We start from the raw sequence: 72,089 nt of genomic DNA on the forward strand, positions 1-72,089 counted from the left end.
TCACTTTGTTCCAGGCTCGTTTGATGAACAAGCTATCGTTAGCGGTTGTACTGAAGTAACTACAATGCTCGAGAAATTCTCCGATCTTTTCGTACCATGCTTTTTGTTGTTGCTTGAGCCAGTACAACACTTTCTTCAATTTACACACATAACCTAGCCGAGAACTTACTTCGTAAGTAGTCGGATGTTCCGTGTAAACTGTATGGTTAAGATCACCATACGAAGACACACTATTCACATCTATTTGTTCAAGACTCCAACCAAAGCTCGTTGCTAGGGATAATATCACTTGAAGTGTAATTAGTTTAGCAACGAGACTAAACGTCTCATCATAATCAAGACTATACTCCTAAGAAGAACCATGTGCAACTAGTCGATCCTTGTAGCGATCATTCAACTTGTCTGTCTTCTTATTGAGCTTGTACACCTACTTGAATGAAACCAGTTTTACACCTTCTGGTTTAGAAACCAATTCCCATGTTTCATTATCTTTAGTTCCTTTATTTCCTAGTTCATTGCATTAACCCATTCTGGATTCTCACTAACTTCGGCATAGGTCTTTGGTTCGGTACTTAGCTCTTTAGTCGAAATAACATAAGCATATTTGGGATTCTATCCTCGTTTGAATGTTGACCAAGGCTTCAGTGTACTATGATTCGAATGGAGTTCGGGTTTCCTGATGCTCGTTTGGTACCTGTTCATCGTCTTCAAACATGTTCAGCTTAACCCTCCAAGTTTCCACCTCGTCTTTCAAACTTTCATAATCTAGTAGTGATTCCTCTTTTACAGACCACCATGATGATTATTCATCTAATACTAGATGTTGAGACACATAGCAATGTCCAATGTTCGGATTACATCACTTCCATCCTTTTTTTCTTGATAGTAACCGTCGAAAATATACCAGACCGTTTTCTTCTCGATTCTGTGCCTTAGGTGACTTGGCACAAAACATAGTACAAGCACCAAAAACTCTAAAGTAGCTTACGTTTGGTTTCACCTTCGACAAGAACTCGTAAGGTGTAACCAGGTCAAGTCCCTGTTGAAATTAAGTTATTGATAAAAGAAGCAGCGCTCTTCGTCAATTCAAGCCAAAATATCCCCGATACATTCTTGTCATGGGTCATACTTCCCAATTTTTCAGCTAGGAACCAATTTTTACGTTCCAGTACACCGCTTTGTTGTGGTGTGTCGGACACGTCAGTTGTCTCCCAATATTCCATGACTTTCAGAATTTATTAAACTGTTATGAGGTATACTCCCCCACCGTTGTCAGATTGTAGGGTTTTATTTTAGGTATGTGACTCGTTAAGCTTCTTGTATAAAATCCTTAAATTTTATCTTCAGGTCGGTAGCGTAAATAGTTATATACGAACATTATCATGTACTACACTTATCGACTTATGTTGCATCGGGCCAAACAGGTCAGTGTGAGTGAGCTCAAGTGGTTGACTCGTTTCTGTTTGGAATTCTTCAAAGGCAATTGGTGTGCCTTTCCAAATTGACTTCCTACACACAACTATTCATTAGTAACTTCAATCACAGGTATATAGTTACAATTTCTTTCTTGGATATTAGGTTTAGCTTCCCGTAAGCAACATGACAAATCCTTGCATGCCACACATCAGTGTTGTTGTGATGACGTGTCTTCTCCAATATGTAGACTCAGCCAATGAGACATATGACGTCTCTTTCTTCTTCCCCTTGAGTATTGATACCTACTTGGTTTCAAATTCCTTGAACACCTTAAAGCCATGTGGTCTGAATAGAACATACTTCCTTGTCTCAGTTAATTGAGGAACCAAGTTTCTTCTTTATCCTAGGAACATGGTAAGCATTATCAAGGGTAAGACCGCTAATGCCTTTTATGTTTGGAAACTCCACATTCTTGATCCTCCAAATTGTGTGCCTCGAGCTATCAAAAGTAACCACTACCAGGTTGTCTTCATACTTCTTTGGGTTTGACATCTTGTTTTTATCACCGGTTAAGTGATTAGAACAATCAAAATCGACAATCCACTCACCAAGGTTATCGACTTGGATCTCGACAGTCATGGTAAGGGTCGTGAGTCCTTCCTCCCTGCATAAACAAGGCTTCGACAACCTAGCCCTGTTTAGTCTCGATCTCAGCTACACTTGTAACAACTGAACCTAAATCTTTAGCTACCCTCAGTCTTCTTGTCTTTCAAATTGTCGTCCTTTTTCTTGCCCCCCCCCCCCCCTACTGGCTCTTTACTTTATAATTACCATGACTTCAATTTTTATTGAATCGTGACTTCTCCTTTTTCTCGGCATGTAGGCCTTCTAAATCGGATTCAATCATTATCCTGGTTAATTACTTGGCTATGGCCTCGGGTCCGGTAAGAAGGTTCTTAAACTCGGATATGACTTATGTTTGAATGAGTAATTGATTGAGTGATTACAAGAGGGAGTTACAACAACTATATATATACACACACAAGGACTAAATAACAAATATAAATTACAAAGAAGTATAAAACTTATTTAATATCCCCCGGCAAGCTGAACGGTGGTGGACGAATATTGAGTTGATCACGAAGTTGATAAAACGATGATTTAGGTAAACTTTTGGTGAATATATCAGCCACCTGAAGCTTGGTTGGAATGTATTTAGTGGCTAACTGACCAGAGAGAACAAGTTCCCGAAGAAAATGATAGTCAAGATCAATATGCTTTGAGCGTTTGTGAGATATCGGATTTTGAGTCATGAACAGGGCAATTTGGTTGTCACATAACAAGGTAGGTCTTGAAGGTGGTAATGCCCGAAGTTCTTGTAATAGATGAGTAAGCCAAATAATTTCGGCTGCCGCATGAGCCATAGCCCGGTACTCCGACTCGCAGCTTGAACGAGCAACTGTTGCTTGTTTCTTAGCACACCATGAGATGAGATTTCCACCCAGAAAAATGGAGTAGCCGAAGGTGGATCGTCTTGTTTCAAGGCACCGCGCCCAGTCAGCGTCAGAGTATCCAATGATCGATGGAGACTGAACCCGATTATAATGAAGACCATAAGAAACCGTTCCTTTAAGATAGCGTAGAATACGCTTGACTTCCTGAAAGTGGTCAATGGTAGGAGCTTGCAAGAACTGACTGACTTGATTCACCGCATAGGAAAGATCTGGTCTTGTAATGGTCAAATACTGAAGAGCACCAACAATAGAACGATAGTGAGTTGGATCTGAAAAAGGTGTACCTGCAGAGACAAAAGAAACATTTGTGCTTAAAGGTGTTGGAGCCGGTTTGGCATCCAACATCTTTGCACGAGTTAAAATATCAATAGCATACTTGGTCTGATTTATAAAAATCCCAGAATCCGTATGAGTTACTTCTAAACCTAGAAAGTAATTGAGATTCCCCAAGTCCTTGATCCCAAATTCAGAGTTAAGGCTTTGAATGATTGATTTCCGGTGAGAATAAGATCATCAACATACACGAGTAAATACATTACACATGTTCCTTGATGAAAAAAGAATAGAGATGGGTCAGCACGACTACATGTGAACCCATGATGATGAAGAAACGAGCTTAGGCGAGAGAACCAAGCCCTCGAAGCCTTTTCATCGGCCGTCTTTATTTTAAATCGGTTACCCACAACTATCTTAAATGGCAAATCACCTTTTGAGATGCTTTATAATCATGCTCCAAACTATTCGTCTTTTCGGTCTTTTGGATGTCGGGTTTACCCATGCTTGCGGGATTATACAATATCAAATATTGAATCTCTTCCATATGCTTCATCTTGATGTATTGGAGAGGTTTCCATGTATGCAAGATCAACAATATATTTCGGTTTGAATATGCCGGCCTTCGATCTAGTGAGCATGGGATGAGACGACATGGCTGGTGGCGGAGGGGGCTGGGCTGATGAAGTTGCGGGCTGCGGTTGAGAAGGTGGCGGTTGGGAGGTGAATGGTTGTTGGGGAGTGGGTAAGGGCTGATGTAGAGTAGTTGGCGAGTGTGGAGGGGATGAGGTCGATGATGATGAATGGGAATCAGAAGAGGATTTAGGTGATGAGGGTGGGGTAGTATGAGGGGTTGAGGTAGTAGAGGTTATAGGGGTGGGAATATAGGAATTAATGTTATTTGGAAAAATAGGGACAGTGTAAGTTGGTGGGGGGACTGTTGGTTTGGTAACTGGAATGGGCACAATATTTTCTTGAGAAGATACATCCAAAAAGGATGAGATGGGAAGAGATTCAATATTTGATATTGTTGTGGTTGAAGCATATGGAAATAAAGATTCATCAAACCGGGCATGTCGGGTAATGTAGGTACGAGATGAAGTGGGTTCAAGGCACATGTAACCTTTGTATTTTGTATTGTAACCAATGAATACACACGGGAGGCTCCTCGGGTCAAGTTTGTGAGTGGTATAATCCCGCAAGCATGGGTAAACCCGACATCCAAAAGACCGAAAAGACGAATAGTTTGGAGCATGATTATAAAGCATCTCAAAAGGTGATTTGCCATTTAAGATAGTTGTGGGTAACCGATTTAAAATAAAGACGGCCGATGAAAAGGCTTCGAGGGCTTGGTTCTCTCGCCTAAGCTCGTTTCTTCATCATCATGGGTTCACATGTAGTCGTGCTGACCCATCTCTATTCTTTTTTCATCAAGGAACATGTGTAATGTACTTACTCGTGTATGTTGATGATCTTATTCTCACCGGAAATCAATCTACCTTACTTACCTCTTTCGTTCAAAGCCTTAACTCTGAATTTGGGATCAAGGACTTGGGGAATCTCAATTACTTTCTAGGTTTAGAAGTAACTCATACGGATTCTGGGATTGTTATAAATCAGACCAAGTATGCTATTGATATTTTAACTCGTGCAAAGATGTTGGATGCCAAACCGGCTCCAACACCTTTAAGCACAAATGTTTCTTTTGTCTCTGCAGGTACACCTTTTTCAGATCCAACTCACTATCATTCTATTTGTTGGTGCTCTTCAGTATTTGACCATTACAAGACCAGACCTTTCCTATGCGGTGAATCAAGTCAGTTCTTGCAAGCTCCTACCATTGACCACTTTCAGGAAGTCAAGCGTATTCTACGCTATCTTAAAGGAACGGTTTCTTATGGTCTTCATTATAATCGGGTTCAGTCTCCATCGATCATTGGATACTCTGACGCTGACTAGGCGCGGTGCCTTGAAAAAAGACGATCCACCTTCGGCTACTCCATTTTTCTGGGTGGAAATCTCATCTCATGGTGTGCTAAGAAACAAGCAACAGTTGCTTGTTTCTTAGCACACCATGAGATGAGATTATGTTTGGTTGTGTCGCCCAACCTTGGATAGTGATAACAAAACGACTAATACTCCAGCCTTAAACCATGAATAAGTATTTATTTTATACGGGCATCGCTAACCCTGGACTATAGGTCGAGTTCCCTAATCTCACAAAACACGTTCTTGATCTTTCAAAATATTGTGAGATCGGGAGATCTCCTTGGGAAGTAGTCATTAATTCTAATTGCAATTGAGCATTGTTCTTCTTCGTAAACAAGGTTTAAAGAGTATTCCATGCTTGCGTGAGATACTCAAGTTCTTGGATGTGATCAGGAACGTCTTCTTCCATAGCAATCTTGATGATAAACATTGCAGAACCCTCTTTCACATGCCACATCCCCATAGCACCATTGATAGCCTTCGTAGGTTGTTGGGTTTCCTGTGTTGTTAGTCTCCTGCCATAGATATTGCCTTTGAAGGTAAGATTTGATGCATGTTGTCACTATTTGTAATTGTTCTGGTTCAATTTTTTTCTTCCTCTAACAACTTGAAGTATTGCCATCGTTCCGGGTACTTCACGTTTTCTAACAGTCTTTGTCTTCTTGGCCTAAGGTATGAAACCCTAAGACGTTTCCAACACCTTTTCAAATACATCCTTGATTGGTCTTCTTGCTTCTACCATTGGTCTCCCTTCTTCGGTCACCATGGATCTTCAAATACCAGAAAATATTTCCTCGAAATCTACACCCTTAATCTGCGTAACAGGCGGGAATATTGTAACACACAAGCCTAAGATTGTTTAGGTTCTTATACCAATTATTAAACTGAGAGAATGACAAACACAAGTTTGATCACAAACGATCCACTCTTTTTATTAATTGAAACGAGACATTCAGTTTTTTTGGACCCATTTGACCCACTCAAATCAACTGGATAAAGCGGGACCGCAAACCTTGATAACAGATTTCGGGCCGATGATACCGAGAATACGCCATCCTTTGCCGTGGTCCAAAGCCAATTATCAGCTTGAGAATACAACACGAAACCTTGCAGCAGGTCCATAATTTGCTACAGTTGTTCTAGTTCTGTATTTGAAACAAGCGGCTGCCTCCACTCCCATTCCACCAGTCTTGAAGCGACCGTTACTCGTTTGTGTTTTTCCAACCTGAATAAATCCGGAAACCCGTCATTTAACGGCCCGTCCCCAATCCACCAGTCCAGCCAGAACCGTGCCTCATCCCCAGTCCCCATATCGGCCTTCACCAAACACCCAAAATTCATATTAACGTTCTCGAGTTCTTTCCCCATTTTAAAAATTCCATTCCATGTACCCGATATACCCTCCTTTACCGGGAGGTATGAATAAGAATGCGCCTGAGAATGGATTGCAACGATAGTTCTTCGCCATAGACTTTCTTTTTCGTGTTTGAAACGCCACCACCACTTTAGCAACAAACTTATGTTCATACCTCGAAGAGACCCCAAACCTAGACCCCTTTTTTCAAGTGGACCAATTACTTTTTCCCAACACACCCAATAAACTAATTAGTATTAGTTGTTAGTCCTTGGACTTTAGATTTCCTCTGAACCACACCTTGAGATCATCGATACCAACCTTAATGTCTTTCAAGTTTACCTCTCTACGAATTCGTTTTATTGCAAGCATTACGCTACACCTCCTGCCGCTACTGATTTGTTTCTTGTTACGTTGTTTATGGAAACTGATACAGTCTAAGTTTGATCTTTATAATTTCTTGTTTTTAGGAATACAATCATTGCAATTAGGGTTGTAAACGAATCAAACGAACACGAACAAGGACATATTTGTGTTCGTTCGTTAAGGAAATTAGCATGTTCGCGAACTGTTCACGAACGCATACCGAACATAAGTTTATGTTCGTGTTCGTTCGTTAAGAAAATTTAGTTGTTCATGGACAGTTCGTGAACACTGGTCTCGAACACAAACGAACACAAGCAAATAAAAATGAAAGCAAACAGACATTTAACTTGAAAATAAAAAGCAAAATCATTGGTACCCTTAAACATTGGATATAAGTAGTTAAATACAACCATCAAATGATAAATTAAAACACAAGAAGTCTACTACACTACCAAAAGATGAATCAAATTTAACTAACTTAGACATAATTATCCCCAAAAATGCCTTAGAATGTCCAAATTTTAGCTAACTTAGAAAAAATAGGGTTTCAATTTTTCAATATGTTTAAATAAAAGGTTTATTATTTATTAACTTTTAATATAATCAAACCAACACAAATGGACGTAAACGAACGAACATGAACGAACTTAACCGAACATATTGCTGAACATTCACGAATGCAGTCGAACAAACGAGACCCGTGTTCGTGTTCGTTCGCTAAGCTAACCGAACGGAATTTTTTGTTCGTGTTGGTTCGTTAAGCTAATCGAACGAACATAAACGAACTTCCCGCCGAACGGATCACGAACTGTTCGCTGAACGTTCGGTTCGTTACAGCCCTAATTGCAATCTTGTTTCTCCCATTATAATTTTCTTTTAAAGATAATTGTTAGTTAAAGGAATAAATCATCGTAAGAGTGTAAGTGAGTCAAGGCGTTTGTGAGCTACTCGAGATCAACATACCTATGACTGACCTAAGCCTAAACGGGATTGAGTTCAAGCTCAAGACTTGAGCTTGAGCTTCTTATATCGAGCTTAAAAAGGCGGAAGGGCCTAAAGAAGTATATTATTTATATAATATATATTATATATAAAATTCTAATAAAAATAAGTAAATAATATAAATATATACACACACATACAAGGAAAAGGTAAAATAAGAAGCACCTTTAGTTATGAGAACCATGAGAATTAGGCATTTCAAAAAAAAAATTCAAAAAAATATTTCTCAAAAATTTTTAAAAAATCACTTGTTCCAGAAAAAAATAAAAAAATGTCACATTCAAAAATTACATCAAATATAAAAAAATTACATTGCCTTAAACGAAATTTACATCAGGCGTAACTATCGACTTGACAAATTTTTTTGTTCTTTTTTTTTCAAAAGTGTTTATAACATTTTCATTTACGTTCGTGCAAAAAATTGTGGCCCAACTCACGCGGAAAGTATGAATTCCCATAGTTCTCACAACTGGTGGTGATTCTTAATTGAACCGAATCCTATACATATTACGTTATATGTAATTTATTTAATCTAACTTATAATAAAAGACTCCAAATAATGTCACATGACATTCTCTCCTTCATTCTCATAAACTTTATTTATATTTGTTTAATAAATTTCTTTTAATATTAATATTAATTAATAACCAATATATAGATATCACTTATTTTTATCCTTATCTTTATCTAAAATTAATAAATAACTTCAATTTTGCAATTAAGACCCTTTGTTTTTTTACTTTTAAACCCAAAGCTTTTCATCTTTTGCAATTTAATCTCAACTCTTTTTTATTTTCAATTTTGGTCCACCATACTTTTCATCTTTCCCAAGTTTTTCGTTTCGTTCTAAATTTTGTGAGTTAACGCACCGCAACATGCGTGTGGGCTTCAACATTTTTTCGTATATTTTTTTCCGTTTGACTGGCCTGTCGCGTCACATCTATTTTTCTGCGTGTGACAAGTTCGTCCAACACGAGGGTCCTGGATGGACTTAGTTATTTTTTTCTATGTTTTACGTTTCGGTTTAATTTCTCAGCAACGAGCATGTGTGATTCAAAGATTTTACGTCTGCTTTTCGCTCGGCGTTATTTTTTCCCATTTTTATTTATTTTGTTTTTACGAGCTTTTCCGGTGTTGGTGGTCGCTGACAATGGTATGGTATTGCTACTACTTAACACAGTTTTATGACAATCGCTGCAATGCAGGGGCTTAATACTAGTTAAATTATATATGAAAAATAAATTATAAATTAATTAAATAATAACTGAGCTGAGCCCAAGCCGAATTTAAACATGAAAAAAACTAATCACAAGCCAAGTTGTAGCTTGGAAATAGAGCTCAAAACGAATCGAGTCCGAGCTCATAAGTTAAACGAACTTGGACAGTTGGACTCGACCCAATTCAACTCTCTTACATCTCTAATCATCGTAAAGAATAAAACCACTGTTGACAGCTTCACATGGATTCTTGTTTATAGCTGATCAGTTTTTAGTTACTCGAAGAAGTTCATAGAAACACAACTTAGTCCAGAAACTAAATTATGAGTTTACTTTAATGAGATTTCAAATCCAGATCATGTCTTCAAATATTGTAATTCTAAAACATATCATTATCATTTTAAATAAATCAAATATAAACATATGTTCTATCGATTTTACGATATAGAAAATACATAATTGTGTGAAAACAATCAGTTAAAATAAAACGTAAATTATTATTAAAATAAAAAAGTTGCAAAGTTGCAAGAGAAAAGAGAGTTCGAGGGAGTGCTACAAATAAAGATATTTTTTTTACCGATAAGAAAACACATTTTCATAATCCTGCCATTGGTACTAGAACTAATAAAGGTATCAAACAGAAGTTATCACAAACAAACGTATAACCACTAAACTTGCATACATTGTGTGCTTAGATTAGAAACCATGAATCTTGATATGATCCTTCTTCGCTATGCCAGCCTGCACAAAAGCAAACAAAAATGATTCAATTACAATTGGATATTGATCTTGAGAAAAAAGTGCTTCGAGTCAACCCAACACCATCCATTTCGCTATGTAAACAAAAGCACTCAGTTTTGACCCAAATCCGTTACGACCAGTTACCCAAGGCATTAATTAAAAACTAGACAATTAATTTGTGCATGTGGACGGAATACAAATATGCTAAAACAAAGGATTAAAAAGGTAACCTGGGTAAGAAAGGTAGAGACGTTCTTTCTCTGATCACCTTGAAGCTGGATGACCTTTAAAACAACATTATAAACGTGTTACTTACGTATCAGAAGTAACAATCACGCAATTCATGTAAAGATTCACGATAAAAACCTGGCCTAGTTCAGTTTCCTGAACAACAGTGCCATTGCAGCAGAACTCCTTCTTGAGGTCCTTCAAAATCTTATTATAACTAAATTCTTTCTATAAACCCTGCACAGCTATCAAGCTTTTCCTACCATTTCGTTGCTGAATGCGAATATGAACGTAGTCTTTTGACCCGGCACCAGAATCCTCAGCATTCAGCAAATGGGACTACAAAAACAAAAAACAGAATATAACTACTAATAATAACAATAAAATTGTAATAAATAAAGTATAACAGTCACAGCAGAAGGTGCTTACCATAAGCAGAAGGAATCTGGAGGTCAAGTTCAGACATGTAAATAAGTCGGTAAAGTGAAACGGTGACCAGATATTTTCTTGAAAAATATGTTGCTCAGATCGGATTAAAGGAAAACGATGATATTTTAAGACAGTAAAAATAAACCCACACACACCCAAATATCTTCTATTTGTCATCAGCAAGTTCATAAAAGTTTGGTATAACTGTGCTTTTGTAGCATCAGGTGATGTTGATACAACCATTTTTGTACTATTCTACAAAAATTTATGTTACTACATCACTAAATCTCTACCATGACCCGATAAACAAATACATTAAAAAGAAAAATAAAATTCTCTAAGTAACAGATGAAAATATAGCATGCTCCACAGAACCAATTCGCTTTGAAAATATACGCGTGTAACATGGTGAAAAAAAGCCAAAATGACTACTATAGGAACGTTACTTAAAATCTCCATAAACTTTGTACTAAAAAGGGGTGACGCCAGTTTTCTATGAAGTGTCACATAGGTTTTGCTTGCAATAAAGAAAGGTAACATACAGTAAAAAAAAAAAAACAGAAAACATGCTGTGCATAACAAAAAATAAAACATTTTTTTCTTACACACAATGACAAAAAAGTGGAAACAAGTTACATTCTGGTGTAAACATACAAACCAAACACATATAACTCAAGAACAACAGAAATCAATAAACGAAATAACACATGGGGACACCATTATGAAAGGCAAAACATACAAACCATAAACATCTGATGAGGATTATTAGATCCGTTCAAAACAGAAGCATGCTGGATCGTATACATGAAGAATATAAAGATACATCATTTTCTAAACCAATTTTTGCGAGAATGGCATAAAGCACTCTTGCGTAGTACAGCGATCATTTAAAGTGCCCCCTGTTCCACACCTAAATAAAATGGGACAAATGAAGAGTTGAATATTATCATCTTGAGTCAGCTACTGTACAACAAATCAACAATGAAACCAAGAATCCCTAACTATATTGTTCTACTTAGAAGCCTTTTGCTATTACAAATTTAACAATTGCCATGAATCAATATCATACTCATCACAAAAGGCCAAAACACGACAATAAATCAAAAATCAAAAAAAAAAAAAAAAAACAAATTTAGGGTTTCAAACGAAGATCATACGCCAGCAAAAAGAAAATCAATAACAAGAAGTTGAATTATATTTCTGATAATACCTGGCCGACGATTAGGGTTTTGAACGGTCAAATCCAAGCAGACGATTGTTCGATCACTGGTGAAGAACGAAAATAAAAGAAAGTTAGTATTTATGGAATAATAAGTTACAATAAAAGCCCTATCTTATAATGTTCCATTTTGAGCACCTGAGTTTTAGATTGGAAAAACATCAAAATAGACAAATTGACCTAGCAAATCATTAAAATAGACATGGACTAGCCGGCGTTTTTTCCCGCTTTAGCCCCCAAATTTGCCAGTTTAGTCAACGCTTGGAAGTTAATGACTATCTTGGTGATTTACTTGGTCAATTGACTATTTTGATGATTTTCTTGTTTAGATTATTCATATTTGGCATTAGAAAATAGAAACTGAAGAAACACGGAAATGGAACCGCTTTCTCTTAGAGGATGGAGAATCACACCTTGCTCCTTCTCTTCGAATCCAGATCTGCAAAGAAAAAGAGAGAAAAGTGGGGATGTAGAGACGGCCGGTAGGGAAAGAATTCCCTTTTTCCAGCTACAAAAAATGTGTTTGCTCCATATCTCTTGCCCTAATAATGAGGTGAAGACCTCCTTATATAGGAGATATGGGCAGCCCTAACCTCAATGGGCCAGGCCCAGTTAGGGGTTGTCTCTACAAGCCCACAACCTAGTGTAGTGTAAACTACAACGCGCCAGGCTTCGCGGGTTAGTACACAATAATGATAAATATTATAATAAAAGGCGATAAGTAACGGATATGTCCGATCGTTCGGGTCGGGTCAAATAGCATACCCCATCAAGTCCCCCAGTCTGGTGTTGCTCCCGCGTGCAAGCGTGGGATGAGCAAAAGACTTGTTAGGAGTGTTCGATAGTGAAGATTGTGAGTTTTAGGCTTACCTGTCGCCCGGGTGCGGGAAAATTGTCAATCACGCTTGTTGTGTCTGTCTTTAGCTGTGAGTAGAGATGTAGAGATAATGGAGCAGTGAATAGTACACGATTGCTCATCGTGGGAATTGGTTGTGCAAAACTTGGTGCACATTGATTGGTTGCAGGCAGTTGCCATTTGTACTAACGTATTGCCATGGATTGTCAGGGTTGCGCGTATGTAAAGGAGCAGGTGTGTGCTCGTTCGTACATAGAGGAGCATGTGCCGGTCGGCGCATGTGTGCTCGCTCGAAAGGAGAAACTTGCTCGTAAGTAGAGGATCATGCGCCAGCTGGCGGATCTGTGATCGCTCGTAAGTGGAGGCTTGCTCGTAATTAGAGGAGCATGCGCGAGCCGGCGCATGTGTGCTCGCTCGTAAGTGGAGGCTCGCTCGTAAGTATGTAGAGGAGCACGCGCCAGCCGGCGCATGTGTGCTCGCTGGTAACCAGAGGAGTATGCGCCAGCAGGCTCATAAGGGGGAGAATGTGCGTATCGCGACTTACGTGCTCGTATGTAGAGCAGCAGACTCGCATTGAGACTGAGATGCTCGTATGTAAAAGAGCATGCGCTCGTGGCGACTTACGTACTCGAATGTAAAGCAGTAGGCTCGCACGGAGACGGAGAAGCTCGTATGTAAAGGAGCATGCGCATATGGCGACTTAAGTGAACGCAAGGGAGCATGCGCGTACGGCAACTCACGTGCTCGTATGTAGAGCAGCAGGCTCGCAAGGAGACTGGTGTGCTCATATGTAGAGCAGCAGGCTGGCATGGAGGCTGACGTGCTCGTATGTAAAGAAGCATGCGCGTATAGCGACTTACGTGCTCGTATGTAGAGTAGCATACTCGCATTGAGACTGAGATGCTCGTATGTAAAGGAGCATGCGCGCATGGCGTCTTACGTGCTCGTATGTAGGACAGCAGACTCGCACGGCGTCTGAGATGCTCGTATGTAAAAGAGCATGCGCGTATGGCGACTTACGTGAACGTAAGTAAGGGAGCATGCGAGTATGGCAACTTACGTGCTCGTATGTAGAGCAGCAGGCTCGTAAGGAGACTGGTGTGCTCGTATGTAGAGCAGCAGACTCGTATGGCGACTGAGATGCTCGTATGTGAAGGAGCAGGTGTGCTCGCTAGTATGTAGAGCATGTGTCGGCCGGCGCATGTGTGCTCGGTTGTAAGTAAAGGCTTGCTCATAACTAGAGGAGCAAGTGCCTGCTAGCGCATGTGTGATCGCTCGTAAGTGGAGGCTCGCTCGTAATTAGAGGAACATGCGCCAGCCGGCGCATGTGTGCTCGCTTGTAAGCAGAGGAGCATGCGCCAGCCGGCACATGTGTTCTCGCTCGTAAGTGGAGGCTCGCTCGTAAGGGGAGGAGCATGTGTCTGCCGGCGCATGTGTGCTCGCTTGTAAGTATGTAGAGGAGCATGCGCCAGCCGGCTCATGTGTGCTCGTTCGTAAGTGGAGGCTCGCTCGTAAGTATGTAGAGGAACATGCGCCAGCCGGCGCATGTGTGCCCACTAGTAAGCAGAGGGGCATGCGCCAGCCGGCGCATGTATGCTCGCTCATAAGGGAGAATGCGCGTATGGCGACTTACGTGCTCGTACGTAGAGCAGTAGACTAGCATTGAGACTGATATGCTCGTATGTAAAGTATGTAAAGAAGCATGCGCGCGTGGCGACTTACGTGCTCGTATGTAGAGCGGCAGGCTCGCACGGGGACTGAGATGCTCGTATGAAAAGGAGCATGCGCGTATGGCGACTTACTTGCTCGTATGTAGAGTAGCAAGCTCGCAAGAAAACTGGTATGCTCGTATGTAGAGCAGCAGACTCGCATGGAGACTGAGATGCTCGTATGTAAAGGAGCAGGTGTGCTCCTTCGTATGTATAGGAGCATGTGTGCTCGCTCGTAAGGAGAGACTTGCTCGTAAGTAGAGGAGCACGCGCCAGCCGGCGCATTTGTGATCGCTCGTAAGTGGAGGCTCGCTCGTAATTAGAGGAGCATGCGCCAGCTGGCACATGTGTTCTAGCTCGTAAGAAGATGAGCATGCGCCAACCGGCGCATGTGTGCTCGCTCGTTAGCGGAGGCTCGCTCATATGTAGAAGAGCATGAGCCAGCCGGCGCATGTGTGCACGCTGGTAAGCAGAGGGGTATGCGCCAGCCCGCGCATGTGTGCTCGCTCATAAGGGAGAATGCGCGTATCGCAACTTACGTGCTCGTATGTAGAGCAGCAGACTTGCTTTGAGACTGAGATGCACGTATGTAAAGGAGCATGCGCTCGTGGCAACTTACGTACTCGTATGTAGACCACCAGGCTCGCAAGGAGACTGGTGTGCTCGTATGTAGAGCAGCAGGCTGGCATGGAGGCTGGGGTGCTCGTATGTAAAGGAGCATGCGCGTACGGCGACTTACGTGCTCGTATGTAAGGCAGTAGACTCACATTGAGACTGAGATGCTCGTATGAAAAGGAGCATGCGCGCATGGCGTCTTACATGCTCGTATGTAGAGCAGCAGGCTCGCACGGTGACTGAGACGCCCGTATGTAAAGAAGCATGCGCTTATGGCGACTTACGTGAACGTAAGTAAGGGAGCATGTGAGTATGGCGACTTACGTGCTCGTATGTAGAGCAGCAGGCTCGTAAGGAGACTGGTATGCTCGTATGTGGAGCAATAGACTCGCATGGAGACTAAGATGCTCGTATGTGAAGGAGCAGGTGTGCTCGCTCATATGTAAAAGAGCATGTGTCGGCCGGCGCATGTGTGCTCGCTCGTAAGTAGAGGCTTGCTCGTAAGTAGAGGAGCACGCGCCTACCGGCGCATCTGTGATCGCTCGTAATTGGAGGCTCGCTCGTAAGTAGAGGAGCATGCGCCAGCCGGCATGTGTGTGCTCGCTCGTAATCAGAGGAGCATGCGCTAGCCGGCGCATGTGTCCTCGCTCGTAACGAAAGGAGCATGCGCCAGCCGGCGCATGTGTGCTCGCTCGTAAGTGGAGGCTCGATCGTAAGTAGAGGAGCATGCGCTAGCGCATGTGTGCTCGCCCGTATGTGGAGGCTCGCTCGTAAGTATGTATAGGAGCATGCGCCAGCGGGCGCATGTGCGCTCGCTCGTAAGTGGAGGCTCGCTCGTAAGTATGTTGAGGAGCATGGGCCAGCCGGGGCATGTGTGCTCGCTCGTAAGTGGAAGCTCGCTCGTAAGCAGAGGAGCATGCGCCAGCCGACGCATGTGTGCTCGCTCGTAAGGAGAGTAGCATGCGCCAGCCGGCACATGTGTGCTCGCTCGTAAGCAGAGGAGCATGCGCCAGCCGGCGCATGTGTGCTCGCTCGTAAGCAGAGGGTCATTCGTAAGTATGTAGAGGAGCATGCGCCAGCCGGCGCATGTGTGCTCGCTCGTAAGCAGAGGAGCATGCGCCAGCCGGCGCATGTGTGCTCGCTCGTAAGTAGAGGGTCACTCGTAAGTATGTAGAGGAGCATGCGCCAGCCGGCGCATGTGTGCTCCCTCGTAAGTGGAGGCTCGCTCGTAAGTATGTAGAGGTGCATGCGCCAGCCGGCTCATGTGTGCTAGCTGGTAAGCAGAGGGGTATGCGCCAGCTGGCGCATGTGTGCTGGCTCATAAGGGAGAATGCGCGTATGGTGACTTACGTGCTCGAATGTAGAGCAGCAGACTCGCAATGAGACTGAGATGCTCGTATGCGCGCGTGGCGACTTACGTGCTCGTATGTAGAGCAGCAGGCTCGCACGGAGACTGAGATGCTCGTAGGTAAAGGAGCATGCGCATATGGCGACTTACGTGCTCGTATGTAGAGCAGCAGGCTCGCAAGGAGACTGGTGTGCTCGTATGTCAAGCTTTTCCTACCATTTCGTTGCTGGATGCGAATATGAACGTAGTCTTTTGACCCGGCAGCAGAATCCTCAGCATTACTTTCAGCAAATGGGACTACAAAAACAAAAACAGAATATAACTAACAATAACAATAAAATTGTAATAAATAAAGTATAGCAGTCACAGCAGAAGGTGCTTACCATAAGTAGAAGGAATCTGGAGGTCAAGTTCAGACATGTAAATAAGCTGGTAAAGTGAAACGGTGACCAGAGATTTTCTTGAAAAATATGTTGCTCCGATCTGATTAAAAGAAAACGATGATATTTCAAGACAGTAAAAATAAACCCATACACACCCAAATATCTTCTATTTGTCATCAGCAAGTTCATAAAAATTTGGTATAACTGTGCTTTGTAGCATCAGGTGATGTTGATACAACCATTTTTGTACTATTCTACAATAATTTATGTTACTACATCATTAAGTCTCTACCATGACCCGATAAACTAATACATTAAAAAGAAAAAAAAATCTCTAAGTAACAGATGAAAATATAGCATGCTCCACAGAACCAATTTGCTTTAAAAATTAGTATCTGCTACTATATACGCGTGTAACATGGTGAAAAAAAGCCAAAATGATTTCTATGGGAACGTTACTTCAAAATCTCCATAAACTTTGTACTAAAAAGGGGTGACCCAGTTTTCTATGAAGTGTCACGTATATTTTGCTTGCTATAAAGAAAGGTTACTAACATACAGTAAAAAAAAACAGAAACCATGCGTCCATGCTGTGCATAATGAAAAATTAAACATTTTTTTCTTACACACAATGACAAAAAAGTGGAAGCAAGTTACATTCTGGTGTAAAGATACAAACCAGACACATATAACTCAAGAACAACAGAAAACAATTAACTAAATAACACATGGGGACACCATTATGAAAGGCAAGACATACAAACCATAAACATCTGATGAGGATTATTAGATCCGTTCAAAACAGAAGCATGCTGGATCGTATACACGAAGAATACAAAGATACATCATTTTCAAAACCAATTTTTTCGAGAATGGCATGGATACCGATTCCGTTAGTGCCCTCTGTTCCACACCTAAATAAAATGGGACAAGTACATTCTGCGATTTTCACAGTTCTCAATGTAATCTTGGTTCTGAAATGAACCCCCGTACATAAGGATAAGTGTCATTTCTCTTCTGTAATCCTTATTCCATAATACCTTTAGGATATTATGTATGTGTTCTAATTGCAAATATTAACCAAAATTTGATAAAATGAAGAGTTGAAAGCTTGGTTGGATAAAATTATCATCTCGCGTCAGCTACTGTACAACAAATCAATAATGAAACCAAGAATCCCTAATTATATTATTGTTCTACTTAGAAGTCTTTTGCTATTACAAATTTAACAATTGCCATTAATCAATATCATACTCATCAAAAACACGACAATAAATCACAAATCAAAAAAACCAAATTTAGGGTTTCAAACGAAGAGCATACGCCAGCAAAATGAAAATCAATAACAAGAAGTTGAATTATATTTCTGATGATACCTGGCCGACAATTAGGGTTTTGAACGAAGAGCGCAAGAGCAAGATGGAAGAAACCCTAAAACAACGGTCAAATCCAAGCAGACGATTGTTCGATCAATGGTGAAGAACCAAAATAAAAGAGAGTTGGTATTTACACTGTGTTCTTGTCTTCCCGAGTTAAATTAAAAAGAGAGAAAATAAAATGATTGTTTCATTTTCTTTTCTTTTCTCTTTGATTCTTTCTAAATTGGAAAGATTAATTTTAGACAAAAAATCTTTTATTTTCTCTTCTTTTCTCCCCTTTAATAAAACTCTGAAACACAACTAAAAATTATTTCTTTCCAAATCTTTTCTTTTCTCTCATTTAATGAAACTGGAGAACATAGTGTATGGAACAATAAGTTGCAATAAAAGCCCTATCTATCTTATAATGTTCCATTTTGAGCACCTGAGTTTTAGATTGGCGCATATGTGCTCGCACGTAAGCAGAGGAGCTAAGACTAAACGGTATGGGGGTTGTCTTCATGCCCGTTTCCATCTCGCTGCCCCGTCTCCCCCACCCCCTTGCTCCGGCGTCAGGCCAGGCCTGTCATCTCCGGCTGCTGGAAGCCGGTCTCAACGCCCCTCACTCCAACACACACACCTATACATACATACATATATATAAAGGGGTTCATCCCCCACCCCCTTGGTCCATCCCCTTTAGACCCTCCACTTACATGGCGGTGACGTGGCGGCCCCTCCCCTTGGGGATGAGGCTCACCATATCGGTTAGTTTAAGTGTGTTCAAAATATCCGAATCTGATTTATCCGAATCCGGATTAACCGAAAATTCGGATATCCGAATATCCGAATTTTCGGATAATCCGGATTTTCGGATTCGGATAGTGATTTCAGAAAGTTTTGGATATTTCGGATATACGATATCCGATTTTTTTAAATGTACATATATATAAATACCACTATAGAAGAAAACCTAACCTTAATCTTTTTCTAATGGTCGTATTATTGGCACACCTTGAGGGATTAAATCGACACGCTCAATACGTATCGTATAGGCCTATACGATGCGTATTGAGGTGGGTTCAAACTTCTATGTCTGCCAGAGGCTGCTAATGTCCCCTACCAAAAAGTAATACGCATCGTATAGGCCTATACGATGCGTATTGAGAGTGTCGATTTAATTTTTTAATTTTTGCAAGGTAGCTTCCTGTCACGCGGTAGCTTTCCATCACACGAACGAAGAAGCAGCACTTTGGACATTTGTTGGTCTTCAAACATCTAGGAAACATTATTTGAGAATACCCCTGAATTTATCGAAGTTGAAGAATGAGATCCTCCACTGTTGGGTTATCATCTTTCAACCTTATTTTCCCTAAATCTATCGATTCTGTTTTTCAACAGGGATGTAATGCAATGATTCCTCTCAATTGAATAGACCGACACTTGCTTCATAGGACTCACTTGAATCGTCTCGGATGTAATAACAGTACGTTTAGCATCCATGCCTGCTTGAATTGTAGAAAGCAAAGGATAATGAAGATGAACATTGTATTTATCACGAAAGTACTGAACAACCGAGATAACAACTCTGGTTTCATCAGCGGCATTTGGAACAGGAGAGTTGAAAAAACTGCAATTGGAATTGATCTTGGAACAACATACTCTTGTTACCATATGACACATGATAAAAGTGCTTTTCTAGACAAACTGGGATTATGTTTCGCAAATTGGGTAGCACATATTTGCTTCAAGATTTACTTCTGATGTCCATGTTTGATCACATTTGACTTCATCGAAGCTGTAGAATGAGATCCTCCACTGTTGGGTTATCATCTTTCAACCCCATTTTCCCTAAATTTATCGATTCTATTTTTCAACAGGGATGTAATGCAATGATTCTTATCGATTGAATAGACCGACACTTGCTTCATAGGACTCACTTGAATGGTTTCGGATGTAATAACAGTACGTTTAGCATCCATGCTTGCTTGAATTGCAGAAAGGAAAGGATAACGAAAATGAACATTGTATTTATCACGAAAGTACTGAACAACCGAGATAACAGCTCCGGTTTCATCAGCGGCATTTGGAACAGGAGAGTTGAAAAAACTGCAATTGGAATTGATCTTGGAACAACGTACTCTTGTTACCATATTCTTGGTTCAATACCAACTCATCTTTAGTAGTGTTTGTTTGAGAACCTGATTCAGATACACAACGGTTCTCCAATTCCAGATCAACAAGCAAATACACAACGGTTCTCCATTTCCAGATCAGCAAGCAAATACATAACAGTTTGTATTTCGCATAGCCACCGTTCCCATAGTAAAAAACGGTTGCGATTTGCACATTCAAAAACTGTAATTGGAATTGATCTTGGAACAACATACTCTTGTTACCATATTGTTCGTCCACTAGAACTATTTGTGTATGCATTCTTTGGTAGTTAACAACGCTATAACAGGATGGATGTGACATACACAGATAGATAATATCTGATTATTTTATTTTTTTACGACTGTTTCAGTTATGTTTCAATAAATAATATCTGATTGAGAAACACTAAAATAACAACGGTTCTCCAATTCCAGATCAATAATGTAAGGAGAAGCGTTGAGATAACGGACATCCATCAAGCTCAAAAAGAAAACTTATGTTTCCCATAGTCACAAACGATTGCGGTTTGTATTTCGCATAGCCACCGTTTTCGTAGTAAAAAATGGTTGTGGTTTGCACATTCAATCTTCAATACTTCATTAAAATACCACTAGTAGAAGAACCTGACGCGTCTTCATGTTACGGAGAATGTTCTCGAAATTGAAGGAAAGGGAGTAAAAAAGTTGAATTAAGGCGTGCATTGTTTAAATCTGAATCAGTTGTTAGGGTTTTGTTTCTTCATGCTCTAACTAAATCCTTGAATCCCAATGCTTCTCTAAAAATATTCATTGCTGTCACACCCCAACCGATGGCAGAATCATCGGGGCATGGCACTGAGCGAAACAGATTGTCCAGAAGTTTCCATAACAACTATCATTACTATTCAATTTATATAATACGTCCCATACCGTACCTCAAATAGCAAACAAATTATTACAGATAACATCTAGTCAAATATTCTGTTCCGACAACTCAGATTTAAATATAAATACAGCAATTGTTTATCTGCTTCTAGAGACCCATAATTTGACCACTACAGACAACTATTTGTTGGGCTCTAGAGCTTTATTCCAGCCTCGCTTTCCTAGCAGATAAGCATCTTAAACACCTGTCACATACGTTAAAATAAAGTCAATACATAGAATGTAAAGGTGAGCATACAAATTTCATAATAGCATAATAGAGTTCGAAATAGTTTACACATAACCAGCACGTACACAGAGGAAAACGAAGCATGTTAATTATCGACATGAATCTATCGATACCAATGACTGCGGGTTGGCTGCCCGAGGCAGTTCACAATACATGATTACCACCGTAATCCATGCAAGTAACTGTTCTTAACAACCCCCGTGTGAACGGGTGCTGAGTCCAAACTATAGTACTATCATCGTTAAGGCAGGTAGACAACATTCCACGTGTAAACATAACAACAAGCATTCATTTAGTCACGTAATACATGCGGTAACGGTTAGCATTTAAAGTAATTGAGTAGTGTGTTCGATTGTGATTTAGAATAGGTAACGTATGTAACACCCAAAAGTGCTAAAGCGAAAAGGGTTCGAGTATACTCACAGTGATTGATGGATTGAAGGGAGCACTTGAGAGTAGGGTTAGCCTGAAGAGTTCGATAGCATAACGATAAGCAACGCGTAAAACGGAAAACAAGTGTTGGAGGGTCGGACAGCTGGTCGATCGGACGGTTGTCCGATCGGACGGCTGGCCGTTCGGCTTGACAGTCCGTTCCGACAGCTGTCCGGTCGGTCGGTAGGCCGATCGGATGGCTGTTCGAGTGGATTGTTTCTTCCTTTGAGAAGGATGTGTTTGTGTATGATGGTTTGACTTTTGAAGTTTTCGTTGTAGCATTTGAAAACATTGAAGTGTCTTTACCTTTCAGGTCGGTCAATCGGACGGTTTGTTCGATCGGCCGGCTAACCGAGCGGTTAGGTACTTCAGCAGACAAGTTCTTAGCAGGGTGTCACCTGATCGGACGGCTGTTCGATCGGGTGGCACTCCTAGTGCATTGAACACGTTGAAAATCGACCAAGTGTTGAAGTATAGTATCTCATGATCCGAAGAGTAATCCAATCGGACGGTAGTCCGATCTAACAGCAGTTCGTTCAATACTAGACTTCAATGAATTGTTCAAGTGTGGGACCATATGCTAGCCGATCGGCTGGCCTGGTCGATCGGCTGACTGTCCGATCGGCTGGCTGTCCGTTCGGACAGCAGTCCGATCGGTCAGTATCCTGACCTGATCAGCTTGTTCGTCTAACACTTGGCTGTTCTGATTGTTTGTCGTTATATCGAGGTGTTTTGACCACAAGTTGAACCATAGAACCCTCGTTCTTACTTGTTCCTCCTGATCGGACAGGAATCACCCAAATCCGGCCGGTGAACCGTTCGGAACGGAGTTTAACGTTTAACCCGAAATCGGTGAACCTCATGGATAGAATCCGGACCTTGAGTCATGCAACCACCGGAATGATTAGCAAGTCGGCACAAGCTCCGTTTCTATCGGTTTGAAGGCATTGAGTGTAAAAGAGTTGAAAGAAAGTTGGAAAACCATCTTTCAATCCTTTTCACCGTGTAAATGTTTAGATCTATGAAAGATCCTTGTTTATTTATGTGGAAATCGGCTAGATCCAAGTTATTCTTGATGGATTGAAGCCAAACATGAAGTTCTTTAAGAACACCATGATGAGATCATCCTAGAACACTTGAATCTTGATGATTTCACGGTTAGAAATCAAGATTTGAAAGATAGAAAGGTGTAGGAGTGCGTGTAGATCAAGAAAGTACAAGATATAGGATGAAATCTTACCGGAATCGAAAGGAATCTGAGAAAAAGAGGGGAGCACGAGCTGGTCGGTCAGAGGTTTCCAATGGTAGAAAGTTTGAGAGTGACAAGGGGTATTTATAGGATGCCATAAGAGGAAAGTGCTGGCCGATCGGTCAGGCAGCACGATCGGACAGCCTGTCCGATCGGACAGCAGTCCGATCGGCTAGCTGTTCGATCAGCTGGTAGCCTGATCGTTCAGCAGCACGATTAGAATGTTCGGTGCGACGATTTTTGATATTTCGATCTCGATTGCGATTGATGAGAACACGATAGAGTTTCCTATTCAAATTACTTTTAATCCCAACCACTATATCTAACATACAATCATCTATACCTCGCACTATCTCTTCTCCACCAATTATCATGATTCGATTTCGATTGAGTTTCGATTTCGAGTCGAGTTTCGATTGATTACCACACACAACATAAAGTAGACACGCACAAGTAACACATAAGGCACACACACACGTATATTAACACCAAAATTCGAGTAATTCGAGTCTCGAGTTCGATGATGATTAGATTTGTTCGATTACTGATTAATTGACTTTATCGCATTGTTACTTCCTATCATTCATAGTCGTAAAGTGGTTCGCATCGATAAATAAACTTCGATTAATTCGATTGTAATTAATTACTCCACATAATACAACTAACGTAAACATAGACACAAAATAGACTAACTACGGTCAAAGGAGTCAATCTTGACTTTGACTTTGACTTTCGAAAACACGGGGTGTTACAATTGCACATTCAATATTCATAGTTGCATTTGGAACAAGAAGTCCAACAATCCGTTTATTATTTGTTGTTATCTAAATAATATGAAAGCACGCAACGAATTTGACAACTGTTGTGGTTTGCAGACTCAATCTTCATTGCTTCATTAAAATTAATAAGGCGGTCTCTTTGTTGCGTACTGATTATTGAAAAGATTTGTTGAAATCGAATAAAAGAGTAAAAAAGATGAATTGAGGCGTACATTTGGAACAATCCGTTCATTATCTATTGTTGTCTAAAACAATATGAATGCACGCAACGAATTTAACAACTGTGAATAACAAACTGTGGAGAACTTGTTTGCGTTATCCTTCAACATAACAATTTTGAATGTATATAAGAGCGTGATCAACTACTTTGGGTACATTCGAAACCAACTAAAATACGTTAAAATACGCTAAAATACCGTAAAATACGCTAAATTACGTTAAATTACGTTACAATACGTTAAAATACGCTAAAATACGTAAAAATACCCTAAAATAGGTTAAAATAAGCTAAGATACGTTAGAATACGTTCAAATACGTCAAAAATACTATTAAATACGCAACAATATGTTAGAATACGTCAAAATATGCAAAAATACGTCAAAGTACGCTACTAACGATATTTACACACACGTATACATATAACACGACACTATGGAGTCCAAGTAGATTTCAAACAAAACTGTACGTAATCATGGGATACGATATTCGCACGTAACCGAACGGCACCGAAATGACTTATGTTGAAGGTATACGTAATAAAAAGTGTAGCACCAACAAGTTCACAGAGTACACGAGCAGCGTCTTCTCCTCATTCATCTTCCAAAACCAGTTTATCATTTAATCTGCCACAAAAGCTTAGCTTACTGGGAAAGGTAACTTCAAGTTTCTTAAACTTTTTTTTTTATAAATTTTATAATTTTTCTATAGCTTTAATTAAATTTGATACATTATAGGAAGCTGTTCAACAACAAGAAAGAGCACATAAAATTGACCTTCAAGCGCTTAGAAATGCCTCAGCCTCCGAAACTCTTCATTGGTCTCTCAAGTATGACTATTTGATCCTACTCATTATCATAGAGGTGGCAATTTTCGACCCGTTCGCTTATGATGGGGTCAATTTGGGTTATAGTTTATCTCAAATGGGTTCAATCATTAAATGTGACTTAAACTGGTTAAACGGTTCGAAAATTGCCAAATATGTATTTTTAATTAACAAACCTTCTAAATCATTATATTTTGAGTAGACTACCATTTTCATCCCTGAGGTTTGTTATTTTCTGTTTTATTGTAGAGTCCTTGGGTTAGCTTTTAAATGCGTCAAAATGGATTGGTTTGAATAACGTGTCGAACCTTCTCTCTGGTCTTTTGATAGTTGCCGAAGCCGCTTCCCTGGTTGGTAATGGGTCAACACGGATTATGGTTGGAACGTGCCAAATTGACCCTTAAAACGCCTTTTTCACCCTTAAAAATCAACCCTTATTATTACGATTTTATATATGAAATATGCTTAAAGTCACTGGGCGTCGTAACTACTCTGGCTATGGGCAATCAACCGGAAAGGTTTGTTATGTAACTCCATATGCGCGTTATATACCTTTTAAAACATATTCTACGATTGCTATTTAACAAAAACTATGGTTCCTAATTTAGTAACATGACAATTGTCCTAATTTTTGTTCATAACAGCCATCCGAGTGCAATACATATTAGTTAGATTCGGAGAAACATGTAAGGAGTTGTGCAAGATATTTTATTAATGTATTATGTATACAACTAGAGTTATGCGCCGTCCGTGTTGCGGGGCGCTAAACCGAATATTTCTTAGTTTAATAATATGTACGTCTTTATTTCGTTTAGTTATACATGCTACTTATAATACGATCTCAAAAAAGATACATCGAGTCAACCAATTAAACAAAAACACTACCATAGTTAAGATAAAAAAATAACAAAAAAGATGGCAAACGTGTAATTTAGAGTTGGGGGCAAAACAATAATTTGTCAGGACCAATTAGCGAGTGCAAAACAGCTGTTTGGCACGAAAAAAAAAAAACTAAATTGAGTAGACCAAGTAAAATAAAACACTACCATAGTTTTGCCCAAAAAAAATTGATGGCAAAATTGCAATTTTTAGCTGGGATAAATCGTAATTTAAAAATGGAGGTGAAATAATATTTTGAAATGAGGGGAAACCCATTTTTTTTATTTTCAATTAGGGGCAAAATCGTAATTTTTAACTGAGGGCAAGATCGTAATTTTTAGCTGGGGGCAAAACCAAAATTTTATTTTGAACTGGGGTGAAATCGTAATTTTATATTGGGAACCAAATAGTAATTTGGTAGGACTCTAGCTGGGGGCTAAACTATAAGTTTATTTTAAACTGAGGGCAAAATCATATTTTTTAACTGAGGGCAAAATCGTAATTATAAACTAAGGATAAAATTGTAATTTGGCAGGACCTATAAATAACTATTATATGTTAAAAAACAAGGTGGCCGCCACTTTTGGCCAACCACCTAACTGAACTATTCCCGGGGCAAAGTCGTAATGTTTTAGCTGAGGGCAAAATCGTAATTTTTAGCTGCGGACAAAACCAAAACTTTATTTTGAACAGGGGGCGAACTCGTAATTTTAAACTGGGAACGAAATCGTAATTTGGCAGGACTCTAGCTGGGGCAAGAAGCATAATTTTATTTTGAACTGGGGGCAAAATCGAATTTTTTTACCTGAGGGCAAAATCGTAAATTTAGATAGGAGCAAAAGACAAATTTAATTTTTAACCGGGGGCATAATCGTAATTTTAAACGTGGGTTAAAATTGTAATTTGGTAAGACCTAGAGATTACTTTACATTAAAAAAAAAGAAAAGAAAAGAAAAGAAAAGAAAAGGGTGACCGCCATTTTGGCCAACCACCAAATACAACTATTTCCGCCTCCGCCCCAACTTCTAAATGTATATGTAAATTATATTTATAAAACCAACAATGGCAACCAATTATGATTGCATCAACAATGTTGTCATTAAGGGTTTTACGAGACCAGTTTGACTGTGTGTAGGTCAACAACTAATAAGAATCATCTCATGTAAGAACAAAATGCTACATTGTTAAAAATTTCCTTCATATAGAAGTTGCATCCATATGAGCCCATCATGGCTGTCCCTAACTTTTCTGTGTCCGTCTCTTATGCTTCTAGGGGTACCTTCCCATATGAGTTTTCTGTCATTCCCACCAACCTCCAAACTGTAACGGTAATTCCTGGCGTCATTTTCGTCACCCATGAACCGAAGAAACGCCATGTAGACTGGAGCCATGCTGAGCTGGAACGCCTCAAGTGGAGACAAAAATATTGCCCATAACAGTTGAAAATAGGTATGATTTTTGAGGTAAAAGGGGGAGTTTTAAACCTCCAAGTAAACATGGCCAAGTAAAAAATAACAATAATTTTTTTTTAGAAAAAAAGTTGTGATTTTATTACCAAATTTATAAAAATGAGGTGATGCTTGACCTTGTGAAGTCAAAGGAAGAAATTTTCAAGTTTAAAGTAAACAATGGTACACATGTGGTGAAGCCAAATGAGCATGGAATAAAATGTTAGAAACTCGAGATGGGTTGTAGTTCGTAATAGACATCATAATTATATCTAATATCAGTCGGCACACCCGCTGCAACGAGCGGACATTTCCACTAATTTATTTAAAAAGGGTCAAACGAGCGGGCATTTCCACTTGTTTATTAAAAAAGGATCAAACTTTTCATAATATGTGATTGAGGATGCAAAATAAAAAAAAATGGTAGCTTGAGATATAAACATTTGTGATTAATGGATCAAACTTTGAGATATAAACATTTGTGATTAATAAATTTAAATATTTAACCCGGGTGATAACCGTGATAACCTAGTATATATCTGAGTTTAGATTTTCATGGGCATTAATGGATCAGTTTTTTTCCTAGTATATATCATCCTAGTATATATCTGAGTTTAGATTTTCATGGGCATTAATGGATCAGTTTTTTTTTTTTAACCACGAGTGTCAGCCCAGTGATCACCGGCACCCATCTAAAATCGGGAGTTCAATGTGGGTTCGGGAGTTCAATGTGGCGCGGGTTCGAACCATCTAAAATCGGGAGTTCAATGTGGGTTCGGGAGTTCAATGTGGCGCGGGTTCGAATCCTGCTTCGCTCCCCTCGAACTCGGCTGGGTATTCACCAGCCGGTGACGTGCAATCAACTTTTTTTTTTTTAATGGATCACTTTTCAGATTTCTTGTGTTATTAAGATATAAAAGGATACTCAACAAGTACATATCGAAAGATAAGATGAAAACCATCCAAAAACATTTAGTCATTTTATTATTACTCTCAAAGGAAACTATATATATATGCTTCCATCACAAAGCCACAATCCCTAGTTTCGACTAGAGATGCGCTTTCCTTTATTACTCATTCAAAAGCCTCCACTTCAGTAGGGGATGTTGCATTGCTGGACTTCCAAGTCGCACTGATTCGGCAGATTCTGAATCACCCTCCTTGCGATGTCCATCTCCTGTCCACCGAACTGCCCACGTCGACGTTGCTGCTGCTGGTGCTGCTGTGGCTGCCTCATCACTCTCCTAGCCACTTCTTGAACCGCCTCGCATTGACACTCCCTGTTCACGTTTTGGAGCTGGTTGCAGCATTGTTGGAGTTCTGGCTCCTGCTGCTGCTGTCCTGGGCGCCTTATGTATGGCATGGGGGACTGCATTTGCTGCTCCACATACCTGTTGGAAATCATAATAGGGAGATATCATTTAAGTATTTTTTTTTTTTTGCAGTTATCTTATTATGATGTCATTATTGTAACAATATATAGTTAATTAATAAGGGTGAAGGGGGTGCTCACCTAATAGGTGAGTCCCCTCTCTTACGCCAAACCAATCCCCGTGTGCCACGTCAAGTCCCCTCTTAAACTCCCCTAACACCCCAATTTGATGGCGCCACTCCCCTCTTAACTCCCCTTATTTTTTTATTCAAAAAAAAAAAAAAAAAAAAACAAAAGCTTTGATTGGTTGATGCTCAGCTGGCCCACCAAACTTCCCCCCTCCTCCATCGGTGAATCCATGCCCAAGTTCAACCCCGAATCGGGACCCCGCAGTGATGGCGGCGGTGTTCCCGATCGGGGAAACCCCTCACCGAAGCCACTCCCCGACTACGCCCCGGACACCCTAATACGTTGTTCATTTTCCTAAGGTGTAGGTATATATGACCCGTCCATGTATCGTATTATACCTTTGGCATTGACTGACGGGTCGTTGGATTTCAGTTTCACTGCATTGTTGTGATCTGCCAAAGGGCCTGTCACGGAAGGGGATATCGATATTGCTCTCGGTGACGACGGTGGTGGTGATGGTTCCGATTTCGCATCGTCTTGATTGAAGGTTGCATACGTTAGGGAGAATCTGAGCCTTCTGCTTCAACTGTTGGGTCTGCTGCGAACTGCGGAAGGGTACAGACTGCCGTCCCTGTTGCTGTTGAACCTGCTGCTGGGCTTCTCGGAACACCTGCTTCACTGCCTCACATTGGCACTGCTGGTCTATGTTTTGGAGCTCTTGACAACACTGCTGGAGGAGCTGCTGCTCCTGTTGCTGTTGGTGTTGCTGCCCCCTCTGACCTTGCTGGAGGAACATGCGACACTGGTTCAACCTTTGTCCCTGTACCTGTTGGCTACATTGCCTTTGTTCGGAGAGCGGGTTCTCGTCTTCGATGGTGGTGGTGATGATGGTTGTGTGGGCGGTAGCAAAGGCTACAAGGGCTGCTAAGGCGAGGAAGAGAAGTGTTTTCGTTGCCATTGTGGGAGATGGTGTTGGTTGTTGTGTGTATTTGAGTCTGGTGGTGGTGGGTATATATGGTGCATGAAGGTTTACACGTGGAGAGGTGGATTTGATCGGTGGCGTAATGTAATAGTTGTCAAGCAACACGTACGAGTTTTTCATGAAAAATGTAGTTAGTGGAAGTGTGATTTGGAGTATGTATGAGGTGTCAAGTCTTTTGTTTGGAATATATGATGAAATGGCTCCATGTGGAGTTGAGATCTCATATGAGTTAGAAATAGCCAAGTAGCAAGGGCGTTATTGAAATTGAAAATCAATATTGAATTTTGATTCAATGAACATAGATCAAAATAATTATGAACTGCTTCCAATGTTTTTTATCAAAGAAAATCATTGTTGTTTTGGTGTATTTCGTTTAGATACCTGTGGCATGCAATTAATCAATTATTAATCCCCCAACATAGAACAGTTTTTTTTTTTTCTTAAAACCAAAATGTCTACAAATTAATGTTTAAAAGTTCACGGTTTAAAAAAAAATTATTGAACAAACTTTGTGTTTCTTATGTTACTTTCCTACTAAAACATTTGACCATATGTGCAAAGATAAAGTAGTTATCCACTAAAGGGTGTAGGGTTATGGTTGGAATATGGTTCGCCACGTAGGAACATAAATAAAAGGCTATACCACATTACCACCCCCTTCTCTAATCCACCATAGTTTGCATGAATTAAAATATGGCAACTATGGTCCTCCTTTTTATTTTTCAAGTAATCATTTACTTTTTCTTTAGACAAATATAAAATAAATAAATAAGGGAATAGTAGTGTGGGTCATAACCACACCCTTAGGGGAGTGGTTTTGGATTGTAGATTAGAGGTGGGTGACATGATACTGATGTGGAGGGTCATGATGGTTATGAGAATCATAACGACACCCTATAGCCTAAGGGGTGTGGTGCTCCACTTTACATCACTCACCACACTCAATCATGTTCCGCCACGTCATCAAACTTAGTTTCATCACTAGTGATAATTTTTTTTATTTTTTTATTTTTTAAATAATAAATTAACAATAATAATTTCATTTAAATAAAAACCAATAATGTTACAAAGGCATGCCCATAACTTATGATACAAATTATGAATAACACATTTTTGGGTCTAATAATATCGGCCCATAAGTTACGATACAAAACCCTAAAATGAGGCCCATCCAAAACTACTCATATTTCACTTTACCCATTTTTCCCTAAAAAGGCGAACGCTATTTTTAACCTAAATTAGCCCGCCACTTGCAGCAAAGACCATCAAACTCTTCACTACCCTAGCAGGTTTGTGTGTTTTTCCTACTTCTACACTTGGAAAACTGAAACTAATTGCTAAATGTTGAATGTTCAGACTGGAAATTACTTGATAAATGTAACATTCAAACGGTAAACATCGTCATCACCACGCGTTATCACCACTACTCGTGGTCATCATGAGTGACGGCGGTGTTCCACGCGTGGTCACCCAACCACCACGTTCCATCACGTAGCGCCCCGCATGCCTAATAGGGATGTGATATGTGCTACTTTTAATCTTAAGACTAACTCCAACGCATCCGAAATCATGCCGTCCAAGCCACGTCGGAGCCGTCCGAAATTAGGAGTTGCATTGGAGCCAGACGCCCGATGATGTTCGAAGGGGAGGCCTCCAAAGTTAAGGGCCTGATTTGTCTCGGTTATTGAGCCATTTTCTTTCTTTTTTTTTTTCAATGGTGATTTCCAATTTGTTTAATAAGACACCTTTGCAAATATTATAAGGCACCAGTGATTACATGGAAAGCTTCAATTGAGCTTTAATGGAGAAAATGAGTTTTTAGTGGTTGAACCGCCATTGAGTTATCTTACATATAGACCTGGTTAGAGACAAGAGAGGAGAGATTGTAGAAGATGAATAGAAAAAAAATGAAATTGGAGTGAAAAGGAAGAAAGTAAATAGGAAAATATTGATAAGAAATGAAGGGTGAGAAATGAATAGGGTTTCAGAGAGAAGATGAAAAAGTAAAGAAGCAGAGAAGGTTTCTATTTATCAATAAGTATTACATAAGCTTTAGGATTAATTTAAATTTTGAACAATCCAATTAATAAAAAAATCGTTGCATAAGCGGTTTTTATGTATTCATATTTTTTTTAAATCTAGTTGACTTATGAATTAGATAGTACTTATCTACTTATTATTTAGATACATTTTAATAATTGGAGTAATTAAATTTAAAGAAAAATGAGTGATGATGTGGAAAATGTAAGGATATGTTTGGATATTTGTATGGTCGGAGTAGAAATTGAGGTTTTTAAGGATTTGTAAGGATTTTTATGGATTTTTAAGGATACGATGTGGCAGCTGACTAGGCAGGTAAGGACGCCTAAGAATGCCTTTAGCATTGGAGATAGTCTAATTAGATAACTCTTTCTAGTGTGGGTCTTTTTTACGTAAACATTTAATTACGGCTTTATTTTTTAGCTTTCTTTTTTCAGTTGAACTGGATATCGATCAAATTTCTGTCACAATGCGTGAAGAATTTTACTAGTTATTAGTTGTACCTCAAAATTTTCATATTTTACAAATTCTTTTTCTAAACAAAATTTCAAATTTCAATTTATGTAATTCTTAGAATTTTAATTGATCTTAGTATTCATATTTAATTTTTAGTTGGTAATTAATAATTGTTTATACTTTAATAATTATTATTTGTTTATAAGGAAAAAGAAAAGGGAAGGTTAGTGATATGAAATATGTGCATTTCCATTGGAATTGTTACAAGTATATTAGGCTATCTCCAACTTAAGAGAAAAATCCAGATCTGTTCATGCCCTTGATGATGTGGTTGGATGACCTGGATGAGAGAGAGATGAGAGAGAGGGGGAAAATATTAAGCTAAGGGTGTGGGAGAGAGGTGCCTGATGCAGAGGAAGAGGGTGTTGTGAGAAGAGAGACGGGACCCACTATTCTTGCGTCCGTTGCATAGAAGAGGGAGAATGGTTGGGCAGCTTAGGTGGCATCAGGCAGGAGATAAGGGCGGAGGGGAATGATCCGATGCGTTGCGTTGCGTTGAGGATAGTCTTATTATGGTGTATCCACGTACGGACCCATAAGCTAGGTTGATATAGAGGGCAGCTCCCCCCCCCCTACTTAAAAAAGAAATTAGTGCCATGCCTGTTAAATTCTGATTTTCCTCTATTAGTGGTGGACGTAGGAATTATTTGTTGGGGGTGCGGATGAGGTGTTCAACTATATTTTCAAGGGGTGCGGTCGGGTTTTTTGCCCAAAATATACACTAAATTTCTTTTTTCAAAGGGTGCGGCCCCCCACCTTGGCCAAAGGGTGGGTCCGCCCCTGCCTCTATAAGTTTCGCAATCTCCGTCAATTAACTCTCTAAAGAAAGGAAGTTGCCCTCCTAAAAAAGAAATCAGTGTGTTATACCTCTTAAAATCCTGATTGTCCCTTATAAAGTTTTTGCAATCTCTGTCAATTAACTTCCTAAATTGATCTTCATTATTCTGAAGCCCACTCCTAAGAAAAGGAAGATTAGAAATCTTTATACATAAGATTTGTTTAAAGCCTACTCCTAAGAAAAGGGAGATTAGAAATCTTTATACATAAGATTTGTTGTGTAAGTAGTTAAAGTCTTAAAGCCCAATTTAAACCCTCTTAAATGAGTTAAGGCTTAAGCCAATGCCGCCATGACCCATGTTAATTTTTATTGAACCTTACAAAAAAAGAAGCGACAACTGCGATTGTTAATTTTTAAACTTTATTAAAAAACAATGAAGTGGCGAACTGTGATCGCTATCATCTGTTCTGTTGAGGTTGACAAAGTGCAATTGTTATCATCTATCGAAGTTGACCCCTCAACTATGGCACTATTCCGATCATAATTCGGATCGTTAGGCTGGTGGGTGTGGAGGATGGTAGTCTTTTGGGGATGATTCGTCATGTAAGCGGCCACGTCATCGGATGTAGGGATGAGTCAAGGGATGGGCCAAGGGTGTAGTGATGAGGCCCTTTATATATACATATATATGTATGTATCTGTTGGATAAGGAAGAGAAGGACCATCGTTGGTGTCTTGGAGATGATGATGGGGACAGGACGAAGTACTGGGAGGTGGTGTGGACGTGCCTCCACGGGGCGCGACGACCCTCCACCGTACACACCGCATTGCCTTACTTCGACGCCCTTGACCAAAGACTCGTTTAGTTGTTTAAGTTGGGGTTTACAAAAAGTTTATGATTTGATATTGAATACTTAAATGATTGTTGTAGTTCAGAGTTATCATATAAAATTTAGTTTGCTTATTTTTTATTATGACTCGAACCTGTTGAAATATATATTTATTATATATATATAACATTCCTTTTATTCAATTCTATATGTTTCTAATTCTTGTCTTTATTTTTGTGTCATGTGTTGATTGAGCTTATTGGTCTCATTTGTGTTGTTTGGGCTTGCTGAGTGTTGGGTTGTTTGCTTGGGCTTTATTGCGCGTGGGGCTGAAGTATCAATGAGTTGATCCGATTTTATATAAGGAGGGTTGGTGCATTGGGATCATTCATTATCTCAACTCCTTATCTTCTGATCTCTGCTTATTCTCTCTCTATAGAAACTTCAGAGCTAGGGTTTCTTCAGTTTGTGTTTGAGAGTTTGGGATCTTGTTTTGATCATCTTTAGTAGCAAATCATCCTGTTGATGATCTGCATAGGCTGAGAGTTTACTAAATCTTGTATTGTGGGATTCTCGTTGGTAATCTATGTCGGCTACCTTTGTATTTTTGATTGAAGTCAATTTGTGCCGACTTGTGGCTTAATAAAGTGATTACTATTATTGATATCGTGTTCTTGGCATGGTATCAGAGCACTAGGTACTCTTGGGGTTATCTTCTTCTTCTTTGATTTGAGGGTTTGATCTTCTAGATCTAGTTAGATCTGTGTTGACTGTTGATGGTTTTAGAAGTCTTGGTGGTGCTTGTGCTTCTGCCGATTCCAGATAGTGTTCTTCTGGTTTTCTTGGAGTTTGTGCTTGACAAGAGGGCTGAAACCATAATTTCTAGGGTTTTCTTGTGTCTTTGAAGGGGTTCTCGTTGGTCTTTTTTATAGGTCAAACCAACAGAACTTGTGTGTTTGTCTTCTAATTAGGTGCTTGTAACCCTAAGTGAATGTTACAAGTTTGATTGCTAGAGTTATACGCACCCGCTGTGAGATTGTTTTATCTCTTTCTTGTTTTTTATTGTTTTGAATCACTGAGTCTGTGTGTCTAGGCATTTTGATACCGGGTTTAGTAAGACCGGCTTGATCTTTGGGACACAAAAAGGGTACACTTTGTTGCATTATTTAGTTGTTTGTGTTTTTTCCTTTCCTGTGTTTCTTGATTTTGGTCTTTTGGTGTGTGGTTCCCTTGACATAGATTGCGGAGGCACCTTTAAGTGACGAACCTCTGATCTGACTAACTGTCTTGGCTTCGCCTTGTGTGAACTTGTGATTGTTTTTTTTCTTTACTGATTTGTTGGTTTTACCATGACTGATAAGGGTAGTGATTCGCTTGTTACTTCTACTAGTGGCACACTTGTTAGTAAGATTGATACTAGTGATCCATTATCTTCATCCTAGTGATTCTGCTAACTTGACTATTGTGAATATAAAATTGAAAGGAACTGATAATTACACTGTTTGGGTTAATGCTATGAATCTTGCTTTACAAGTAAAAAATAAACTTGGATTCATTGATGGTTCTTGTGTTAAGTCTACTACTGATGAAGTATTAGGAAGACAGTGGGATAGATGTAATTCAATTGTTCTTACATGGATTTTGAATTCAGTGTCTGAGGAATTATATTTGGGTCATATGTATTCTAAGTTAGCTTTTGTTGTGTGGAAAGAGTTAAAGGAAACATATGATAAAGTAGATGGATTTGTGGTCTTTAATTTGTATCAAAAGATTAATTCTTTTTCTTAAAATGACATGCCTGTTTTTGAGTATTATCATAAGTTGAATTGCATGTGGAAACAATTAGATCAAATCTTGTCACTCCCTACTCGTACTTGTGATGCATCCAAACGGTCTAATGATTTCAATCATCTGATTAAATTGATACAGTTCTTAATGGGTCTTGACAGTACTTACTAGTCTGTGAGAACTTCTTTGTTTACTAGGGAAGGTCTTCCTTCTGTGAAGGATGCTTTTTCTGTCATTTCTAGAGAAGAGTTTCACAGAAATGAAAACAATTTTTCTGAAAAAAGTTACTAATAATCCAGTTGGTTTTGCTGTTAAAACCAGTCAGTCTTTTGATTCTAAAAAGAAAAATGTTAGAACTCCTAACCCAAACCTAAATGTTATCACTGTAACAAGACTGAACATACTGTTGAGAAATGTTTTGAACTTGTTGGTTATCCTTCTTGGATGAAGTCTAAAACCAATGGTAATAGGGGGGGGGGCAGTTAGTAATAATGTGGTTATTGATACTTCTGAAACTGCCACCTATTTGATTAACAGGACTCCGTCTTCTATCTTAAATGGTAGGCTCCTTATGATCTTGTGTTTGGTTTTGCTCTTGTTTTGAGTCAGTGTAGAATTGTTGGGCGTCTTTGTTTTAGCACTGTGTTAAACAATTCTGATAAGTTTAATAGTCATGCTGAAAAATGTGTTTTGGTTGGATATTCTAATGAGAAAAAGGGGTATAAACTATGGAGTCTAGATCAAAAGGTAATGTTTTATTCTAAGGATGTCAAATTTTATGAATCTGTCTTTCCTTTTAAAGAAAAGAAAACTTTGCTTGATCCAGATTCTGAAGTTAATACCTTGAATTTTTTTGATTTATTTGATCAAAATGACACCCAAAACTCTAAACCTGACTCTACTCCCAATGATGATAACACAAGCATGAATCCTTTAACCTTCAGTCATGATTTTTAGCAACCTGTTAATAACTCTGACAATACTTTAGGTAGGGCTGATACTTAGCAACCAAGCAGTGTTGAGTTAGAAACTGGTAGGGTTGAACATGGTTTAGAAGTTGAGGAAAACATAAGCAATTCTGATAGAGATAATTCAGGTCAACCTAGCAGTGTTTCAAGTAAATCTTCTAGAAATGGAAAATTTCCTTCTAAACTTGATGATTTTATTGTTGATTGTAACACCTCGCAAAATCATGTCCAATATAGTATCGACACGTGTCATGGACTTTAAACGTGTAACGGATTGATTACGAGGGACTAAAGTTGACAAACGAAGATAGTATGTGTATAGAAGGATTCAAAGTGTCAACATTTGATAATTTTGCCTTTCAACAACCCTACAAGATGTTTATACCCTTAAACGAATTAATCATGAATCGTATGAAACCGTTTGTGGAAAAAAGTGAAAGTTTACAAGACGCGAGGGTTAAATGTGTCAACATGTTTAATTAATACCTCTGAATGACCTTTTAACGAACCCAGAGCCTTGTAACGATTAATTATGCTCCCAAGAATAAGTGATAAAAATTTCACAAGGTTTCGATATCGTATGAGGAAAATATGTTAACTTTCGTAATTAAGGGGTTAAAAGCGTCAACAAGACAAAACATGTGTTTTCGATTATCATTTAACGAAACCGGACCTAACGGTGTTTGGTTATATCTCATGGATCACAAAAATATAAGTTATATGGGTTAAATACGCTTTAAATGAAAGATTTTACGCTTTAGAAGGTCCAGGGGGTGAAAATGTCAACATTGAAAACTTGCTGATCAGGTGACCCACATGGTGGCGTCACGCCACCACCAACATCCTCTGCCGTCGTGCGACGCGACGACCTGAACTGGGCAGATTCTCTGCACAGCTGCAGGTCAGCCTGTTGCACCGCATTTGCATGCCTTGTTTTCGATTTCAGGGGCTGAGCCAACAAGTTTTCATGCATAGGGACACCTGGGATGATCAGGAATCACTTGTAGACTTGGGTGGAATGATCTAGTGAAGTTTAAATCCCTATATAAGAGCTTCTTGTTTGCTAGTTCACTTGCTCACTCACAAAATCTTTCACAACTCATTCTCTGGAACTTCCTGGAGCTCAAGCAAATTTTCTTAAGTTCCAAATTCGTGCTAAGGACCATTGTAAGTGTTCTTATCCTCCTAAGTTCAAGTTTTATTAGCTTAATGACTAGAAGTCAAAGCTTTCATAATTAAGCTTTGACTTAGTGATTAATCACTAATGGTCCAACCATTATTCGAATTGAAAGTGGCTATGAGTTGGTAATTATGTGGGTAATAAGTCCTTTAAAGGGCACCCCCTGATTATCACTCTAACTTGGTCAATTGTCGGGTCAAACTTAATATTAAAAAGTCAACAGAAAGCTTTTTTTTGCAAATAAACACATAACTAATAATGTAGAGGTTATGGAACATGTTTTAACACTAAAATAACTTGGTAAATAATGTAAGAACATGTCTAAGCATGTTCAACCCGACAATTCCGAGTTTAGGCTCGGTTCGGAACCGAAAATCGCAAAAGAAGACTTTTGCTTTGACTTTCAGTTCTGATCCGATTTAGCTTTTTTTAGATATGCTTTAAGGTTTCTTTAGGACCATGTTATAAGTTAGTAAAACCCTCTGAGGTTATACTACATGGTTCCTTAATTATCCGATTCATTTGCATGTTTCCGTTAACTGCTTAAATATTGACCATTATGCCCTTTTGACATTAAAACGAGATTTTTGAAAATGTGAGAGGACAAAAACCTTTATTACTGATTTATAAGCTTGTCCCAAAAATTTGACACCAGTTTGACGTCTAAATTAGGAGTTATGCTCAATATCGTAATTTAAAAGCTTTTTATTAATTAATCGGCATATTTTGCATAAAGCCTATTTAAACCTGAATTTTTATACAAAACCTTTTACCCACTGATGTAATATAATATTTTGGGATTTTTGAAGATTTTGTTTAATTTTAAACTGATCATAACATGGGGTTCTTGCTTTGATTCGGTAATTCACGATTATACCCTTTTTGCTAATAAAATGAATTTTACATAACATTTTGATACCAAACCCTTTGCTACTGATTTTATATGTTAAATAAAATATTTTAAGCCTTCTGGACTGATAAAAATCTCAGCTTTCCTTATATAACCTTAAAATCGCCCAAAACCGACTTTTTACGCGTTATAAACGCATAGTATGGATTAAAACTATTTTTGACATATAAGAGTTAATACCTACTGATGTTTTAAGTAACTTTTTATACTTTAACAGTAAGAAAGGGTTTTGAACTCAGATTTCCAAATTTGACCTTTAAAGCTTATGTGAAATGACCAAAATACCCCTACGGTGCATAGTTTGGTTATAAATGATGAATTTCCCATATATGCAATACCCTACTGATATGACTTACAAAAATAAATATTTTTACTGATCATTTTAGACCAGAACCTTAGATTAATATTTAACCTCTTTTATAATCTTAAAAATGACCAAAATACCCCTTCAGGGCATAAATTGATTTTAAATTCGTTTTGGGCATAATGGAAGGTATCCTACTGATATCACAACATATTTAAGGCATATTAACTTGTGAAACCTGTACATGACTCATTTGGTTATTCGTTATGCATTTTTCGCGTTCGGCACGGTTTATGTAACTAGTTTGCATAAATTGACCGAAACGGGTCAAACCTTATCATTTTTACCTCAAAATCCAGAATATGTTTAGTTTACCCATATTATACAAGTCTTCATACTTTTCGGGTCTAAACCACATTCTAATCCGGTCTTCGCTTAATCTTGCGTTTTAAACCGTATATCTTTCTTTAAAACTAACTGGTCTAAGTTTAAACTTAAGTAAGACCCGTTAGGAATCTAATAGGTTATTAAAACCTTCGTTCCAGATATAGGAGCCCAGTAAAAGATATTTGCACTTGCTGATTGTATACGGCTGGGATAAATTTGTATAATTTGCTCAGGTAAATACTTTTAACTTATTTTCCGTTATACGGGCTTGGGATACGGTATTATAATAATACCGCTTGGTTGGGTGTGTAATTGTTTAAATCGGATTGTGATTAATATATTTGTATAACCCGTTTTAATCTGTTTTCTTTGGTATATGGCCTTTGGGGGGTTAATGACCATGTCCTGGATATCCTTGGCTCATTCATTGAAATGGCCACGACTTAAGCATGGGGTATAGGCATACACCTGACAGTTGCGTGTATATAAATGGTAATCCACAATAAGGAGTTCTCCTTGTGGGCATTATACCTGTGGTGTGTCAGTTAATCTTGTCCGGCTCTTCTAACCGGCCCTGACGGACGGCAAACATATAAATCTGTATACAAGATTATTTTTTAAAATAATTGTCCCAAGTTATAAAGGATTATTTGTGCCTTGTGCATTTAAATCAACTTTCTTAAATGTTTTTAAAAGAGTCGGTTAATTGTATTTACCAGTGTAAACTGACGTATTTTCCAAAAGGCTAAAGTGAAGGTATTAGGCGGAATAGGCTGGCTACTCCTGAGTGAATAAATAAGAGTCTTGCAAGCTTTGTCACTTAAAATCTGTTGAACAATTATCTTCTTTTGTTTTGATCTGCCGGTGGATCCTTTTTACTTTCCGTTTGTAATACTCATGATACTTTCATTCGGTTTGTAATATTATTACTTTTAGACTTCTGCTGTGCATTAAACTGTGATTATTGACTATGATGATATCAACTACGTCACGATACTCCCCACCGGGCGCACCGGTAATGTGGAAATATCGGGGTGTGACAGGTTGGTATTAGAGCCAACATTGAGTGAATTAAACACTAGCCTTTTGTGTTTAATTTCAATGACACAGTTGCACATTCCTTGACTTCCGAGTCTAGGCAAAGAACTTAGGACTAATCCTAATCTTTTATTTTGTCCTTTATTGTTTTCTTTGTTGTTTCCTTTGTTGTTTTGATAGGAACAGAAGATGCCACCACGTATTAGAGGTAGAGGAAGAGGCGATAAGGCCCCAATCTTCACCAGCCATGACCATGAAGCCGGGCCATCTCACCGGCGAACTCCTTCAGTGACGATGAGCACGAGTCTCCAAGAAGATTGGAGGACATACTTAGAGCCTGCGAGGCGTTCTGTCTCGCTCAGCTCCTCACCTTTGTACCATGATTCTTTCGGGCTCCATCAAGGTAACGAGTCCGATCATTCTCGCCACTCCTTTTTGCCGTTGCAGCGGTCGGGTTCACACCGCGCCTTCAAGGACCCGACCCCGTACTTTCAGAGCCGATTCAATCCGGCAAATCAGGTGCAAGAACCAGTGGGTTTTAACCCATTGGGACCAAAATATCATTTCTCCGGTGACCACGCTATGGATATGGATGATGACCCCGATCCGGAGATGCCACAGAGTGGGACGCCGACGCATCCCATCGAAATTTCAGATGGATCGTCCTTTCACGGTTCACCATACCGAGGCCCAGAAAGCTATGAAGCAAGGTTTGCCTCGTACCCTTGGGAGTTCACTCCCCCTTTTAATCCAGCACCTCAGCAACAGCAGGATCCCTCTGAGGATTCTCGTTTTCAGGCGGTCACTCCACCACCGCCACTGCCGCCAGAGCAGCAGCCGCCTCCGGAGCCACCGAGGCGGAGAAGATCAAATGCACGGATGTCCGTGCGAGGGGGATTCCGCTTCCGCACCCCCCAACCCTCCAGTGGCAGCCATTACCCGCCACTATATGAAGACCCGCAGATGGGAGGGCCTTCAAACCCTGTTTTCGAGGTGGACTCCGCGCCAGTCGCACCACCATCACCACCACATATGGGTTTTCATAACCCAATTCCTTCATACGCCGGTGCAGCGGCGTATAACCCTTTTGAGCAGCCAGGCCACTCTGGCTACAATTACTACAACGCCCTTGATGTTGACCCGTATCTCGTAGCGGCAAACTACAATGCTCTTCATCCTGAAGGGCCCTACGGAGCCCCATATCAATCTGGGTACCCGGTCTATGGGTACCAATACCCACCACCTCCTCAACCTCCACAATAGCTGCAGCCGCAGCCGCCGCAGATCCAACCACTACAGCAGCAGGAGATTCTTCACAGGTTGAGCCAGGTGGAGCGTGAGGTTCAATAAGAACGTAGAAGCCACCGGGGATTTCTTAAGGGTTTGGCAAATTTAATTAAGGGGAAGAACAGAAGGGACCATTGAGATTCCTTATTTGTTTGTTTTGTACTTCTTTAATTTTCAATTAAGTCCCTGCGTGGACATCTATTTATGTACCTAGTCTCTGCGAGGACTTGTAGTTTCAGTTTAGCCCCTGCGTGGGCAAGTTATTTCTATTAAAGTCCCATTTAGGGCAATTATGTACTCTTTTAATTTTAGTGGAATGTTTGAATTTAAAATTTCATTTTTTTCATTATATGCATAAATATAAAATGTGAAATAAATTAAAAATATCATTCCTTTTGTAAGATCTGCCATTTATATATTAAACAAAATCTTAAAGGCAAAACCTGGCCCATGTGTCATTTTAAGATAGGGCCATAATGGTAGTTCCTTATTAAGATTCAGATCCTTGTTAACATCTGAAAACATGTTAACACTCCTGATAAATGTGATTCTATAAAATCATATAAGTCATCCTATTATTGGATTCTTCCAATTCCTTTTCTCAACTTCATTTAATCATCCATTAGTGATGAAGTGCCTGTGGGCCATAATTATTGTCCTTTGAGACTAAAAGACAGTTGTAGTCTACGACTCTCTGTCAAGAAAAGGTGATGAACTATGATTCAAGCCTTAATGCTTCGATCCTATAAGATCATGGCTTATAAATTAAATTAGTCCTTGTGACTTGACCTTTTGTGCCATTATTATATTTTAATAAATTATAACTAAGGATAATTAAAATGAAAAATCCTGAATGAATATGCCTAACAAATTAACTAATATGGTTTATCAATACCTTGGTTAATAAATTATCAAGATGACAATTCTGTTATAGACCTCTAAATAAATCATTGTCATCATTTTATATAGCAATCAAGATACATGGCAGATCTGAAGAAGTCAACAGCCACCCTCTAGAGAATCATGATACTACCAGGATCAACATAACTGGTGGGGAACTTCGAGCATTAATTGATAATGCTGTTTCAAAAGCCGTGGACAGGCAGTTTAGAGAGTCAAGTGGTACACATAGCAAGACCTTATCTGTACCCCATTCCAAATCACACCAAAAGACTCACTCTGAGGCTCACAGTAAGCCACCATCTAAAACTCATGAGTCGAAGAAGGATGATGCCCAACACTCCTCAAATCAGCATCGTGTTCCATCTAAGAAGATTGTATTCAATAAAGAGCTACGCGCAAAGACCTATTCATATAAGTATTTCGTCTCCTGCAAGCCCAGGGATTTCACTAGGGAAAAAGGAGCCATTGATTGCATGACGTGGCTAGACGAGATGGATACAGTGGTTGATATTAGCGGATGTGCGGAGCAAGATATTGTGAAGTATATTTCACAATCGTTCAAGGGAGAAGCTCTAGCTTGGTGGAGGTCCTTAATCTAAGCTACTGGAAAGATTCCGTTATACAACTTATCATGGGCTCAGTTTGTTGCTTTGATCAAAGAGAATTACTGTCCTCAACATGAAGTTGAGAAAATCGAGACTGATTTCTTGACATTGGTTATGAAAAACTTAGACTGTCAGGCATACCTTACCAGTTTCAATACCATGTCTCGATTGGTTCCATACTTGGTTACACCGGAACCAAAACGTATAGCCCGTTTTATTGGGGGTTTAGCCCCGGAGATCAAAGCAAGTGTGAAGGCGTCTCGACCTACTACTTTTAGGTCAGCGGCTGATTTGTCATTATCCCTTACTCTGGATGCGGTCAGGCTAAGATCGCTTAAGAATTCTGAAGAAGGAAAAAGGAAACGTCAGGATGATAACTCACGACATTCTGATAAGAAGCGTAAGGGGAACACAAACCACAAGAAGAATTCTGGGTCTAACAAGGGTAACCAGCAAACGGATGAGAAGCCTAAATGCAAAACCTGCCAGAAGCGTCATTTTGGAAAATGCAGGTTTGAATCAAAGTCACAGTCAAAGCCAATTGGATGTGGGATATGCAAATCCAAAGAACATAAGACTTTGGATTGCAAAAAGATAAAGGATGCAACTTGTTACAACTGTAACGAGAAGGGGTATATTAAGAAAAACTGCCCAAAATATGCAAAGAAACCTGAGGAAGGTAAGAAGACCAATGCTAGGGTCTTCCAGATGAATGCACAAGAAGCGATTCAGAATGACAACGTGATAATAGGTACCTTTCTTATCAATGATGTTTATGCAAGGGTATTATTTGATTCGGGTGCAGATAAGTCGTTTGTTGATGATAAGTTTTGTAAGTTATTAAATCGGCCTGTTAAAACCCTAAGCATAAAATATGAAGTAGAATTGGCCGATGGTACCATAGAAACTGCTTCAACTGTGTTAAATGGATGTTTTATATCCATTAGGAACCACTCTTTTCCGTTATCTGTTAGTGCATGCATCTGTCGACTTTGTCTTGTATCAAGTCTTAGATTAGATTGTATAGATCAGGGCACGTATAACGAGAAAATGTCAAGTTGTATGTTATGAAAATGCTGACTTCGCTCGGAATGCTAATTCCGCTTGAAATGTCATTTGGACACCTTCGAGCGGAATCACATGATTCTAATTCCGCTCCAACTGGTCCTAATGTCTTTCGAGCGGAATCACACTTACTATATATAGTCGTTTAGAGCGAAATCAGAATATAGTTCATGATTTCCATACCAAGGTGCTGCCAGTGTGAGGACTGATTGTATTTGCTGTCAAATCAATATAATCAGTGTTTAAAGTGAATTGCATGCTGTATCTAAGTCTATTTCTTATTTTCCGCATCTGAAATAGATCAGAACCTCTCTGAACGACTCGTTCGGGTCAATCGCACGATCCTACAATTGGTATCAGAGCTCAGGAGGAGGAGTTCGGCAGACTACAGCTGTTTTTGATTGCATTTTCTATCTTCTACACCTTCTTTCATCAGTTAAGAAAGTTCTAACGGTCAACACCAGTTCAAATTTTCACAAATTGTATAAAATTGAACATTATCAAACCCTTGAAAGTTTCATGGTAAAATACGACTTAAAAATGAACAAAATGGACCCCCGAACTGATTCCACTCGAACTGGACAGTTTCTGATTTTGCTCGAGTTTTATGACTGATTCCGCTCCAGGCTGCCAAATTGGTGATTTCGCTGCAAAACATTTCTGATTTCGCTCCAATGTTCCTAGTGATTCCGCTCCAGTACACCAAATCACAGATTCCGCTCGAGAATTCCTGATAATTCCGCTCCAGAGTGCAAGTTTGAGATTCCGCTCCAGAGTACAAGTTTGGGATTCTGCTTGAAACCAACTTTTGCTATTTCGCTTGAAAATAAACTTCAGATTCCGCTGGAAACTGTATCTGGGTGATTTCACTCGAAAGTTACTATTTTTGAAAAACGTGCAATTGAAACATGGATAACGAATTCTACAACCCGTTTGCTACTCCTACTGCTCCGGCTGTCATTGCTCAAGCTATGAATCTGGAAAACGAGACAAGAACTACTCAAAAACCCCCGAAATTAATGAGCATTGAGGAGTATTATGGGTGGAAAGATAGGTTCGAAAACTGGGTTCAGGCAAACCATTTGAGATCATGGGAGTGTATTTTAAAGAAGTATGTTTTGCCACGGACTGATCTACAAGTTGAGAAAGCTATATCTAAGTTTACTGTTCAGGAACAGGATATATACAAAGCTGAGAAAATGATGATCAGTTTATTACAGCAAGCCATCAAAGAAGACATCTTCATATTGCTTCAGCACGATAAAACTTCAAAGTCAATTTGGGATGCTCTTAGAATCAAGTTTGAGGGAAGTGAACACATGATTAAAAGCAAAAAGGCACTACTCAAGAAAGAGTTTGATCTATTCAGCAGTCTACCGGGTGAAGACACAAAGAAGCTGATTGAAAGATATTGCCACTTGGTGCGATCCATGTCGATGCTTAGTATTACAAAAGATCGTGAAGAGTGGGTAGACAAGTTAGCGGATGCTTTACCGCAAAAGGAATGGGGTACCTACTTAATGATTCTAAAGAATACTGGGGTGTATGATGGATTAACAATTTCTCAGTTTATCGAGAAGATTGAGGGTCAGGATTTGGAACAGCAAAAGATCGCGAGGATGAACAGTCCAAGTGGTCAACAGGATGTAAAAATGTACTACAAAGGTAGTGTTCCAGAAGCTGAAAGAAGCCCAAAGATTCAAACTGCGTTTAGTGCTGAGGATTCAACGGAAAAAGTTGACCAGAATTCAACCAAAAGCAGTGGTTTTTCTTCATTTCCAAGTGTTAATCCGAAAGATTCAACTACAAGCTTTCATTCTCAGAACACGAAAACTGGAAATGGTTATGTGATCCAGTGCAACATTGCTTTGAATCTTCCAGACGGTCAAAGTTTTTCTGAAGAAACTGCAAAAGATCACATGGCATTGATTGGTTCTGTGTTACTCTCTTATGAAGGTTTGGTCGCAGGGCGAATCGGGAATCCTATGCTCACAAAGGAGGATTACGATCAGATAGACGCCGAAGAGATGGAACTAATGGATATCAAATGGTGTCTATCTAGTGTTCTTAGACGAGCCGAAAAGTACGTTCAAACTGATTACTGGGAGAAATGACTTTCTTGATGCACATGTTTCTACTTTAGGTTTTGATAAATCTAAAGTTACTTGTTTTAAATGCAGGGAGAAAGGCCATTTCAAACGAGAATGCAAGAACAGGGAAGCTAGTGGAGCTCAGAATCCGTGCGGAAAAGATGATTACTACCGAAAAGCTATATACCAACAAGTGGGTCAGCAACAACAGCAAGAACCACAGGTGGCTCATGGTAGAAAAGTGATCAAGGATTCAAAGAGAGCGTGTTTGGTGGATTTTAACTGGAACAAATACATATCACCAGAAAGCAAAGTCTGTTTAGTCAATCAGGATGATGAAAGATTACCTGAAGGCTTCAGCTGGGATATGTTTGTTGATGAAAAAGGAGATTTTAAAGCGTTCATTGCTAAGATTGTTAGAGAACCAGATATGTTTGCCACATGGATGAAGTCTATTGGTGAGACTGTGAAGAATGTGGAGGAAGAGTCTGTTGTATCTGATGAAAGCTCACAGAGTGCAGATGAAAGTTTACAAAGTGATGTCAGTTCAGAAAAAGAAGTTGTTTTTGATAAAACACCATCTGATACTGATTCTTCAGATAATAATTCTGACAAATCTGTAGCATTTGATCAGTCACCAACTGATGACAGCAGTGACGATGAAGAAGAGAAACATATTAGTATTGCAAAATCTCATCTGTCTCCAGAAAGTTTTCATTTTTATTTTGCAGATCGTATGGAAAAGCTAAAGGAAAAACGAGCTGCAAAAGAACAGCAAGAAATGAAGGCTGAAAGTGTTGCTCAAAGTGATGATGCTAAAAGTATTGTTGAGGAGATTGTTGAGACTGAGCAGGTTAATGAAGCTGAAAAGGTTGTTGAAGTTGAGAAGATTATAGAAGTCGAAAAGATAGTGGAAGTCATCAAGCCTTGCAAAAAGTGTTTGGAAACTTGCAAAGAATGTGCAGCCAAAGACGAAAAACTGGCTGAGTATGAGAAGAAGAAGGAACAGTTACTGTTCAATCTCAACTATGTGAAATAATCTTATGATGTCTTGAACAAAACAGTAACTGGTCTTCAAAAGACAAATTCTGAGAGAGAACAAGCACTAACGATGATGAATGCTGTTATGATGACAAAACAGAAAGCTATAAATTTCTACATCAAAGAAAGTGCTAAATGGAAACAAGAGTTGGAAACTGAGAAGATCGAGAATGAGAGAATCAGACGTTTATTGCAGAGTTACTCTAGTTCTGATTATCTTATTGATAGAATTTATCCAACTGTTGCCGGTATGGAAGCTTTCCAAGATGACAAGCAAAAGAAGAAGGATACTGGTAAGAAACTGACTGTTAGCTATAACAAGTGTCCGCCTCCAATCTGGGAAGGTTATTCTCCCAGGAAACCAAACGAGGAGCAACTTGAAAAAGCAGTCAATATAAAGTTAAAAACGGACACAACTGATGAATTACCAGAAAATATTGACGTTACTTTCACATCGTCTGACACTGATCATGAGTCTGTGTTAATAAAAAAGGTGGTCGATCAGGTGTTGGATACTGATGAGGAGTCTGAGTCAAAGTCTGAGTCTGGAGGTTCAAGTTCGTCAGTCAACAGTCAAAAGTCGTCGGTTAAACAGTCTTATAGTAAAGAATTTTTGTTATCAAAAGCAAATTTGGATGATGAAACATTTGAAGTTGTATACACTTTAAATGATTCTGACAAATTATACTCTGACAAAGAGTCTCCAATAAGAAGTGTTAGGTTTGACATGATCAAAAAGGTTTTCAAAATGACAGAAATTAATATTTCTGAAATAAAAGATTTAAATCTTACTGGAAAACCTAGAAAATACACTTCAAGAGTTCAACAACGTTTAAACAAGAAAAAGGGTTACAATTCTGGTTCTGATTTTCAAAAGAAACCAAACCATAATGGTAGCTACAAAAAGAAAGGTTTAGGTTTTATTCCACCATAAAATTATAAAAATGAGAAAAATTCTAAAACAAAAACAGAAATTGTTTCAGGTGGAAGTGCTGAGGAAGAACAGAAGAAACCGTTCTGGAGACAATCAAATCAGGAGTTTCTTGCTGAGAAAAGGAATGGAACTGGAGTATTTCATCCAAGAGAGACTCGAACCTGTTTCAAATGCAATGAAGCTGGTCACATTGCATGGAACTGTCCGAAAAATGCCAAGACAAAACAGGGAGTTTCTGAGAAACTAAAAGAGAAAGTTGTTGATGTTGAACCACTAATCGAAAAATTCAAAATTTTTGAAAATTCAACTTATGAGGTTGGTGAATGTTCTAAAAAGAATTTTTACAAAAGAAAAGCAAATAACAACCAAGTGTGGGTTGTCAAGAAGGTTGATGAGAAAGTCGGCGATGAAACTGGTTCCACAAAGCCAGAAGCGCCACAGGTTGAGAAAAAGAAAGGAAAATCTGTGTATTCAGTGAATGATGATGAATTTCCATCACTGAAGTTTGAACAAGTTAAACAGAAAGTTGGTAAAGTTGAGATCTCAGATCAGTTTTATTCTGAGAAAACCGAGTTTGATGTCAAGAAAACATTCAATGGGAATGTTAAGAAAATTTTTGGGAAAATGCTTGATGGGAAAGTTAAAGGGGTTAAAGATTTTTACGCAACAAAGCAAGCAACTTTTAACCCAACTGAACAAGAGCTTAAAGAGCTAAAAACACCCAAGGTTGGTCAGACTTGGGTGGAAATTCTTTTCCCTTGAACATCTGACTACGCCGGAGATCCCAAGTTTGTAATCGTGGATCAGGAATCGGCATCATTCTAGTTTTTGAATAGATTGTTTGAAAGATTTTGAATAAGTTTAAATTTTACAGGTTGAAGGACTATGTCGGAGCTTCCAGGATGGTAAGTGCGAAGCAGGAATCGACATCTTGTTTGGTAAATGATCTAGTGTAGATGTTTTATTCCTACACTGGACAATGGTGATTGTAACACCTCGAATTTTTGTGTCCAATGATGTGTTAACACGTGTCATTTGTTTACACGTGGCATTGATATTAAATAAAGGACTAATTTTGACAAACCTTGAAAGTATATAAATTCGAGGGTTATAAATGTCAACAAGGGTACATATACTGTATAGTAACCCTAAATAACGCTTGAACCTTCAAACGAATAAATCATAGATCGTACGGAAGCGAAACGCGGATGAAAGTGAGAGATTACGAGCTACAGGGGTTAACCGTGTCAACATGTTTAATATTACCTCTGAGTGACCCTTTAACGTTCCCAAGACTTCGTAATAGTGTTATACGCTCACTAGAATATACTATATAAACTCCGCGAATTTCCGTCTTAAAACGAAAGAGTTATACTCAAATTCGTGTGAGAAGGGTTAAAAGCGTCAACAAAGAAAGTTAAGACTTTCAGAATAATTAAATTAACTAACCGGGGACTTAATAGCGCGGGTAAATAACACGAGGTCCTTAGTTGTAATTAACCGAGGGCCAAACCGCAAAGTTACCCCTTCAAACCCGAAAGGTCAGGTAAATCATTACGAAAGATTTCGTTATTAATTACCAGGATTTCGTAATCATTTCAAAAGATTTTAAAAATCTGAAAAACAGGCCCCACGCGACCCGCATTGCATGTTTGGTTAAGTTGAGGCGGGCCGCGAGCCTCCTCTTTTACTCGCCTGGTATTAAAATCCCAGGCGGCCCGCATTAGAAACGCATGGAACTCCCATGCGGGCCGCATTAGACGCCCAGATGCAGAAAGTTGTAACTACTTGCCTTTTGGAGCATTTGAACGACCAAACATCAATCAATGAGGCATGGGTGCCCCCTACTCGACCCATACACCTTAGGGACACCTGCCCATGATCCATGATCAAATGTAGGCTGAGTTGTGATGATCTTGAGGTCCTTTGAGCACTATAAATAGCAATGTTGAGGTTACAACATTCACACAACTCAAACACTTCCATCTGATCATTCCAAGAGCTCCCTAGCATTCTCTTCTGTTCCATAAGCAAGAACACACTTCTGTAAGTCGTTCACAACCATTTTGGTCATACATTTCCATAGTTTTAGCCTATAAACACAACCGTCGTAACTAACGGTTGTCATTACAATAACTTGCAAATGGTTCAGTCTTATGACGAATCAAAAGTGGTTATGAGTTGGTATTTATGTGGGTAATAAACCTCTAAAAAGGTTCCCCCTGATCACCACTCTAACTATGTCAAATATCGAGTCAAACGTGCGGTTAAAAAGTCAACAGAAAGCTATTTTAGCGATTTATGCATAATCTGTAATGTATATGTTATGAAACCTGTTTTGACAATCACAAAACATGATAATAAGTATATAAACTTGTTTGCGCTCGTTTGAATCAACCATTTGCTATATTGACCCGGTTCGGAGCCGAATGTCGCAAAAGTTTGACTTTTGCATTGACTTCAGTTCTGACCCGTTTTAGTGAGGTATAAATATACCTTAGGACTCTCTTAGGACCAGGTCACATGTCGGTATAAACCTCTGTGATCGGCTCATGAGTTATCCGAGTCTTTTGCGCATTTCCGTCATTCGCCTAAAAGTTGACCGTAACGGCCTTTTGAAATTAAAACGAGTATTTCGGACGCGTGAACGGACCAGAACCTTGCTTACTAAATTATAAGCATGTCCTTAAAGTTTCACGTCAATCCGAGGTCTAGAATGAGAGTTATGCTAAATGGCGCATTTAAAATAAACTTTATTAATTAACGGCGCAATTAGCATAACACCTATCTAAACCAAGATTTCGTCACCAAAACTTTTACCCACTGTATTGAAATAATATTTTGGGAATTTTAAAAATTTTTAATAATTTTTACCTCGCTCATAACCTGCGGTTATGGCTACGGTTCGGTAAATACCGAATATGCCCTTTTCGGCCAAAACATGAGTTCTACAAGGTCTTTTGACCCGATTCCAGTTGCTACTGGTTTTAAATAATAAATGAAGTATTTTAAGCTTTATAAGCTATTCGGGAAACTCAGATTTCCTGTAGAACTCAAAAAGCCCTTTTAAAAGTCTTTAAAATGACCGAAAAGCCCCTACGGGGCATAATATTAACTTAAACTCGTTACGGGCGTCACGGAAGGTATCCTACTGATACCACGACCCATTTAAGGCATATTGACTTAGGAAATAAGCGTACGACTCTTATGGTTAACCGTCTCGCCTATTGCGCGCACGGTCCGGCTTATGAAACTAGTTTTCATAAATTAGCCGATACGGGTCAAATAATATTATTTGAACCCCAAAATCCAGAGTGTGAACCATAAACCCATTTAAAACAAGTCTCTGAACTTGTTAGGGTCAGAATCACACTCCATTCTCGGTTTTCGCCTTTTCGCGCGATTAAACCATATCTATACATATCGGAACCAACCGGTCTAGGCTACGGCCATTATAACGACTCGTTAGGATTCTAAGAGGTTAATTAAAACCTCCGTTCCAGATTAGGAGCCCCAGTAAAAGCTATCGGTGATTTAATCCAAATTAAGGAAATATACTTGCAAAGGTAAATACTTTAACTTATTTCCCCTATATGGGCTTGGGTTACGGTATATTAATACCGCTTGATTGAGCATTATATTCTTCCATCGCTTAGGTGGTTAATTAAATAATATGATCGGCTCATTTAAACAGTTTTGTTGCTTATAAGCCTTTGGGGGGTTTAATGACCGTTGTCCCGGATATCCTTGGCATCATTTTACGAAATGGCACGACCATCGACATCCCGGTGTAGGCGTACACCCGGTATAAAGTGTCGACATTAAATTAAAAGACGTAGCCGTTGGTTTTTATACTACGGTTTTACGCAAACGTGGTGTGTCTATAAATCTTTAACCCGGCACGACCCGGGCTACTGAACGCATAAAAGAACATGTAAAACGTTCACAAGATTTTATTATAATTTTCCCAAGTTATAAAAGAGTTTGTGCCTTGTGCATTCAAATCAATTTTAATAAACATTTTCAAATGTGTCAGTTGAATGTATTTACCAGTGTAAACTGACGTATTTTCCCCAAAAAGATTAAGTGCAGGTACTGTACGAAATTGGCTGGTATTAGCTGCCTAAGCATCATGAATAGTCTCGCAAACTCGATGCCGTATCTGAATGAACAACATTTATTTATTTTGATCCGCTGTGGATATATTCAACTTCTGTAATACATTTGATATTACAACCAGAGGTTGAGTTTATATATTTATCTTATGCTTCCGCTGTGCATTATATAATTGTGTGGTTTGACTATATTGTTGCCAACATCGTCACGGTAATCCCCCACCGGGCCCACCGGTGAGACACGTGGAAATCGGGGTGTGACAGGTTGGTATCAGAGCCAACATTGAGTGAATTAAACACTATCCTATTGTGTTTAATCTCAATGACACAATTGCACATACTTGAGTCTAGACAAGAACTTAGGACAAATTCGAATTGTTATTCCAATTTTGTCTTTTCTTTTATTATTGGTATTTAAAGTTTTATTAAGCAGGAAAATGCCACCTGTTATATTCCGAGGAAGAGGAAGGGGACGAAGAGGCAGAGGAGAAATCGTGACACATCACGATAACGAAGCTGGACCATCTGGTACAAGACATCCTTCGATGACAAGGAGCGAAGAGCCACAACGACGAAGAGATCTTTACGAACCCGTGAGGCATTCCACCTCGCACAGCTCGACGCCATCCTACCGGCACTCCTTTGGCCCAAATTCAGAAAATGATCCCAACAACCCACAACCTTCCTTCATACCTCTACAACGTTCGGTATCGACCCGGAATTATGACGACCCTACTCCATACTACATAGGTCAGTTTAATCCGGCCGACTACATACAGGAACCCTCAGGTTTTGTTCCACTAGGGCCACAAGACCACTTTTCTGAAGATCCCATGGAGGAAGATGAGGATCCAACTGAACCTGCGCGTGGTACGCCCACGCACCCGATAGAAGTTTCTGATGGGTCATCCTTCCATGGAACGCCCTATCAAGGACCTGACAGTTTCCAAGCGATGTTTGACCGACATGAGTGGTACTACACGCCACCTCAACAGACATCTCAACAACCGCGACATCCACAGGATCCCTCTGAGGATTCACGCTTTGAGGCAGTTACGCCACCGCCTCCGCCACCGGCGCAACCAGTAATACCTGATCCGCCGAGGCGTAGGAGGACAAATGCTCGTATGTCTACACGAGGAGGAGGGGGTATCCATTTCAGTACTCCTCGACATTCTAGTAGTAGCCACTATCCGCCACTACAAGAAGAAGGACCTTCAAGTCCTATACAGGAGGCGAACTCCGCACCAGCTGCACGAAATTCGCCACCATTTGGGTATGACCAACCCATACCTGCTTACACAGGTCCAACGGCTTACAACCCGTTCGAACCGTCACAAGCACAATACAACTACGGCTATGAGCGCGACCCATATGTGGTGTCGGCAAGATATAATGCGCGCTACCCTGACGGAGCACATGGAAACATGGGACCACCGGACTACTCAGCTCATGGGTATCCAATACCTCCCAGACCTCCAGTTCCGCATCAAGCGCCACAACCACGTTTCTCTCCTCCTGAACAGGAAGAAATACTCCATCGACTAGATCGTGTGGAGAGAGAGTTCGAAGAAGAGAAAAAGAGCCACCGAGGATTTCTCAAAGGCTTGGCGAACCTACTAAAGGGCAAAAAGAAGAAACGTGACCATTAGCCCTTAATAATTGTACGAATGTAATTTCTACTTTGAAATAAGTCCCTGTGTGGACAACTTATGGTATTTCAGTCCCTACGTGGACTTATCCTTAGTCCTTGCATGGACATCTATCTTGTATTAGTCCCTGCGTGGACTTGTCACTTATTTTAAAACCTCTATGGAGGTATGTACTATATGAAAGACCCGTTTAGGGCAATATGTAATTGTATTTGAGATTTTTGGAATGTATGTTATGAGTTTTGTTTTAATATGTATAAAATAAATCAAAACCATTCCTTTTATAGTGATCTGCCTAAATAAAGAATCTTAAAAGGTGAAACCTAGCTTGGTGTCTTTTAAGATCCAGTCAAGATGGTACGACCTAATTGAAAAGATTCTGATTCCCTGTTAACCTCTGTACGCATGTTAACAATCATGGCAGATGTGATTCGTTAAAATCACGCACGTCATTCCTATACAATAATCCTTTAAGGATTTCAGAACCCAACTAAATGATTTATAAATCATGGGTTAAATCACCAATGAAGGTGATCAATGTTATTAAAACATCCATTAGTGATGTAGCGCCTACGGGCCAGTATTATTAAAAAACATCCATTAGTGATGTAGTGCCTACGGGCCAATATTATTAAAACATCCATTAGTGATGTAGCGCCTACGGGCCAGTATTATTAAAACATCCATTAGTGATGTAGTGCCTACGGGCCAATATTATTAAAACATCCATTAGTGATGTAGTGCCTACGGGCCAGTATTATTAAAACATCCATTAGAGATGTAGTGCCTACGGGCCAACCATATTAAAAACATCCATTAGAGGTGTAAGTGCCTATGGGCCGTAATAATTGTCTTATAAAGACAAAAGGCAGTGATAGTCTATGACTCTCTGTCAAGAAGAGATAGAAGAACTACGGTTCAAACCTCTATGCCTTTGATTCTCTGAAATCTCGGCTAATATTATAAAACATCCTCGTGATTAGGCTTTATGCCGCCAATACTATTTATATAGCTGAAATAGGATGTATTCAAATCCTAATATGTAATGAAATAATAAGTTAACCAAATATGGTCTCTGTACCATGGTTGACAAATTGTCATAAAAGACAATTATATAAAATCTCCTGAATAAAATTTTGTTATCTTCTGTAACAGATTCAAGTTACAATGGCGGATCCCAACGGAGAAAATAGCCATACTAATGAAGATGACTACGACAATACGCCAGTGCATTTGACAGGCGCACAACTGAAGGCTCTGATTGACAATGCTGTTCAGGCAGCTCTTGATCGTCAATATACTGAGTCCCAAGGCAGAACCGTGTCAAAACCACCCTCTAAACCAAAGACACACTCCAAACCACCCTCTGAACCCAAGAAAGATGACGACAAACACTCGTCCACTGAGAACAGCGTTCATCGCGATAGAGAATATACTGATGCATCAAATGCTAAGGGTTGCACCTACAAATACTTTGTATCTTGTAAGCCCCGGGAATTTACAGGGGAGAAAGGTGCTGTTGATTGTATCACCTGGCTAGATGAGATGGACACTATTGTGGACATCAACGGGTGTGCAGCGAGGGATGTGGTGAAGTATGTGTCATAGTCATTCAAGGGCGAGGCCCTGGCATGGTGGAGGGCGTTGGTGCAGGCATCTGGTAAGTCTGCTTTGTACAAGATGACATGGGAGGAATTTATTGCTCTCATTAAAGAAAACTACTGCCCTCAGCACGAGGTTGAGAAGATAGAGGCTGATTTTGTCTCACTAGTGATGACGAACCTGGACTGCCAGGCGTATTTGACGAGTTTCAATACCATGTCTCGTCTAGTTCCATACCTTGTGACACCAGAACCCAGAAGAATCGCCCGTTTCATTGGGGGATTAGAGCCTGCAATAAAGGCTAGCGTAAAGGCTTCTCGGCCGACGACCTTCAGGTCAGTTACTGACCTCTCCTTGTCTCTAACTTTAGACGCTGTCCGTCTGAGGACACTAAGGAACAAGGAGGCTGAGAAGAGAAAACGTGAGGATGATACCTCACGAAGATCAGGGAAGAAGCACCGTGGAAACGGTGAAGGCAAAAGAGGGTCGGAGACAAAGAAAGATGGGCAAGCTGGTGAAAGGCCCAACTGCAAGATATGCAAGAAACCCCACTCTGGGAAATGCAGATTTGCATCGAACTCACAGTCGCAATCAAAGACTCCTTCCTGTGGACTATGCAAGTCCAAGGATCATAAGACTGTGGAGTGCAAGAAAATCAAGGATGCAACCTGCTATGGTTGTAATGAAAAAGGGCACATCAAAAGTAACTGCCCAAAGTATGCCAAGAAGGCGGAAGAGACAAAGAAGTCAAATGCGAGAGTTTTTCGCATGGATGCAAAGGAAGCGGTCCAGAACGACAACGTGCTTACAGGTACTTTTCTCGTAAATAATATATTTGCAAGAGTACTATTCGATTCTGGCGCTGATAAATCCTTTGTAGACCAGAAATTTTGCCAACTACTAAATATGCCTATCAAAACCCTTGATGCGAAATACGAAGTAGAGTTGGCAGACGGCACGATAGAAACCGTCTCAACTGTTCTAGAAGGATGTGAAATGTCCATTAGGAACCATTCTTTTCCTTTATCTCTACTTCCTTTCAAATTAGCGGGTTTTGACATTGTGCTAGGCATGGACTGGTTATCCCGTAATCAGGCCCAAATTATTTGCGGCAAGAGGCATATAGTGCTAAAGACTCCAAGTGGTGAATCTCTTACCATTCGAGGGGATACGCAGTACGAATTGCCCGAAGACGTATCTATGCTGAAAGCTTCAAGATGTTTGAACAGAGGCTGTGTAATTTACATGGCTCAAGTGATACTTGAAGAACCGAAGCCGAAGATCGAGGATCTTCCTGTCATTTCTGAATACCCCGAGGTTTTTCCCAAAGAACTTCCTGGTTTGCCACCAGATAGACAAGTGGAGTTCAGAATAGACATCATTCCTGGAGCGGCTCCGATAGCAAGAGCACCTTACAGATTAGCTCCGACGGAAATGAAAGAACTGAGGACCCAGTTGGATGAACTGCTGGCGAAAGGTTTTATCAGACCTAGTTCATCTCCCTGGGGAGCACCAGTCCTATTTGTAAAGAAGAAGGACGGATCGATGCGGTTGTGCATCGACTACCGAGAGCTGAATAAAGTTACCATAAAGAACAGATATCCTTTGCCAAGGATCGATGATCTGTTCGATCAGCTGCAAGGAGCGAGCTACTTCTCAAAGATCGACTTAAGGTCGGGCTATCATCAACTAAGGGTCAGAGATGAAGATGTACATAAGACAGCATTTAGGACTCGCTATGGTCATTACGAGTTCCTAGTGATGCCTTTTGGGCTCACAAATGCACCGGCTGCGTTCATGGATCTCATGAATCGCGTTTGCAAGCCGTACTTGGACAAATTCGTCATAGTCTTCATCGACGATATCCTTATCTATTCCAAGAACCAAGCTGACCACGAGAAGCACCTCCGTTGCATTCTCGAATTACTACAGCGTGAGAAACTCTACGCCAAATTCTCGAAATGTGAATTCTGGCTACGAGAGGTTCAATTTTTAGGACACGTTGTGAGTGAGCGTGGTATCCAAGTGGATCCCGCTAAGGTAGAGGCAGTCATGAACTGGCAAGAGCCAAAGACGCCTACCGAAATCCGTAGTTTCCTGGGGTTAGCAGGATACTACCGGAGGTTTATTGAAAATTTTTCGAGGATTGCTGCGCCCTTGACTTCCTTGACCAAGAAGAAAGAAAAGTACATTTGGGGCCCAAAGCAGCAAGAGTCCTTCGAAATACTGAATCAAAAGCTAAGCAATGCACCTGTGCTGACATTACCAGAAGGTACAGATGAATTCGTAGTTTACTGCGATGCATCACACACGGGCATGGGGTGTGTGCTTATGCAGAAGGGCAAGGTGATTGCCTATGCTTCAAGGCAATTAAAGGTGCACGAAAAGAATTACACCACCCATGATTTGGAGTTGGGTGCCGTTGTATTTGCACTGAAGTTGTGGAGGCACTACCTTTATGGTATTAAATTTGTGATTTATTCTGATCACAAAAGCCTCCAGCACCTGTTCAACCAGAAAGAGTTGAACATGAGACAGCGCCGTTGGATGGAAACCCTGAATGATTATGACTGCGAGATCAGGTACCATCCCGGCAAGGCGAATGTAGTCGCCGATGCCTTGAGCAGAAAGGAAAGGGTAAAACCTATTCGAATCAATGCCAAGAGCATTGAGGTCAAGAACAATTTAATGGAAAGGATTTTAGCTGCACAGCGAGAGGCTGTGCTGGAAGCTAATTACCCTAATGAAAAGCTGGGAGTAACTGAGGAGCAGTTGACTCTTAGCAAGGATGGAATTCTTAGGCTGAACGGACGTATATGGGTTCCGATTTATGGAGGACTACGAGATGTTGTTCTCCAGGAAGCCCATAGTTCCAAATACTCAGTTCATCCTGGTGCTGATAAGATGTACCAAGACTTAAAGACAAATTATTGGTGGATAGGCTTGAAAAAGTCTGTAGCCGCCCATGTAGCAAAGTGCTTGACTTGTGCTCAGGTCAAAGCCGAGCACCAAAAGCCGTCTGGCTTGCTACAACAGCCTGAACTTCCCGAATGGAAGTGGGAATGCGTAACTATGGACTTCATAACCAAGTTACCCAAAACCAGGAAAGGAAACGATACAATATGGGTCATAGTCGATAGGCTGACTAAATCAGCTCATTTTCTACCCATCAAGGAGACGTATAGCTCCGATATGTTAGCCCAACTTTATGTTGATAAGATTGTAGCCTTACACGGCATACCTGTGTCTATTATCTCCGACAGGGATACTAGATACACATCTCACTTCTGGAAAAGTTTCCAGCAATCTTTGGGCACGCGTTTAAACTTTAGTACGGCTTACCATCCACAGACGGACGGTCAAAGTGAGCGTACTATCCAAACGCTAGAAGACATGCTTCGTGCATGTGCGATCGATTTAGGTGGTAACTGGGATAAGAACCTACCCCTGATCGAATTCTCCTACAATAATAGCTACCACACCAGCATAAAGGCTGCGCCTTTCGAGGCATTATACGGTAGGAAATGTAGATCGCCTGTTTGTTGGGCGGAAGTAGGAGAGGTCCAATTATCGGGACCAGAGATTGTTTTCCAGACAACGGACAAGATTGTCCAGATCCGGGAACGTCTCAAGGCTGCCCGCGATAGGCAGAAGAGCTACGCTGATCCAAAGCGTAAGGATTTTCACTTCGAAGTGGGTGAAAAGGTATTACTTAAGGTGTCACCCTGGAAGGGGGTGATGCGTTTCGGCAAGAAAGGCAAACTGAGTCCGAGATACATAGGACCTTTTGAGGTCATTGAACGGGTCGGATCAGTTGCCTATAAGTTGAACTTGCCTGAAGAGCTCAATGGAATTCACAATGTGTTCCACATCTGCAATCTCAAAAAGTGCTTCGCCGATGAATCATTGGTGATTCCACACACAGATGTGCATATAGATGAGAGCTTAAAATTTATAGAAAAACCTTTGTCGATTGAAGATCGACAGGTGAAGAAGCTTCGCAGAAAGCACGTACCGATTGTAAAAGTCAAATGGGATGCTCGTAGAGGTCCTGAATATACGTGGGAAGTCGAAGCTACAATGAAAGAAAAGTACCCCTATTTATTTGAGTAAATCTCGGGTCGAGATTTATTTTAAGGGGGTGAGGATGTAACACCTCGAATTTTTGTGTCCAATGATGTGTTAACACGTGTCATTTGTTTACACGTGGCATTGATATTAAATAAAGGACTAATTTTGACAAACCTTGAAAGTATATAAATTCGAGGGTTATAAATGTCAACAAGGGTACATATACTGTATAGTAACCCTAAATAACGCTTGAACCTTCAAACGAATAAATCATAGATCGTACGGAAGCGAAACGCGGAAGAAAGTGAGAGATTACGAGCTACAGGGGTTAACCGTGTCAACATGTTTAATATTACCTCTGAGTGACCCTTTAACGTTCCCAAGACTTCGTAACAGTGTTATACGCTCACTAGAATATACTATATAAACTCCGCGAAGTTCCGTCTTAAAACGAAAGAGTTATACTCAAATTCGTGTGAGAAGGGTTAAAAGCGTCAGCAAAGAAAGTTAAGACTTTCAGAATAATTAAATTAACTAACCGGGGACTTAATAGCGCGGGTAAATAACACGAGGTCCTTAGTTGTAATTAACCGAGGGCCAAACCGCAAAGTTACCCCTTCAAACCCGAAAGGTCAGGTAAATCATTACGAAAGATTTCGTTATTAATTACCAGGATTTCGTAATCATTTCAAAAGATTTTAAAAATCTGAAAAACAGGCCCCACGCGACCCGCATTGCATGTTTGGTTAAGTTGAGGCGGGCCGCGAGCCTCCTCTTTTACTCGCCTGGTATTTAAATCCCAGGCGGCCCGCATTAGAAACGCATAGAACTCCCATGCGGGCCGCATTAGACGCCCAGATGCAGAAAGTTGTAACTACTTGCCTTTTGGAGCATTTGAACGACCAAACATCAATCAATGAGGCATGGGTGCCCCCTACTCGACCCATACACCTTAGGGACACCTGCCCATGATCCATGATCAAATGTAGGCTGAGTTGTGATGATCTTGAGGTCCTTTGAGCACTATAAATAGCAATGTTGAGGTTACAACATTCACACAACTCAAACACTTCCATCTGATCATTCCAAGAGCTCCCTAGCATTCTCTTCTGTTCCATAAGCAAGAACACACTTCTGTAAGTCGTTCACAACCATTTTGGTCATACATTTCCATAGTTTTAGCCTATAAACACAACCGTCGTAACTAACGGTTGTCATTACAATAACTTGCAAATGGTTCAGTCTTATGACGAATCAAAAGTGGTTATGAGTTGGTATTTATGTGGGTAATAAACCTCTAAAAAGGTTCCCCCTGATCACCACTCTAACTATGTCAAATATCGAGTCAAACGTGCGGTTAAAAAGTCAACAGAAAGCTATTTTAGCGATTTATGCATAATCTGTAATGTATATGTTATGAAACCTGTTTTGACAATCACAAAACATGATAATAAGTATATAAACTTGTTTGCGCTCGTTTGAATCGACCATTTGCTATATTGACCCGGTTCGGAGCCGAATGTCGCAAAAGTTTGACTTTTGCATTGACTTCAGTTCTGACCCGTTTTAGTGAGGTATAAATATACCTTAGGACTCTCTTAGGACCAGGTCACATGTCGGTATAAACCTCTGTGATCGGCTCATGAGTTATCCAAGTCTTTTGCGCATTTCCGTCATTCGCCTAAAAGTTGACCGTAACGGCCTTTTGAAATTAAAACGAGTATTTCGGACGCGTGAACGGACCAAAACCTTGCTTACTAAATTATAAGCATGTCCTTAAAGTTTCACGTCAATCCGAGGTCTAGAATGAGAGTTATGCTAAATGGCGCATTTAAAATAAACTTTATTAATTAACGGCGCAATTAGCATAACACCTATCTAAACCAAGATTTCGTCACCAAAACTTTTACCCACTGTATTGAAATAATATTTTGGGAATTTTAAAAATTTTTAATAATTTTTATCTCGCTCATAACCTGCGGTTATGGCTACGGTTCGGTAAATACCGAATATGCCCTTTTCGGCCAAAACATGAGTTCTACAAGGTCTTTTGACCCGATTCCAGTTGCTACTGGTTTTAAATAATAAATGAAGTATTTTAAGCTTTATAAGCTATTCGGGAAACTCATATTTCCTGTAGAACTCAAAAAGCCCTTTTAAAAGTCTTTAAAATGACCGAAAAGCCCCTACGGGGCATAATATTAACTTAAACTCGTTACGGGCGTCACGGAAGGTATCCTACTGATACCACGACCCATTTAAGGCATATTGACTTAGGAAATAAGCGTACGACTCTTATGGTTAACCGTCTCGCCTATTGCGCGCACGGTCCGGCTTATGAAACTAGTTTTCATAAATTAGCCGATACGGGTCAAATAATATTATTTGAACCCCAAAATCCAGAGTGTGAACCATAAACCCATTTAAAACAAGTCTCTGAACTTGTTAGGGTCAGAATCACACTCCATTCTCGGTTTTCGCCTTTTCGCGCGATTAAACCATATCTATACATATCGGAACCAACCGGTCTAGGCTACGGCCATTATAACGACTCGTTAGGATTCTAAGAGGTTAATTAAAACCTTCGTTCCAGATTAGGAGCCCCAGTAAAAGCTATCGGTGATTTAATCCAAATTAAGGAAATATACTTGCAAAGGTAAATACTTTAACTTATTTCCCCTATATGGGCTTGGGTTACGGTATATTAATACCGCTTGATTGAGCATTATATTCTTCCATCGCTTAGGTGGTTAATTAAATAATATGATCGGCTCATTTAAACAGTTTTGTTGCTTATAAGCCTTTGGGGGGTTTAATGACCGTTGTCCCGGATATCCTTGGCATCATTTTACGAAATGGCCACGACCATCGACATCCCGGTGTAGGCGTACACCCGGTATAAAGTGTCGACATTAAATTAAAAGACGTAGCCGTTGGTTTTTATACTACGGTTTTACGCAAACGTGGTGTGTCTATAAATCTTTAACCCGGCACGACCCGGGCTACTGAACGCATAAAAGAACATGTAAAACGTTCACAAGATTTTATTATAATTTTCCCAAGTTATAAAAGAGTTTGTGCCTTGTGCATTCAAATCAATTTTAATAAACATTTTCAAATGTGTCAGTTGAATGTATTTACCAGTGTAAACTGACGTATTTTCCCCAAAAAGATTAAGTGCAGGTACTGTACGAAATTGGCTGGTATTAGCTGCCTAAGCATCATGAATAGTCTCGCAAACTCGATGCCGTATCTGAATGAACAACATTTATTTATTTTGATCCGCTGTGGATATATTCAACTTCTGTAATACATTTGATATTACAACCAGAGGTTGAGTTTATATATTTATCTTATGCTTCCGCTGTGCATTATATAATTGTGTGGTTTGACTATATTGTTGCCAACATCGTCACGGTAATCCCCCACCGGGCCCACCGGTGAGACACGTGGAAATCGGGGTGTGACAGTGATTGTTTGTACAATTGGTACAGAGGGTGCATATTTGCATATGGTAAATCAGGGACATTAATTTGTACTTGATCTACTAAAAGTGATTGATGAACAATATGATGAACCATACCCCTAACTTACAAGTGAACCTACAAGTGGTTATAACAAACTTATTTTCTGGAAAAATCATTTTAATTAAAACAAACTTAAGTGTTTTGAAATCTATATGAGAAAATAGTTTGTTGACAGGGGGAGTTCTGATTGTTTATGCCTAGTGGATGGCGATTTGATACGATTCGATATCGGTTGTCACTTCATTTGTATAGTTTGTTTTCAATTTTCTTTAATTGGGTCAAGAGCTTAGATAGTTTTCAAATTTCCTTTAAATATGTTTGCATTTTAGGGGGACTAGAAAATTTCAGAAAATCCAAAAACATTAGAAAATTTGAAAAAGACAAAAACATTATAAAATGTAAAAAGAGTTTTGTTGTATAAAAGAGGAAATAATAGTACATCAATGGACTGTCACAACATGCTAAAGAATTGGAATGTAAAAATGTGATAAACAATCTCACTGTGGATTTGTCAGTAGGTTTTTATACATTTAGTAAATTGTGACGAGATATAAACCTAAAAATTCAAACTTGCTTATTTTGTGGGTAACAACTTCTTGGATATATGGGTAACCCCCGAAATCTTGTTTGAAAGGTCCCTCTTTCTGAGATACTAGGTCTTTATGCTTAGTGATATCTGGGGTATTATCCCGGGACTTCTGCTGAATGGAAATTCTGACCTAGTCCCCGTATAATACTTTCCGCAAAATGCTTGAAAAAGCACAGCCCTCAGCAAATTGATGAAACAATAAAATTGATAGTCATTGCTGTTGAAACAAAAGATCCTCTAAAGGGGACACACCAAAAAATCGAAGCCGTCATCTCTCTGCGTATACGGAAGTATCGACCTGAGCTCTCACGGCCCTCGCACCTAATCCCTTACAGATATCATCTAGGTATACTCACCTGTAAAACTGAATATTGGGATCTGGATACGGGAGTATATTCAAGTAGTGGGACACGCAAATAAGTTTAAGTCATTAAGACATTAATCTCGTATCTCAAAGCAATTGAACTTTGTGTGAAAATTTAAGTGGATCAATATACTGACAATCTAGGTGAATTGTTTAGAACTTAAAATGAAATCTAGCTTAACGGTGTTGGTGACTTGTCTCATAAACTGATATGATACTCTTACACAAACTCGCAAAAAGATTGTTTGTAAATATTTCTTTATTGTATTTCATTTCAAAAACCAAAAAGATTTTCGGTGTGTTTTAGCATAAATTTTGAAAAATTCAAAAAGATTTTCGACAACCGGTATTGAAAAGCTGATTTTCAAAATTTCGAGTGCTAAACATGATGAACATAATTTGAGGGGGAGTTTGTACTTTGAATTCAAATGTTTTTTTGATCAAATTAACAAATGGTTCATCAAAGAGAATAGTTGTTTTTGAGGGAGAGTCTGAAATAGTGCATGTCTCTATTTTTGAAATGTGTGAATGGGTAAAAATTTACTGTGAGGTAGAGATTATGCAGGTTAAGTATGAGCTTGATTTAAAGATCCTGAGCTGGAAGAGAGCCAGATGACGATCTTGGAACAATCTCCTGAAGAGCCAGGTCATTTGATCCTGTCAAGCTGTGTGAAAGTAAGCCAGGTTGATCGATCCTGAGAAGCTTATGTTTTAGAGAGCCAGGTTACGATACCTGAGGACTCTGATTGAAGAAAGCCAGGTAACGATCATGGACCTGTGAAAGCCAGACAACGATCCTAAAGCTGATGATGCTGATGAACTTAAGGAATGCCAGCATATCGCAAGGGGGAGTCTGAAGACATGTAAGAGAAGAAAGAGAGAGTGAAGCCCAGAGACTGATAAAGACTGAAGCTGCAAAGACTCAATACAGCCAGACTCGTCAACATCTGAGGGGGAGTCTGTTAGTGCATGCATCTGTCGACTTCGTCTTGTATCAAGTCCTAGATTAGATTGTATAGATCAGGGCACGTATAACGAGAAAATGTCAAGTTGTATGTTATGAAAATGCTGACTTCGCTCGGAATGCTAATTCCGCTTGAAATGTCATTTGGACACCTTCGAGCGGAATCACATGATTCTAATTCCGCTCCAACTAGTCCTAATGTCTTTCGAGCGGAATCACACTTACTATATATAGTCGTTTAGAGCGAAATCAGAATATAGTTCATGATTTCCATACCAAGGTGCTGCCGGTGTGAGGACTGATTGTATTTGCTGTCAAATCAATATAATCAGTGTTTAAAGTGAATTGCGTGCTGTATCTAAGTCTATTTCTTATTTTCCGCATCTGAAATAGATCAAAACCTCTCTGAACGACTCGTTCGGGTCAATCGCACGATCCTACATTATCTTTGCTTCCTTTGAAATTAGCTGGTTTCGACATAGTGATAGGCATGGATTAGATATCTCATAACCAAGCCCAGATTGTTTGTGACAAGAAACAAGTGGTTATCAAGACTCCGTATGGTGAGCCACTTACCATACAAGGAGATACTCAGTATGGGTTGCCTAAGCAAGTGTCTATGCTTAAGGCGTCAAGGTGTTTGAAGAAGGGTTGTGTCATTTACATGGCACAGGTGACTATTGATGAACCAAAGCCCAAGATTGAAGACATCCCTGTCATTTCTGAATATCCAGAAGTATTCCCTGAAGAACTACCTGGTTTACCACCAGATAGACAAGTGGAGTTCAGAATCGACATTATTCCTGGAGCAGCACCTGTTGCAAGAGCACCTTACAGGTTAGCACCGACCGAGATGAAAGAGTTGAGGACTCAACTAGATGATTTGTTGGCAAAAGGTTTTATTCGACCTAGGTCATCTCCCCGGGGAGCACCGATTCTGTTTGTGAAAAAGAAGGATGGATCGATGCGTCTATGCGTCGATTATCGAGAACTGAACAAGGTCACAATCAAGAACAGATATCCATTGCCCAGGATCGACAACCTGTTTGATCAATTGCAAGGGGCAAGTTACTTCTCCAAGATTGATTTAAGGTCAGGCTACCATCAGCTGAAGGTTAGAGATGAAGATGTGCATAAGACTGCATTCAGAACTCGTTATGGTCACTACGAGTTCTTAGTGATGCCTTTTGGGCTCACTAATGCACCAGCAGCGTTCATGGATCTCATGAATCGCGTTTGCAAACCCTACTTAGACAAGTTTGTCATCGTTTTCATTGATGACATTCTTATTTATTCGAAGAACCAGGCTGACCATGAAAAGCACCTTCGTTGTATTCTTAAACTTCTTCAGCATGAGAAGCTCTACGCCAAGTTTTCAAATGTGAGTTTTGGCTTCGTGAAGTCCAATTTCTTGGACATGTGATTAGCGAGCTTGGTATCCAGGTGGATCCCGCTAAGATTGAAACTATCATGAATTGGCAAGAGCCGAAGACGCCCACAGAGATTCGTAGCTTCTTGGGTCTGGCAGGATATTACAGGTGTTTTATTGAGAATTTCTCAAGGATTGCAGCATCCCTAACTGTCACACCCTGATATTTCCACGTATTACCGGTGGGCCCGGTGGGGAGTACGTGATGTAGTTGACATCATCATAGTCAAACCACACAATTTAAATGCACAGCGGAAGCAAAAATATATTACAATCCGATATGAAGTAATATCCAAGTATTACAAACGGAAAGTAAAAGATCCACAGGCGGATCGCAAATAAAACAAAACATTGTTCAACAGACTTCAGGCATCTAAGCTTGCGAGACTTCTATATGATGCTAGGAGAAACCAGCCTATTACGCGTAGTACCTGCACTTAGTCTTTTTGGGAAAATACGTCAGTTTTCACTGGTAAATACAATTTAACTGACTCATTTTGAAAAGGTTTTTAAAAATTGATTTGAATGCCCGTGGCACAAAACATTTTATAACTTGGGATAATTATTTGCTTAATACTCTTGTAAAAGAATTACATGTTCGTTATGCATTCAGTAGCCCGGGTCGTGCCGGGTTAAAGCTCAATAGACACACCACTTAATATAATTCGCCGCGAGACTCCTCCCGTGCCGACGATTATACACAATAAAATGCACTACGGGTGTACGCCTACACCCGTGTGCTAAGGTCGTGGCCATTCATGGAATGATGCCAAGGATATCCGGGACATGGTCATTAAACCCCCAAAGGCGTTAAACAAACAAAACAACATTTTTAAACGAGTTAATTTGATAGCACTTAACCATCAACTGGTTAAGGTCAATTCCCCGACCAAGCGGTATTTTATATACCGTACCCTAAGCCCGTATAGGGAAAATAAGTTAAACGTATTTACCTGAGCAAATTTATACAATTTATCCCAGCCGTATACCACCAAGCAAGTACAGATAGCTTTTACTGGGCTCCTAAATCTGGAACGAAGGTTTTTAATAACCTATTAGAATCCTAACGGGTCTTTTAATTTGGCCTAAGCCTAGACCGGTTAGTTCTTAAATGAAGATTACGGTTTAAACGCACGATAAGGCGAAGACCGTTTTAGAATGTGGTTTTGACCCAACAAGCTTGCATACTTGTTTAATTTGGGTAACTTAATCACATTCTAGATTTCGAGACTGAAATGATATGGTTTGACCCGTTTCGGCTAAATTGGGTAAACTAGTTACATAAGCCGATCCGAACGCGTAAAGTGCGTAACGAGTAACCATAAGAGTCATATACAAGTTTCCTAAGTTAATATGCCTTAAATATGTTGTGATATCAGTAGGATATCTTCCGTTATGCCCAAAACGAGTTTAAGACCATTTTATGCCCCGAAGGGGTATTTTGTTCATTTTAAAGGTTGTAAAAGGGTTTAAATAATAACCTGAGTTACAGATCTGATTAAATCAGTAAATTTACTTAATTTACTAATTTATAGTAGTAGGGTATTAATCCTATGTGAAATTTATCAATCTTAATCATTCTAGACACCGTAGGGGCGTTTTGGTAATTTCACATATGCTTAAAAGGTCAAAACTGGAATTCTGATCTTAAGATATTCTCCTACTGTTTAAAATATATAATCTTACTGAATACATCAGTAGGTTTCAACCTCATATGCTTAGTTAGGTTCTAGCACATACTTATGCGTTAAAAACGCTTAAAAAGGCGATTTGGAGCCATTTCCAGGTTTTATATAGAAAGCTGATATTTTTTAAAATTCCAGAAGGCTCAAAATAATTTATTTAACATATTAGATCAGTAGAAAAAGGTTTGGGGTCAATCGGATTTATAAAACTCAATTTATAGCTTAAAAGGGCAAAACCGGCATTAGCCGAATTAAGCTTAGAACACTAAGTTATGCTCAGCCTAAAATTGAATAAAAATCTTTAAAAATCTCAAAATATTATTTTAATACAGTAGGTATAAAGTTTTATACAAAAATTTGGGTTTAGATAGGCTATATGCAATTTGCGCTATTTAATTACTAAAGAAGCTTCTAATTACGCTATTGAGCATAACTCCTAATCTAGACCTCAAACTGATGTCAAATTTTATAGACAAGTTTATAATTCCGTAGTGAAGGTTTCTATCCTCTCACATTTTCAAAAATATCGTTTTAAGGTCAAAAGGGCATAACGGTCAACAATTCGGCATATAACGGAAACTTGCAAATGAATAGGATAACTAAGGATTCAGGTTGTATAACCTCAGAGGGTTACACTAACCTATAACATGATCCTAAAGGAGTCCTAAGGCATATCTAAATAAGTCTAATTCGGGTCAGAACTGAAAGTCAAAGCAAAAGTCAACTTTCGCGACTTTCGGCTCCGAACCGGGCCTATACTTAGAATTGTCGGGTTGAATCATGCTTAGACATGTTCAACTAATATTCACCTAGTTTAATAGTTATGCATTTTGTTAATGTGGCAAAACTGATTTTATGACTTCTAATTTAATAGTTATGCATTTTGTTAAAAACTAACCCGTTTGACTTTAAGTTGACCCGACAATTAAACTAAGTAACGTGGTAATTAGGAGGCGCCCGTTTAAGGGTTAATTACCTACCTAATTATGGTCACGTAGCCATGTTCGTTGCGAACCATGGCTTAGCCGTTTAAAAGTCAAAGCGTTTATCGAAACGCTTGACCTTACGGCTATAACCGCTAAATAATTAAACTAGGCACGAAAGGGAACTTACGAAGGGTCCAATGGACTCAAGGAGGTTCTCAAAAAGGGTTCAAGATCCTCACAATTCAGAGAGCAATCAGATTTGAAGGAGAGGTGCAAAAGAAGTGAAGTGGGGAATGGGTATTTATAGGTTTTTGAGGAACGTTAGGATCGTTCCTCGTAAACCGTGATTGAATCTGAACCCTACACATATTACCCATGGTTTTATAAACAATGGGCAGCCCCTAGTTTCCAAAAAAACCATTTACAATTGATAGAAACTGCTGGAACAGGCTGTTTACAGCTGTTTAGCAGCAAACAGCACTTTCATATATGGCAGAAATGGCCCCTGTGAGCTTTTATGGTCACTTTAGGCACGTTCAAGGCCCGTTAACCTCATTTTAAGGCCCCACTATGATGTTTAAACATAGGGAACATGAAACATGTTCAAAAACATGTCGGATGTCGGTTCCTTTGGCCGTACGGTCACATAGTGCGTCGAATTACGACGAAACACGGACAAACGCTAAAAACGGTCCAAATTACGCGACGAGTGGAATTTTATCATGCCACACACTAAAATAAAATATTTTAGTGCTTACATAAATTTTTGGGTGTCCGGGGACATTCAGAATGCGAGATATGCGCAAAAGTACAAAATTGTGCACTTTTTGACACTTTTAGTCCCTGCATGACATAAAAGTTTATTTTTGCGCACCAAACACTTCTAGGCCTATATCTAAGCTATATAAAGGATAAATAGGGTATGATTAACTTATTAACATATTCCGGAAGGTCCGTTACCATACGATTCGACCTCCTTTTGCAGTTTGACGCAATTAGTCCCTTAATTGCGCAAAGTAGCGCGAAATGCCGATTAATGATATCTAAGCCTTCCATGGCCCATAATAATCATTATCAAGCATATATTTAAATATTACTACGCTCCCGCTTGCTTAAATGGTCACCGCATGGCGTAGATTCAAAAGTTGACGCTTTAGGCCCCTCTATTGCGCAAACTTGCGCATTTCATCATTTATTAGCATTGAAGCCTCATCTAATCCATATTAGGCATCCTTGATAGTATTATTAAACATCACGATGCTTCAGGTCCGCCAAAAGGTCATTCAGAGGTATATTTATACATATTGACACTTTTAGCCCCTCTAACTTACAAAGTTGTGCGTATCTTTACTTATGGGCATAAAAACCTTAGTTGGCCATTACTTGGCATTCACGAGAGTATAATTAAATATCATGAAGCTCCCGGTTTGTTAAAAGGTCACTTAGAGGTAAGAATTAACATGTTGACGCTTTTAACCCTTCATTGCGCAAACTTTCAATTAATTATGCAAACGGCTACACTTTATCATCAAGTGGCACATTTGGGAACATCACCATCGTGAGAGGTTATTTAGAAACTTATTTTAGGTATGCTAACACTTCCAGTCCTTTCAAAATCAAAGTTTTCGATTTTTCGAAAATTTAGTCCCCAAACTTCGCTGTTTGACTTCATCAGGGTTTATTACACGTGTCAATACATCATTGAACGTGATTTTACGAGGTGTTACACTAACTTCATTAACTCGCAAGAATATCAAGTTTGATTGGGGTCCTAAGCAGCAATAATCCTTTGATATTCTTAAACAAAAGTTAAGCAATGCATCTGTGTTGACACTGCCTGAAGGAATTGAAGAATTTGTGGTATACTGCGACGCGCCACACACTGGAATGGGTTGTGTACTCATGCAAAGAGGCAAAGTCATTGCCTATGCTTCCCGACAATTAAAGGTGCACGAAAAGAATTACACCACCCATGACTTGGAATTGGGTGTCGTTGTGTTTGCACTAAAACTTTGGAGGCATTATTTATATGGTACCAAGTGTGTGATATATTCTTATCACAAGAGCCTTCAACATCTGTTTAACCAGAAGGATCTGAACATGAGGCAGCGTCGATGGATGGAGACACTAACTGATTATGATTGTGAAATTCTATATCATCCAGGCAAGGCGAATATGGTCGCTGATGCTTTGAACAGAAAAGAAAGGGTTAAGCCCATTAGAATCAATGCCAAGAGCATTGAACTGAAGAACAATCTAAATGAAAGGTTGTTAGCCGCTCAGAAGGAAGCTGCATTAGAAGCTAACTACCCGAATGAAAAGTTAGGAGTAACTACTGAACGGTTATCATATGGCAAGGATGGAATTCTAAGATTGAATGGACGAATATGGGTTCCAATCTATGGAGGACTTCGGGACGTGATCCTTCAAAAAGCCCATAATTCCAAGTATTCTGTTCATCATGGAAGTGATAAGATGTACCAGGATTTAAAGGCAAATTACTGGTGGATAGGTTTGAATAAATCTATAGCCACTTATGTGGCCAAATGTTTGACGTGCGCGTAAGTTAAAGCAGAACACCAGAAGCCGTCAGGTTTGCTACAACAGCCTGAACTTCCCACCTGGAAGTGGGAGATGGTAACTATGGATTTCATCACTAAGTTACCAAAGACAAAGCGAGGAAATGATACTATTTGGGTTATAGTAGATAGACTGACTAAGTCAGCCCACTTCTTACCTATTAAGGAAACACACAGCTCGAATAAGTTAGCTCAGTTGTACGTGGATGAGATTGTATCTCTTCACGGAGAGCCAGTGTCTATCATCTCTGATAGGGATGCGAGATATACATCGCATTTTTGG

The 72,089-nt window shown here is 39.6% G+C and overlaps 4 protein-coding genes across 4 annotated transcripts; 1 reads left to right on the plus strand and 3 right to left on the minus strand.

Annotated features, from left to right (window-relative positions):
* Positions 1-2,501: 2,501 nt before the first annotated feature.
* Positions 2,502-3,708, minus strand: LOC110888291 (uncharacterized mitochondrial protein AtMg00810-like). Its single transcript, XM_022135822.1, has 2 exons — positions 3,637-3,708; positions 2,502-3,311 (listed from the first exon to the last, which is right to left on the minus strand). The coding sequence occupies exons 1-2, from the start codon at positions 3,706-3,708 to the stop codon at positions 2,502-2,504; spliced, it is 882 nt and encodes a 293-aa protein (XP_021991514.1).
* A 941-nt stretch (positions 3,709-4,649) lies between these two features.
* On the plus strand, positions 4,650-5,162 carry LOC110888290 (uncharacterized mitochondrial protein AtMg00810-like). The gene is made up of 2 exons (XM_022135821.1): positions 4,650-4,920; positions 4,975-5,162. The coding sequence occupies exons 1-2, from the start codon at positions 4,650-4,652 to the stop codon at positions 5,160-5,162; spliced, it is 459 nt and encodes a 152-aa protein (XP_021991513.1).
* Positions 5,163-9,681: 4,519 nt separating this feature from the next.
* LOC110890335 (protein translation factor SUI1 homolog 1) lies at positions 9,682-17,547 on the minus strand. The gene is given in 6 exon segments (XM_035979252.1): positions 9,682-9,872; positions 10,103-10,156; positions 10,239-10,345; positions 16,463-16,573; positions 16,660-16,759; positions 17,424-17,547. Coding segments are annotated over 6 exon segments (426 nt in total). The 5' UTR covers positions 17,433-17,547; the 3' UTR covers positions 9,682-9,827.
* Positions 17,548-28,105: 10,558 nt separating this feature from the next.
* LOC110890334 (2S seed storage protein-like) lies at positions 28,106-29,650 on the minus strand. The gene is made up of 2 exons (XM_022137930.2): positions 29,056-29,650; positions 28,106-28,547 (listed from the first exon to the last, which is right to left on the minus strand). The coding sequence occupies exons 1-2, from the start codon at positions 29,613-29,615 to the stop codon at positions 28,250-28,252; spliced, it is 858 nt and encodes a 285-aa protein (XP_021993622.1). The 5' UTR covers positions 29,616-29,650; the 3' UTR covers positions 28,106-28,249.
* Positions 29,651-72,089: the final 42,439 nt, after the last annotated feature.

This window comes from Helianthus annuus, chromosome 11 (assembly GCF_002127325.2).
Source record: "Helianthus annuus cultivar XRQ/B chromosome 11, HanXRQr2.0-SUNRISE, whole genome shotgun sequence".
Taxonomy (NCBI): Eukaryota; Viridiplantae; Streptophyta; class Magnoliopsida; order Asterales; family Asteraceae; genus Helianthus; species Helianthus annuus.

Coding starts and splice junctions, on each gene's coding strand:
- LOC110890334 (XM_022137930.2), bottom strand. CDS start 29,615: ATGGCAACGAAAACACTTCTCTTCCTCGCCTTAGCAGCCCTTGTAGCC. Junction 28,548..29,055: donor CCCGTCAGTCAATGCCAAAG/GTATAATACGAT, acceptor GATTTCCAACAG/GTATGTGGAGCAGCAAATGC.
- LOC110888291 (XM_022135822.1), bottom strand. CDS start 3,708: ATGGGTAAACCCGACATCCAAAAGACCGAAAAGACGAATAGTTTGGAG. Junction 3,312..3,636: donor ATTATAAAGCATCTCAAAAG/GTGATTTGCCAT, acceptor TTTATAAATCAG/ACCAAGTATGCTATTGATAT.
- LOC110888290 (XM_022135821.1), top strand. CDS start 4,650: ATGTACTTACTCGTGTATGTTGATGATCTTATTCTCACCGGAAATCAA. Junction 4,921..4,974: donor TGTTTCTTTTGTCTCTGCAG/GTACACCTTTTT, acceptor GGTGCTCTTCAG/TATTTGACCATTACAAGACC.